Source organism: Miniopterus schreibersii (genome assembly GCF_964146895.1).
Source record: "Miniopterus schreibersii genome assembly, chromosome: 2".
Lineage (NCBI taxonomy): Eukaryota > Metazoa > Chordata > Mammalia > Chiroptera > Miniopteridae > Miniopterus > Miniopterus schreibersii.
The window spans coordinates 106,199,158-106,269,990 of NC_138102.1; the positions used below are offsets into that span (position 1 = coordinate 106,199,158).

Consider the following 70,833-nt stretch of genomic DNA (forward strand, 5'->3'; position numbering starts at 1 on the left):
GGGAGTTCGGGACCCCTGCTGAGGGGCCTGAGGAATTCTGCAGAGTGAAAGACACAGGGGCACCTTTGTTCTGTGTGTGTGTGTGGGGGGCAGGGGTGCTTTTGTACGTGGGTATGCTTGTGCGTGTTTGGCCCGGCTGGGGAGGTGACAAAAAGAGAGGGAGGCAAAAGCCTACAGCACCCAGGATTCCCAGGCGGTCTCCCATCCCGTCCTAACCAGGCCCTGCCCTGCTTAGCTTCCGCAGTGAGGCAGATGGGGGCGCGGTTGGTGGTGGACAAGCTGGCATAGGGCAGATGCTGTTGGCAGCCTCCTGGGGCCCCCAAAGCTCGTGCCTCGCCTCCAGGCCTGTTAGCATTGGCCGCCCCCACTCCGCGCGCACTGCCCTCTCCGGGATCTGCTCGGGCTGAGCCTCCCACCTGCCCCTTTCCCACCTGCCCAGGTCTGAAGGGACCGGACAAGGGCACCTCCGCTGGGGCGCGCGATTCCCTCCTTAGCACGGAAGGGGCGGCTCCTCACCAAATGGGCGTATGGAGCCCCCTCCAGAGCGGGAGCACTGCCTTCTCTCCGGGGTGCGGGATTCCCAAGGTGGCCCCGGGCTCTCCCACCCCGGGAAGCAGGGGGCTGTTGTTTCCTCCGTAGCGGTGGTTTCTCTCCCAAGCGCTGGGGCTTCTGCCCCCACCTTCGGGGCGCGGGGATTGAAGGTAACCTTGGGTTCCCCGCTCCCTGCGCGGAGGCGTTAGGGCACGCCTACGTGGCCCAGGGTTGGGGGGGGGCTCTCCCCAGTACGCAGGGGCGCAGACCCGCCCAGGGACTTGGGGTTCTTTTAGCAAGTTGGGGAGGTTGAAGGTAGCCCCCTACGCAGAACGGGGTGCATGGCCCTGTTAAAAAAAATGACAGAAAAAAACCTTTCGTTTATTTTGTATAGCTCCTGATGGGATGTTGCCCGACTCATGAATTGTTGAATAAAGCCAATTAGATCTTCAAGTTTACTCGGTTGAATTTTGTTTTTTTACAAGCTCTAGTTTTTGGAGACTGAGGAAAATGTCTTTTTAAACTTATTTAAATGTTTCAAGTGTGCGCTGAGTGGCCTGGAGGATTTTTACTCTCCTTGGGAGATGACACTGAACTGTTTTAAGAAGCCTCCATTCTAGTGGTGCTAGGTCTAGACTATAGCCACTGACTATCAAAATTGGGAAAATAATAATTCTTCGAAAGACTACAGTTGCTGGGAGAAAGAATTACGAGCGATCAAGTGGAAGGGGAATGATCGGACCAGCTCCTTTTTCCTAGCACAGCTTGAGGACAGCTGTGGGAGATTCAGAGCTGTAGTGAAACCTAGAGATGATTCAGTCTTACCCTCTTATTTTACCCACGAAACACTGGGGACTAGAAAGGTGAACTGACCAAGGTTATGTGCCTGAGTAGGGTCCCATCCAGGACTAGAATTATGGAGGTCTGCCTCCCTGGCTATCCATTTCCCCCATCACGGTGAAATGTGCCTTTGCCTTGTTCCCCATTTATGCCCTCTCTTTTTGCACCCCCTCCGCCCCCCATTGGCCACCTAGCAGACCACCCTATGCCAACAGCCGCTTCTTTAGTCTTTTGCCTCTTAGTGAGCTAGTGAGTATGTAGAGTCCCTCAAGTGCTGAATTTCTTTTTTGGTGGAAACCAGAAATTCAGTCAGCAGTGCAGAGCTATTGTCGACACAAACACAACACTAGCCAGTCAAAGGAGGAGTCATGAAGGTCTGGACACTTCAGCTTGATGGGATCTTAAGAACCTGGAGAGCATCCAAGGTGGCACAGTGAGCACAGTGGGCGGGGTAAGAAATACGAACAATTAAGAAAGATGAAAGGATTTGTGGTTAATTTATCTTGGAGAGGGAAAGGCTAAGGGTGACTTTTAAAAAGTGTGTTAAGCCCTGACAGGTGTGGCTCAGTTGGTTGGGCATAGTTATGTGCACAGAAGGGTTGCTGGTTAGATTCCCAGTTGGGGCACACGCCCAGGTTGTGGGCCCATCCTTGTTGGGGGTGTGCAGAAGGCAGCCAATCAATGTTTGTTTCTCACATCAGTGTTTTTCCTCTCTCTCTCCCTCTCTTTTCCTCTCTCTCTAAAAATCAATGAAACAAATCTTAAAAAATAAAAGAGTATCAAATACAAGAGCAGGTTAGTATATCTTCCCTGAGGAAGGTGTGAAAAAGGAGACAGCAGCAGCAAGAGCAGTTGGACTTCAGAGGTTTTCAACTTTAGCTGCCCAGGAGAGTCACCCAGGGAGGTTTTTTTTGGTCCAAAGATTTAAATTGCTCGTTTTAGATATTGTCACCCTACCCTAATCCCTAACCATAGCTCCAGGCTACAGTGTCAGGATGTGAGAGCCCTGTGGTGAATTTCTCCATTCCCTCAGAGCCCCTGATCACTGCTAATCAGCCAAGCGCTTCCTGCTGAGACTAGTTACATAAATGCTGCAAACTGGCCTCTCTCTGTACTCAGAGATTCAGACAAGAAATCGGGAAACAGGGATCAGAAGAAACGGGATACAATTGGAAGAGAGTGACAATTAACTTTCTGGACTAAAAGAGAAAAGGTATGATTTCCTCCCTTGACAGGGAGGGCAGAGCAGCGGGAGGGTTGCAGCCCACATCCTGATAGGAAAGAGAGCTTTCTCATTAGGTTTAAAAATAGTCTTCAGGTCTGATGAAATTTTCAGTGAAAGTAACATTTTTCTTGTCATTTCATTGCCCACCTCTTGTCTAAGAAGGTTGTATTCGATCTCATGGACCAGCAATAGTCCAAATAAACACAGTGCTAGAGCTGGGCTTGTTAGCATTTTTCTTGTCTCCCCCTCCCTGGAATTAAAGTGTTAACATGTTATAAATGGACTTTAGACTCCTACAAGCCAGAGTTCAAGTTCTGGCTCTACCATTTTCTAGTTATGTGACCTTAAGCAAGTCATTTAATTCTCTCTAAGCCCGTATTTTCTCACCTTTAAAGGGTCATTGTAACAATCTCCTTTTCCCACGCTTGTTCTGAGGGTAAAATGAGATGGTGCATATGTAGCATTTAGCACAGTGCCTGGCATGTTGAAGTGAGTAATAAACATTAGTAACAGTGATGATCAATGGTATTAATATTCTTTTTTGTAAGTTTTGTTTAAGACCTTGAACATATAGAATTTAGGCTAATTATCCCATCTGAAATCAAACACAGCATAAGAGAAGAATCACCAAAGTGTTCAGTAACACTGATGGTTCCTGAGTGTACTATCCCAGCACTTTTCACAACAAGGTTAAATTCTTGGACTGCAATAGTCAGGATGCAAATCATAATCTGTTTTTTTAAAAACCCTTTTTATTTTAAATTAATTTTACTCTTTTTAAAAAATTTATCTTTATTGTTGAAAGTATTACAGATGTCTCCCCCACCCCCACTGCACTGACCCCCCCCATCCCTGCCCCCTCCACTGGCCTTCCCGGCACTATTATCTGTCCGTGGGCTATGCATATATGCATATAAATTCATTGGTTAATCTCTTCCCACCTCACTCCCTTCCCTCTGAAATATGTCAGTCTGTTGCATGCTTCCATGTCTCTGGATCTATTTTGTTCATCAATTTATTTTGTTCATTAGATACCACATATAAGTGAGATCATGTGATACTTGTCTTTCTCTAACTGGCTTATTTCGCTTAGCATAATACTCTCCAGGTCCCTCCATGCTATCTCAAAGGGTAAGAGATCCTTCTTTTTTATAGCTGCGTAGTATTCCATTGTGTAAATGTACCACAGCTTTTTTAACCACTCATCTATTGATGGGCACTTAGGCTGTTTCCAGATCTTAGCTATTGTAAATTGTGCTGCAATGAACATAGGGGTGCATATATTCTTTCTGATTGGTGTTTCTGGCTTCTTACAGAAAAGTTGCAAGAATAATAGAGAGTTTCCATATATCCTTCACCCAGCCCCCCTAATGTTAACATCTTACTTAGCCATAGTGCAGTTGTTGGAACCAGGAAATTTACATTGGCTGAGTACTATTAATCTAAAGACCTTATTCAAGTTTTACCAGTTTTTACACTAAGGTCCCTCTTCTGCTCTAGCATCCTATATAGGATCTTATCCAGAATCCCATGTTCATTTAGTTTTTATTTTCCCTTAGTCCCCTGTAGCCTAAAAGTGTTCCTCAGTTTCCTTGTCTGTCATGACTTTGATGCTTTTGAAGAGTAGTGATCAGTTATTTTGTCCAATATCCCTCACTCTGGGTTTATCTTTTGTTTTCTTATGACTGTGCCAAATTTTTTTGGCAAGAACACCACAGAAATTTTGTTGTATCCTCCTTAGTACATCATCTCATGAAGTTCATGATACAGATATTGATGTTTTATTACTGACGATGTTGACCTTGGTCACTTGGTTAAGGGGTTTCAGCCTCATTTCTCTACTATGAAGTTACTATCTTTCTCTCTGTAGTTAATAAATATCTTGGGGAGATACTTTGAGACTATGTAAACTCTGTTCCTCCTCACGCTTTCACCCACTAATTTTAGTATTCATTGGTGAATCTTGTTTACAACAGTTATTACAGTGGTATTTGTCTAATGGTGATTTTCTATTTCTCTCTTTCCCTGTACATTTTTAATTGAATTCTAGTTTTCAGAAAAGCTGTTCTTTCTCCCCCATTTATCGATTTATTTAATTGTTTATATTAGCATAGCCTTGTGAATGTATTTTATTCCTGGTTATAATCCAGTACTGCCATTATTCATTTTGTTGCTTAAATTGCTCCAGTTTTAGAAAATCATAATTTGTTGTTTAGTTTATTATTCCACTTGTTCCTGTCCTTCCTCTTAATGTGATGTTTGAAAAGAGATCAGAAATGTCAACAGGTTTCTCATTCCTGGACTAAGCAGAACTACGCCTATGAATGTAACGGTCTCCAGAGGAGAGGAGCCCACCACTTCCTACACCAACTCTTTCCAACGCTGAAACTGATGTTGCTCAGAAATATTCTTTGGAAGGAATCATGCTCCTTCTTCAATGTATTCGCTCTTCCACTCCTAGTAGAGAGAAAAACTTGCTGGGAGAGTTTATCACGGCATATGGTCATTTAAATATGCCCAGGGAGCCCGGTTGGGTGTGGCTCAGCAGTTGAGTGTCGACGGAGGATCCTGGCGATCGGGGTTTGATTCCTAGTCAGGGCACATGCTTGGGTTGCAAGCTTGATCCCCAGCCGGGGGCGTGCAGGAGGCAGCCGATCAATGACTCTCTCATCATTGATGTTTCTCTCTCTCTCTTTCTCTCTCCCTCTCCTTTCTTCTCTCTGAAATCAAGATATATAAATAAAATAAAATAAAATAAAATAAAATAAAATAAAATAAAATAAAAATATGCTCAGGGTTAATTTGATAGGAACCAGACCTCATAGCCTTCTCTCCATGGTTCACTTTGTTTCACACACGTGAGGGGAGCACAGCCTTCAGTTATCCTACTAACAATCTCCAGCGAGCCTTACACTTATGCAGCCTCCTGAATAACAATTCTTGAATATTGATCCTACTGTGACTTGTTTCCAGGTTTCCTGATCCTGCACCCAGGAGACAGAAGGACGACAGTAGTTGAGGCAGATGGAAGGCTGGTCCTGCCTGATATTGCTAAACCTCCCACAAGGAGTCGTGATGAACTATACTGACACCAGTGGTTCTCAAACTTTTAAAAACTATGGTCAATCTAGGCAGGGAAAAGACCTACCATATCCATTCGTATGTTATAGAGAAAAAGAAATTGGGGATAACAAGGATTTGGAGAGAAATAAAATAACAATCAAAATGGCAATTTGGCAACAGTTATGTAAAAAACACTAAGATCAACAAGTAAAACCAAACATTCTTTAGTTATAAGAGCAGCCACTCAAAACCAACTCAGGCTGCTCCTGATGGTGCCTGATGATCCTCGGGTCTTTCCTGGACACTGGAGATTCCAACTGTTGGCATGTATGAGAACACAGGAGCGGCTGTGCGCCATTGCCACAAGCAGTATGGTGTCCCAGCTTCTTAGAGTACTGAGTCTGAGTCCTCAGTAAACTCCGGTTACCTGGTAATTTTAGATTACAAATGCCAGCATTTCCAGTGCTTAGTAGCTCAATTAATAGGTCATTAGTACCACTCACTGATAAGTAAAAATGGAACCTAATAGCATTGTCTTTGAAGATGGATGTTTTGGAATGAATTTGCAGACTCTCTCGGAGGACCCTTTTGTTCTATCGCTTTATTTTACACAGTTAAATCAGATGGACAGATGGTTATAAGGGGAGGGGAAAAGAGGCAGCTGAAGCATTAGAATAACAATCTCCACCAGCCTCCATAGGTATTATGATGTGCTTCCCTGTCCCTGCTTCCATACCCTAGAGATGGATGAGGGGTGAGAGAGATGTCAACTCCCTTAGACTCTCTGCTTTACCTTCCTTTCCACTGTTCTGGGTCCTTTCAAACACACTGTTACTATCCCATTCAGTCATCCACCCCACCCCCAGCCTCACCCCCTATCCCCTAACTCAGTTTGCTCTGGGGTATCCCATCCCCTTCAAGAAAACTTCCCTGCCCAGCCGGGCGTGGCTCAGTGGTTGAGCGTCGACCTAGGATCCAGGCGATCGGGGTTCGATTCCCAGTTAGGGCACATGCCCAGTTTGCGGGCTCGATCCCCAGTTGGGGGCGTGCAGGAGGCAGCCGATCAATGACTCTTATCATTGATGTTTCTATCTCTCTCTCTCCCTCTCCCTTCCTCTCTCTTCCTCTCTCTGAAATCAATAAAGATATATTAAAAAAAGAAAAAGAAAACTTCCCTGCTCACTGTGACTAGTTCCTTAAGAATAAATAATAGCTACCTTTCTAGGGCTTGCTATGTATTAGGCCCTTTACATATTAGGACACATTATCTCCTGAAACCTCACACAGCCTTGCAAGGTAAGGAATATTCTACCCTTTTTGTAAAGGAGACAAGACTTGCAGAGGTTGAACACCTTCCTCAAGGCCACAAACTGGAAGGTGACAGAAGCAGGACTCAGCAGCCCCTGCCCGGACCACCTGGCTCCACAGCAGCTTTTCACTGCACTGTGCTGTGGCCAGTGGTGAACCAACTCCTCGCTTATGATGGGTTTTGGGTTTTGCTTTGTTTTAAACATTGGCACTTTCTTTTCTTTATTGGTTTAAAAATTACTTAAAAATCAATTCTAGCACATTATTTAAAAATTCAAACAATATTGAAGCTTAAAAAGCAGAAGTGGAAAATGTCTCTTCACATTATCTCCTGACTCCAACCTTGCTCTCCAAATGTAACTACTATGAACCGTTTGATGGATATTTTTTCAAACTTTTCTATAGGTATGTAAATGTGTGTGGTTAGGAAGTTTTTATGACTTCTTAAAGTTCTCATAATCTATGTATCTTTATTCTAAATCATCGTTCATTCTAAATTGTAAGCTGGAAAGGGTAAGATAAATGTACTTTTAAATTAATCTACACAAACTTGACCAAAGAAACACCTATTCTTTTTAGAAAAAAAATTTTTTTTATTGTTTTCAGAGAGAGGAAGGGAGAAGGAGAGAGAGATAGAAACATCAATGATGAGAGAGTCATTGATCAGCAGCCCACTGCCCACCCCTACTGGGCATCGAGCCAGCCAGCCTGGTGAAACACCCCTTCTTGATGGATTTATGGGAGCACTTGAGTTGGAGAAAGGAATGGAAGGCAAGATCCCCCTAGAGACCCCGAGGTCACCAAGAGGGGAACAGCATGTGAGCTACAGGGAGGAGAGCATGCCGCCAGTAAGCTCACAAGCAACTGGCCTGACCTGCCAGGGTGTGCCCATACCCCCAGGCTGTGAAATCACTCACGTGTGAGTAGTCTGGTGCCAGGGGAGGGGAGAGCCTGGGAGGGGGGGCGGGAGGGCAGAATGTGGGCCGGGCCAAGTTTAGAATTACAAGTGCCACAGGGGAGTTGGAACCACACTTTAAATAGCTAGCACCTTCCCTTTCCCCCTTAGATGATTCTCCTCCCCCTGACTGGACCTCTGGCAGCAACTGCAAGCAGGTTGGTAATATTTTCTTCTCTCCTTTTTCTGTTTCTGGGTCTCAGACTACAGGTTGGTGGGATCCATAGGATTTGTAATCAAAGGATTTTTTTTATACTGTCCTAGAAAATGTTTCTGACATTTATGTGCACATATGCAAAGAGTATATGCTATTTCTTTACTTTCTGAAACTTCAGTAGCTGCTGACTTAAGGGACAATGTGATTTGGAGAAAGAGAATCCTAGATTGAGAGGAAAGACACTGGAGTTTAATTCTAAGAATATGAAGGCTTTCTTCTCCGTGAAATGAGATAAGATGGAAAGATTGAAAGAGCATACAATTTTGACAGGGTTGAAAGAAAATAAAATCTGAATGCTTGTGATTCTACTAAGTGCCTATATATATATATATATGTGTGTGTGTGTGTGTATATATATATATAAAATCTCATTTAATCCTTATAACAAAGTCTATCCTATCATTCTCGCTTTTACAGATGAGCAAACTAAGGCTCAGAGTAATTACTTTCCCTGAAGTGAGGCAGGAAGTGCTATGGCACAAAGCAAAAATCTGAATCCAGGCTTGCTTGACTCTATGCCTCATGTCCTTCCAACTGCACGACGCTGCCTCCGAGAAGCAGTACCCCAATGAGGCCAAGGGACCCAGGATAGGGCTGCTGGGAGGATGAGGAAGTGAAGGGAGATGATATTCCATCATTGGAAGACATCCATCAGACGCTAACGGGAGGCCCAGCACACGGCATTAGACAACCTTCTCTAAAGAACTGAGGAATCTTCTTGGAACAAGCTGCTTGGGTTTCTCCTTCTTAGCCCACAAACAATCTCTGCAGTCCATTCCCTAATTTATGAAATAAGCAAAGGTGCCTGCTGTTCCCTGACTTTCTGGATCCCTCGGGTAGGGAGGTAGAGCCTCAGGAGGGTCTGTGCCCAGATGAGGCTCCTGCTGAGAAAGTTCCCTTAACATGAACTTCTCTTGAGGTGTAGAAAAAAGTCTATTTGCTCACTTTTCCAGAAAAGGGGCCACTGTATACAATCAGGGGAGAGTCATTAGAAGATGCTTGTATGAGACATGCTGATAAATCTAGGCAGCCAATGTAATCAAGGGATGTAATTGAAAGAACAGGAACAGCCGGTTCAAGTCCTGGCTGTGCAATTTACTAGCTATATGGCAGCAGACACGTTATTTAACCTCTCTGAGCCTCAGTCTCTTCATTTACAAAGCAGAGGCAATACTGCTGACATCTCAGGGTGGTTGTACGGATTAAATGAAATAAATGTATGTAAAGTGCTTAGTCCATAGTAGTTGCTTGCTACATGTGAGCCACATCCAGTCTTATCCTCAGTCCCAATAAGAGTCTAGAAGGGGCAGTGAAGGGTTTAGAATTCTTGTTCTTGATTTATTTGGTGTTGTCTTCTCTACTGTAAGAGTTTCCTACATTTTTCATCACCACAAAAAGAAAAGAGCCCAAAGTTCGTCTTTCTCTTATGCTGATTTCAGAGAGAGGTGGAGGGAGTGGCTGGAGAGATCAGCTCATCTTGTTCAGAGTTCCTGGTCCCACTCAACCTCTGTCATTGCTTTGGAAGGAGTTTTTAAAAAACTGGCTTACAAAATAAAACATGTTCTTTGACAAAAAAGTAGAAAATGTAGATAAGAAAAATATTCCTTTAATCCAATCACTGAGAGAAAAAGCAGTTTGCTGAACATCCTAATCTTTCAATGTATATAAATATAAAATATTTTTGCAGCCATAATCGTATTGTATGACCTATTTTATAATTGTTTTCACTTCACACCTTATGAACATCTTTTCATTCATTACACTTTCTTCTGCAACACAATTTTTAATGACTATACAGTAGTCTATTCTGAGTATGTCCCATAATTTATCCATCTATTTGCCATTCTTGAACATTTATGTACTTTCTAATTTTTTGCTGTTAAAAGCAATGAACACCCTTGTGCCAAAATCTATATCCACAGTCATAATTATTTCCTTATAATAAATTCCTGCAATGGAAATTGGTGGTTTTGAGTATTTATAAAAATCCCATCACTTCAACAGTCCCAGCATACAGAAAAGAGAAACTGATGCACATGCTAGCACAGACAAGGCTAGTTGGGGGGCGGCAGGGAGAACTTAGGCAATCCCGAGCCCGGGCGAGTTCTTCCATGTCCACAAACCCCGACCCAAGAGAGCCTGTGCAGTGGAAGCGACAGCTGTACTTCAGTACTGATCTTTCTTCCTGAAACAGGAAAGGAATATGTATTTTCAGCAGCGGTCACCCAGGCTCTACCCATAGAGATGCGAAGGAGGACATGGGCCTGCAGACAGGGAGAGGAATTCACTCTCTTCCAGGGCGCTATTCCCTTGGAAATCTGCAGGTGGAGGACGGGGAGGGCTTTCCTCCGAGTCCCCAGCGATGACAGAGTGCCCTGCTTGTTTCCCAGGTGGGATGGACAGCCGGCTCTCCGGCCCAGCCAGTAATGGAGAGACAAAACCTGTGTACCCAGTGGTGGAAAAGGCAGAGGAAGATGGCACCTTGGAACGGGGGCACTGGAACAACAAGATGGAGTTTGTGCTGTCAGTGGCCGGGGAGATCATTGGGCTGGGCAACGTCTGGAGGTTTCCCTATCTCTGCTACAAAAATGGGGGAGGTGAGAGCCACTGCACCACCCTGCCGACCCTGGAAGCAGGATGTCTCCATCCCTGCGCTTGCTGCCCCTCTGGGAGTTCCACAGACACACTGAACGCTGTGTCGGAAAGGCCCTTCCTTAGAAGTCACTAAGGACGCTGAGACCTAACCAGACCCCGACTTCCCCGGGGGTTTTCTACTATAGCATGGCATCGTGGAACTGAGTACAGGCTCGGAACCAGATGGCCCAGAGCTTGGATTCTGGCTCTCTGTGTAATCTTGGGGATGTTAGTCGAGTCCTCAGAGCCTCCACTGCTGCGTCTGTAAATTGAGGTGTAATACGTGCCTTTTGAGGTTGTTGTAAGGATTAGAGACAATGTGCGTAAAGTGCTTAGCAAATGGTAGCCTTGTTGAAGAGGATGGGGACACCAAACTGTCCCATGGTCTTGAGATTTCTTAGCTGTGGCTTTATGTCTTCCTCCTATTCTTCCGCTACCATGACACCCGCTAAACCATTCACTACCTAACCTCCACCGGTGTCATAACCTTTGATTTTAGTGGCTTTTCCTTTATATGTTTCCCATTGAAAATGTGTGTGTTGGGCTGGGGGTGGGGTGGCGTGGAGCATTAACTCTAACTCTAGTTCTTTGTTGGCTTCTCATTCCCCTCCATTCTCACTCCTGGGGTAACTCTGCTACCCCCACAGCAGTGGTGGTGATTTTCCTACAGTTTCAGGGAATTCCAGATCGCTGTGGGAAGCCCCAGAGGGATTTCTCAGGTACCGAAGGTTCTGGCTGAGCAGCGGGTTCGGAAGGTCTCCTTGTTGATGGTTGGGCTCCCAGGTCTGGTTTGTTTTTGTGTTTTTTTTTTTTTTGTGGGTTGTAAAGACATGAATCTTTTTTTTTTATTTTTATTTTAATTTTTGTTTAAAGTATTACAGATGTCCCTTTTTCTCCCCAATGACCCGTCCCCCCCCCCCCCGTTCCTTCCCCCTCCCCAATCACTCTCCCCACCATTGTCCGTGACCTTGGGTTGTGCATATATGCATATAAATTCTTTTGTTACTCTCTCCCCCTCTATCCCCCCGCCCCCCTCCATCCCTCTGACATTCGTCAGTCTCAACTATGCTTCCATGTTATTGAGTCTATTCTGCTCATCAGTTTATTAAGTTCTTTAGATTCCACGTATAAGCGAGATCATGTGATATATCCCAGGTCTGGTTTTGAGAGGCTGTAGTCTGAGCTGGAGGAAGGAGAAATGCAGAGGCAGGTCACAGGGGGAAATGTTGAGGGGAGTGGTAATCCACGGCCACAAGGATTGGAGAGTACCCTAATGCAACACCTACCATTTTGCATGGGAGCAGAAGACTCCAAAATGCATCAAGCTGAGTCTCACAATGGTTTTAGAGAGAGAGAAAAACTGCAACACAGAAGGGAGGTGGGAGGAATGCGGAGAGCCCAGAGCACTGCTCTGAGCCCATAGTGTTAGTCTCAGGATTGTGGCCGTTGGGATTGGCCCTGGGATTGGAGGTTAATTTATATTTTTCCAGAGGGGTGGGAAGGGCTAATAAGGCTTTTCTCTCCAGTAATTTCTGGCCAGCAGCCTGAACTCACAGGACTTTGCTCAGTCTGCATTGTGAAGGAAGGAGGGAGGTCTTTCCACTTTTGACCTAGCCCTGGATACCCCACATGCTTGTTTAGGAATTTAGGCCTGAGCACTCTCCCTTCAGAGAACTGGGCGGAGGGACGGAGCTGGTCGAAGGAGGAGGAGGACTCTGGGGCCTAAGCTGGGTGTTGAGACTCTGTGTCTGGAACCTATTAACGAGCTTAGCTCCTCACATGGCAGAAAGCTTAGGTGGTGAGCAGCTTTCCACAAGCCTCTCTGGAATTGGGTAAAGATTTGCCTGGGAATGAACAGAAATAGCATGAAGAGGTGGGAAGGAGGGGTTTCCAGGTCTAGTGTAAAACCACTAGGCTGGAGAAGAAATAAAAGGCAGCAACTATGGGAACAGCAGGGGGGGTGGGCTCACCCTGTGGACTTGTGGAGGGGAGGTGCTCTGGCAGTGTTTGGGTCTGGGCTCTGCCTCAGGGCTCCGTGGTAAGTCTGTGCAGACCCAGGAAGGAAAGAATACCCACAGCTCTTGGTTTTACACATGGTGCTTGTGTGGGAGGTAGAGGCAGAAGGGTGGCTGCTGTGGCCGCTCCCTCCCTGGATAGAGCCTACCTTCCAGCAAGCAGGTCATGGTGGGCAGTGGAGACATTTTTAGGGATCTTGGATCCAGTCAGGTTCTCTTTACTGAATCCTTACACCACCAGCCACAATCCCTTCCCTTGGTCAAGCACAGGGCCTTAGGATGCCTCTTCTCTTTCCCTGATGGATGACAGCAGCTGGAGAGAAGTGTGCTTAAGGGCTTTGGAGTTAGAGGCTGATGCCCAGCTTTGTTTGAAAGATATGAGTCACCCAGGGCCACCGGGTGAATTAATGGAAAGGCTCCTTTACCAAAGTAAGGGGGACTAACCAAGGATACATATGGTCATTAGAGGTACCTAGACATGCCTATTTTTCTGGTTTTGGGTGTTTCCCGTGGTTTAACCCCTTTGTCACCATTTAACTCCCCTCACCTCCCAAGTAGCAGAGGCTCTTGCAAAGAATGTGCCCTAGCACTTCTTGTCATTTCCTTGTCTCTGTCAAGGAAAGACTGGTGTCTCTTTATGACAGGACCTTTTACTGCCACTGTGAGGAACGAGGGTGAAGAGAATAGAGAACATGTAGGTTGGTTTGACCCCTTTCTCCTGGCGCAGCGGTTTTATTTAAACCCACAGTCCTAAGATTGGGGCTTGAGCTCTCAGAGGATGAGAAGAATGTTCTGAACAAGCTCTGGAGAGGGCTGTTGGGGTGCTCTGTGTGCACTCTGCTTAGGTACTGTGCGCTACTAGCCTGCGCCTGACAGCAGAGCATCCCATTTCTCTAACTTCATAGCTTCAAATAGCTGCTTGGGGCTGAGGGTAAGCTAGGGACTTCATCATGACTAATATTTATTCAGTGGCGAGGCCAGGGATGAAACACTTCCCAAAGCATAATTTTAGTTCCAAACAAAAATTGTAAGTGATGTCTTCTTGGGTTCCCTGCAGCTCTAACATTTGGTAGATCCAATCTGAAGCGAGTTCCAAAGCAGGAAAAGGGCTTAGGCAAGATTATGATCAAAGAACAGGAAAATGGTTAGACACTGTAGCTGAAAACCAGAGAAGCTGAGAAAGTGGTATAAGGAAACCCACCCTGCCCTGGCTGGGTGGGTGGCTCAGTTGGTTGGAGGGTTGCCCCATACACCAAAAGGTTGTGGGTTAGATTCCAGTCAGGGTACATATGGAAGGCAACTGATCGATGTTTCTCTCTCTCTCTTGAAAGAAAAAGAAAGAAAGAAAGAAAGAAAGAAAGAAAGAAAGAAAGAAAGAAAGAAAGAAAGAAAGAAAGAAAGAAAGAAAGAAAAAGAAGAAAGAAGCTCATCTGAAATCAGAAACAACTAGCAGGATTTTTAGGGAGAGAGATGGGAGAGATGCCATTAGGCAAATACCCTCCCTCTAGGACCTATGCCAATCCACCCCAAGCACTTGCCTCATCCTAATGGCTTTCTAGAGTCTCCAATCTCAGTCAGTTTCCTCATCACATAGCCAACCACTCTGACCCTGTCATTCAGTAACAATTACTCAGTACCTACCATAGGTCAGGGATTATTCTGTGGTGTTGGGATGCATTTATAAACAAAAAGACCAATTCCCTGTCACTGTGGGCTTATAATAAACAATAAACATAGGAAATAGAAAAATTGTACAGTATATCAGAAGTTAATGAGTGCTATGGAAAAAGACCAAGTAGAGCTGGGTAAAGGGGATCAGGTATGGGTGGGTTGGTCACATTGAGAACACTGGAGTAAAGGTTTGCTTTGATGGGAGAGTTGGCTACATGGGTATTGGGGGGGAAAGTGCCTTACGCAGAGGAAACAAAAGGTTTACTGGTTCTAAGGCAAGAAGCTGACTGGCTTGTTCGAGGTGCTGCAGAGAGGGGAGTAAGTAGAAGGTGAGGTCAGAAAAGGAAAGAGAATGGGGGTGACAGATTATGTAATACCTTTGTCAACTATTGTAAGACTTTGGCTTTTACTCTAGTGACATGGGGAGTCATGGTAGGGTTTTGAGCAGGAGTAGCATGATCATATATTTTAAAATAATCTCTCTGGCTGCTGTGTTGAGAACTAATGATAGGGGAGTAAGGACAGAAGCAGACCAGTTACAAGGCTAAAAATTGTTGGAGTCATGCTTGATTCCCTTCTGTTGACTTTCCCAAGTCCCAAGGTCCTGGGTGCTTCACAACATGGGCCTTTCAGCTAGAAATAACCCAGCTCCTTGGGTCCTCGCTGCCAGCAGACTGAGCTCCTCGACTCCCAGGATACCTGGGACTAGAGACTCTACATGAAATGTGTAGAATCTGACACGTCTCATGACCTCCACTGCTACCACCTGCTCTAAGCAAACCAACGGGATTTTGGCCTGAAAATCTCAAAGGAGGGAGTTGCATTTAGTGAGATGTGGAAGGCCACGAGAGGAACAGGTTTAAAGAGGAAAATAAGGAGTTGCGTTTTGGGAATGTTGAATTGAGGTATCTATTAGATAGCCAAGTGGAGATGTCAACTAGGCAGTAGCACATGTGAGTCTAGAGTTTGTAACAGAGACCTGAACTGGTAATACAAGTTTGAGAGTCCTTAGACTGATGGTATAAGAAAAGAGAGCAAGGACCTTTAAAGATCTAGGAGAAGCCCTGGCCCGTGTGGCTCAGTTGGTTCGAGCATCATCCTGTGCACCGAAGGGTCTCAGGTTTGATTCCTGGTCAGGGCACATGCAAATTGCAGGTTGGATCCCTGGTCAAGCACATATGGAAGCAGCTGATCGATGTTTCTCACATCGATGTTTCTCTCTCTCCCCGCCGCGACCTCTCTCTCTCTCTCTCTTCCTCTCTTCCTCTCTCTCAAAAATTAATAAAAACATATCCTTGGTGAGGATTAAAAAAAAAGATCGGGTAGAAGAGGAGGAACCAACAAGAGAGACAGGAGGAGAAGCCACCAAAGGAGGAAAGCCAAGAAAATGAGGTGTTTTAGAGGCAAGTAAAGCAGTGTTCACTGGGAGGAGGGAGAGAACTAACCAAATGCTGCAGATAGCTTAGGAGAGATGAGAAATGAAAATCTGTTATTGGATTTAGCAGTGTGGAGATCACTGGTGACTTTATAAGAACAGTTATAGTGGAGCATGGGGCAAAGACTGGTTGCAGTGGGTTTAAGATCATGGGAGAGAGAAGAATTGGAAATAGGAAATATGGGTTACTTAGGCAAAATTCAGACTAGAAGTTTGTCTCTTCTCTCTGTAGTCTTCCTTCTGGGGGGAAGTAAGCCAATATGAGCACTGCACAATGGTAACTGTGGGCCCTGTGTGTCCAGCAGTGGTGGGGATGGGTCATGACTGATGAAGTTGCTGAGAAGCTGCACATTTGAATGATTTCCCCAGCTCTCCAGCCTCAACTCCCTGGAGGGAAAAGCAAACATGATCTTCCACCAGGGCCTGTCTGACTAAAGCTCCAGGCATGAGACTCAGGAGACTGGATCACCTGAGGCATGCTATGGGCAAGGTGGTAGGAGAGGTTTGGGCAATACAATTCAGATCTGCCAGGAAGGAATTCAAATTACTTGCCTGCCAATCTCAGTTCAGACAAAAACAATCCGACAACCATTTTGTACTTAATTTCTTAGTCCAGTTTGCTGAAAACCAGGGGCAGAGGTCACCAGTGCTGAGAGCCTTTTGTTTTTTCGAGTCATAGGCCACCAGCTGAGACCACCTCGTATGAGGACAGGCGCTCCCTTCTTCATTGCCCACTTCCACCCTCTTTCGTTCTCACCTTCAGTCCCTAAACGCCCAGACCGTGGGTGCTTCAGAACATGGGCCTTTCAGCTCGAACCTCTCTAGCTCCTTGGATCCTGGCTGCCGGCAGACTGAGTTCATCAACACCCAGAATGTGTACCACAGCTGGACGTCTCAGAACTAGGGCCCTTAGAGAGTGAGGACTGTGGGGGAAGGGCAGCAACGAAGTAAACCTCAGCTCTAACTGTAGGGAGACAGAGCAGGGGAACACCCTGTAAAGGGGACTAAATGACACCTGGCATCAGGGAAAACTGTTCTTGATCCTGTCTGTAGATGCTGAAGAGCAAAGAGAAACAAGGAACACGTTTCTTCCTGTTAGAGTAATAGTAGCACGTGACAATTTGGTGTCATTTTGCATGAATTACTTAAAGCCTAGTACTGGACAGATCAGCGTTGATGACAGCGTATGTTGATGTCTGCTCATTGCTGTGTTGCTCCTGTGGACTGTCATCAGTTTATGTCTTTAAAAATATCACCTGGAACGTTACAGCTGACAGCACAGAATGTGCTTTGGGAAGGCAGCCTGCAGAAGGATGCCTTTCTAGGATGGACACGTGGTCTCTCCTATCCATGGGGGAGAATGCCAGGACATTCTAGAATTTGGGGAAGGACATGAACATGGTGGATATGGGGGAGCAGCGGGTAACTGTGAACACCAACCTCCATCTCTAGTACTAACTCCGTCTTGTAGTGGTGGTGCCTGGGCTTGGGTGGGGAAAGAGCCAGAGTGTCTCACAGGACTCCCCCATCTGCACTTGAGTCCCTTAGGCTCCATCCTGCCCCTCGCTCCTTCCCCATTTTTAGGGCCAGTGGCTCTGCTTGGTGGGTGCGGACCTTGTCCCTGGTGGCAGGTTACCCAGGTGCTCAAGGAGGCAGAGGATTAGGGGAGCAGAACTGACCATAGAACCCATGGCAGTTAAACATTGGCTTAGTTTATTGGGAAAGCAAGTAGCATAAAGTTGGGGAGAAAGGGCTTGTGCTGGCCTGAAAATTCACGCCCCCCCCCAGGGTTTCCAACTCTCAGCAGTGATTGTTCATATTATACACTGGGCTGTCTCTTCCCTAATTTTCCCTTCCTGCCCAACAAGTCTTGGATTGATTTATATCCTTATTAGACTAAATTGCTTACAGTCTTAATTTCTTTGCCCTTGTGGTAGTTAAATTCTTCCCTCAGTGCCTGAATTATGGACCCAGAGATGTGGACAGTGAAGAACTGGAGAACTCTATTCCCCATAAACTCCCCCCCCCCATAAACTTTTGTTTAAACAGTTCTATTAAGGTATAATTGACTTATACATTGTACATATTTAAAGTTTACAATTTGATGTTTCGACACATATATATACCCTTGAAACCATTGACACAATTAAGATAATGAACATATCCATCACTCTCCTAACTTTCCCCCTGTCCACTTCTCCTACCTCTGACCTCTGCTACCCCATCCCAATGCAACAGCAGACTTGTTTTTTGAAATAAACATATATATTTTCCAGGTTTATTGATATATTATTGACATATAGCATATGTAAGTTTAATGTGTACAACATGATGATTTAATACCTGTATATATTATGAAATGACCACCACAATAAGGTTAGTTAACACTTCTATTCCCTCATATAATTACCATTTTTTTGTGGTGATAACATTTAAGATCTACTCTCTTAACAACTCTAAGTATACAAGTCAGTATAGTTCACTGTAGTCACCATGCTGTACATCAGGTCTCTGGAACTTACTCATCTTTTAACTGGAAGTCTGTACCCTTTGGCCAACATCTCCCCATGTACCTCTAGCCTCTGGCAACCACCATTCTACTCTGTATCTCCAGGAGTTTGGCTTTTTAAAATTCCACTTATAAGTGAGATCATGTAGTATTTGTCTTATTTGTCTTTCTCTGACTTATTTCACTTAGCATAATGCCCTCAAGGTCCATCCATGTTACAAAAGGCAGGATTTCTTTAGTTTTATTTTGGCTGAATAATGTTCCTGTGTGTGTGTGTGTGTGTGTGTGTGTGTGCGTGTGTGTGTGTGCATCTCTTGATGGACACTTAGGTTATTTCCATACCTGTTTTTTGTCACTCTACTTTATTTTGGCTTTCTTTGAATTTTATAAAAATGGAATCATGCAATTTTCTTTATCTGGCTTCTTTCACTCAGCATTCTGAGATTCATCTATATTTTCATGAATCAGTGAATCTATAGATCAATAGGGAAAGAATTGACATCCAACTAATATAGTCTTCTGACCCATGAATAGAAGGGAACTATGTCTCACTATTTATTTAGGTCTTTAATTTTCTCTCAGCAATGGTTTGCAGTTGTGAATGTATACATATCTCACACTTTTTGTCAGATTTGTGTTTGATGCTGCTATGAATGGTATTATTTCTTAAACTTAATTTATATATTTTTTTGTTGATAGTTTATTGAAATACAATGCATTTTTGTATGCTAATCTTGTAGTTTAGAACCTTGCTAAACTAACTTATTGATTGTAGTAGTTCTTTGGTATATTTAAAAGGATTTTTCCTTTTTTTTAAAAAAACACTATTGAGATATGATCAACACACAAAAAGCTGTGCATATTTAATGTACACAACTTGATGAGTCTAGAGGTAATATCTATCACCTCAAAAAGTTTCTGTCTGTGCTCTTTTTTTTATTCTCACCTAAGGATATGCTTTGTTTTTAATTGATTTTTAGAGGGAGGAAGGGAGGGAGAGAGAAACATTGATGTGAGAGAGAAACATTGATGTGAGACAGAAACATTGATGTGAGAGAGAAGCATCGATTGGTTGCTTCCTTTATGCACCCTGACTAGGGATCCACCCACCACCTAGGTATGTGCCCTGATGGGGAATCGAACCCATAGCCTTTTGGTGTTCAAAACAATGTTCCAACTGAGCCACCAGGCCAGGGCCTGTCTGCCCTCTTTTAATTTTTTTTTCTGGTGATAAAAACACAACATAAGATCTACCTTCTTAGTAAATTCTTAAGGAAACAATACAATATTGTTAACTGTAGGCAATGGTATACAGTAGATATCTAGGACTTACTCATTTTGCATAACTGAAACTTTGTACCCTTTGACCAGTGCCTGCCTCTCTGTTCCTCCTTTCTCACCCCCTGATAACCACCATTCTGTTCTCTGCTTCTATGAGTTTGACTACTTCAGATTCCAAAGGACTTTATGAATAGACTATTATGTCATTTGAAAATAAAGCAATTTTATCTCTTTTCCAATCTGAATAACTTTTAATTCCTTCCTTGACTTTTTGCCTTGGCTAGAAGTGTTTATAGAAACAATGTTGAATAGCGTGGTAAGAATAGACACCTTTGTCTTGTTCTTGATTTTGGGGGTTAAGCAGTCTCTCACCATTAAGCATGATGTTATCTATAAGTTTTTTGTAGATGCCCTTTATCCAGTTGAGAAAATTCCCTCCTATTCATCATTTGCTAAGAGGTTTTATTTATTTATTTAGTTTTACAGAAATGGCTATTAGATTTGTTAATATTATAAATTACATTGTTTTTTGAATGTTAAAACAACCTTGTATTCCTGGGATAAACCCCACTATATAATGTATTATTTTTTTAATATATTGTTAGATTTGACTTGCTGAAATTTTGTCTAGAATTTTTGCATCTATGTTCATATAAGGTACTGGTCTGTAGCTTTTTTTTCTTATAATATCTTTGTCTACTTTTGTTATTAGGATAATGCTGGCTTCATAGAATGAGTTGGGAAGCTTTCCTTCCTTTTAAATTTTCTGAAAGAGTTTGTATAGAATTGGTATTATTTCTTCTTTAAATGTTTGGAGAATTCACTAGTGAAATCTTTTGGGTATAGAGTTTTCTTTGTGGGAAGGTTTAAACAACCAAAAACATTTATTTAATAGAAATAGGGCTATTGAGATTATCTATGTCTTCTTGAGTAAGCTTTGGTAGTTTGTATTTTTAAAGAAATGCATCATTTTACCTAACTTTTTACATTTATTGACATAAAGTTATTCATATATCTTCTTCTTATTCTTTTAATATCTATAGAATCTGTAATCTGTACTGATGATACCTCACTCATTTGTCATACAGGTAATTTGTGGCTCCTAGAAGTTTATCAATTTTATTGATTATCTCAAAGAACTAGCTTTTTTTCCCATTGATTTTTTTTCTTTATAGTTTTCCTGTTTTCTGTTTCATCGATTTCCACTCTGATTTTATTATTTCCTTAGACTTACCTGGAGTTTTGCTTGCTTTTATTTTTCTCATTCTTAAGGTGGAAGCTGAAATCATTGATTTTAGACTTTTCTTATTTTATAATAACATTTGGTGCTATAAATTCTCATTCTAAGTACTGCTTTAACGTCATTCCACAAGTTTTGATTTGTTGTATTTTCATTTCATTTGATTTAAATACTTTTTTATTTCCCTTTTGATTACCCCTTTGTCACTTGGGTTATTTAGAAGTGTGTTACCTAATTTCTAAATATTAGGGAATTTTCCAAATGTATTTGTCTTATTGATTCTTAATTTGATCAGAGAACATACTTTGTATGATTTGAATCCTTTGAAACTTACTGAGGTTTGTGGCCCAGAATATGGTCTATCTTGGTAACTATTTCAGGGGCACTTGGAAATCATGTATATTCTGCTGTTGTTGGATAGAGTGTTTTATAAATGTCAGGTAGGCCAAGTTGGTTGATATGGTTTTCAAATATTTCATATTCCTATTGATTTTCTATCCACTTGTTTTTATCAGTTTCTTAGAGAGGGATATTGAAATTTTGGACTTTAATCAGGAATTATTTATTTTTCCCTGCAGTTCTAGCATTTTTGCTTCATGTATTTTGAAGCTCTGTTATTAGGCACATATGCATTTAGGACTGTTATGTTTTCTTGATTAATCTACTGCTTTATCTTTATGAATGACCTTCTTTACCTCTGGTAATATTTTCCTACTACAAAATCTACATTGTGTTATATTAATATAAACACTCCACCTTGCTTTTGGTATTAGCATAACAAATATTTTCCCATCCTTTTACTTCTAACCTACCCTTGTCTTGATATTTTATTTATTTATTTGTTTAATCCTTACCTGAGGATATTTTTTCCATTGCTTTTCAGAGAGGGTAGAAGGAAGAGAGAGAGAGAGAGAGAGAGGAACATCAACGTGAGAGAGACAGATCGATTGGTTGCCTCCTGCACATTCCCTGACTGGGGCCAGGGATAGAGCCTGCACCCGAGGTGTGTGCCCTTGGCAAGAATCAAACCTGGGGCCCTTCAGTCCGCAGGTCAATGCTCTAACCACTGAGCCAAACCAGCTAGGGCAATGTCTTGATATTTAAAGTGCATTTCTTCTAAGCAGCATATAGCTGAGTCTTGCTAGTTGTTGTTTTTTTTTAAACCCATCTGACAATGTCTACCTTTTATTTGGGTTATATAGACTAACATTTAAATGAAGTTATCCATATAGATAAGTTTAAATTTTTAAAAATTTCATTTTTTCAATTACAGTTTACATTCAGCAGTATTTTATTTAATTTCAGGTTTATAGCATAGTGGTTAAACAATTATATAATTTATTAAGTGATGTCCCTGATAATTGTAGTACCCACCTGGCATCATACATAGTTACTACAATATTATTGACTGTATTCTCTATGCTGTGCTTTACATCCTCATGACTATTTTGTAATTACCAATTTGTTAGTTAAATTTAAATTTATCATTTTGCTATTTGTTTTCTACTTGTTCTATCAGTCCTTTCTTTCCCTTTTTGTCTCTTTCTGCCTTCTTTTAGATCAGTGATTTTCAACCTTTTTCATCTCATGGCACACATAAACTAATTACTTAAATTCTGCAGCACACCAAAAAATATAGTTTTTGCCAGTCCGACAAAAAAACAGGCATAATTTTGATTCATTCACACCAGATGGCTATTGTGTTGGCTGCTGTCATTTTTTTATTTGACAATTTAAGGGAAAAGAAGTCAGTGCCCCTGATTAAATAGTCAGGTATTGCATGTTTTAAAAATTCTTGTGGCATACCTTTTGAAAATCGCTGTTTTAGATTAATTAGATATTTTTTATTATTTCATTATCAGCTTTCTTCCTTGTTGGCTTATTAGCGATTACTCTTTGTTGTGCTAGTTTAGTGATTGCTTTAGGTTTTGTAATATGCATCTTTAACTTTTCACAGTTTACCTTGAAGTGACATACCCCTTTACAAATAAGAACCTCACAATAATACACGTCCATTTCTCTCCTCCTGACCTTTGTGCTCTTGCTGTTACACACTTTACTTTTTCATGTTATAAACTCCACATAACGTTGTTATTATTTTCATTTAATCAGTCAATTATCTTTCAAAGAGATTTGAATAATAAAGAAAAGTTCTTATATGTTTACTTATATATATAGTTAACATTTCTGATGTTCATCATTCCTCTGTATATATTCATAGTTCTCTCTGGCATCATTTCCCTCTGCCTGAAGGACTTTCTTGAATATTTCTTGCAGTGCAAATCTGCTTACTGGTGATGAATTCTTTCTGGTTTTATTTATTAGGTATAGAATTCTAGCTTGACAGGTTTTTCCTTCAGTGCTTTAACAAATGTGCTCCCTCATCACTCTTGTCTCACTTGCATTGTTTCCAATGAGAAATAATGATGGCTTCCTTATCTTTGTTCCTCTTTACATGTGTTCCGCCCCCCTCCCCCGTTTCTTTTGAAGATTTCTTCTTAAAAACTCTTAATCACGGCTTTAAATAATTTTATTATAATGACTCTTGTTCAGGTTTCTTATTTGGGGGCTCATTGAGCTTCTTGTATCTGTGGATTTATAGTTTTCATCAAATTTGAAGAATTTTCAGCCATTATTTCTTCAAAAAATTTTGACCCCTCTCTCTCTTTTATCTCCTTCAGGGTTTCAATTACAAATATATTAGGCTGCTTCAAGTTGTTCTGAAGTTAACTGACACCTGTTTGTTTGTTTTCTAATTCTCTTTTTTCTCTGTATTTTATTTTGGATAATTTCTGCTTCTGTGGTTCAAGTTCACTAATCTTTTCTTCTGCTATGTCTAATCTGCCATTAATCCTAGCCATTGTATTTTTCTCTTTTAAATCCTCACAAGGATATGTTTTTCATTGATTCGAGAGAGAGAGGAAGGGAGAGGGAGAGAGAGAGAAACATCGATGTGAGAAAGAAACATCAATCAGTTGCCTTACACACACGCCCTGACTAGGGATCCAACCCACAACCTGGGTATGTGCCCTGACTGGGAATCAAACCCGAGACCCTTCAGTGCATGAGAAGGCACTCTAACCACTGAGCAATACTGGCCAGGGCCATTGTACCTTTTATCTCATGCATTTTGGGTTTTATTTCTAGAAGTTTGATTTGGATCTTTTCAATATCTTTTATTCTCTGTCTAACTTTTTGAACATGTGGAATTCAATTATAATAACTATCTTAATGTTCTCACCTACTTATTCTAATATCTGTGCAACTTATGGGTTGACTTCAATTGATTGATTTATATACTAATTCTGAGTAATATTTTCCTGGTAATTTTTGATTGGATGCCAGATCTGGTGATTTTTGCCTTACTGGTTGCTGAGTATTTTGTATTTCTATAAACATTCTTGAGCTTTTTTCTGAGACCAGTGAAGTTATTTGATCCTTTGGGTTTTGCTTTTTAAGATCCTTTAGGCAGAACCAGAGTTGTGCTCAATCTAGGGATAATTATGTCCACTACTGAGGAAATACCTTCTCTTCTCAATGTCCTTGAGTCCTGAAATTATCCAGCCTGGCTAGTTGGAACAGTCACTCTTCCTAGCCCTGTATAAGCACCATAATCTCAATCTTTTGAATGCCTTTCTCCCCCCTCACCTTAGGTAGTTTCCTCACACTTAAGTGCTGACCAGTACTCAGTTGAAAGCTAGAAGGGGACCCTCTGCAGATATTTGTATCTCTCTCTCTGTGCAGGTCCCTCCTCTCTGGTACTCTATGAACTCCCCTGTCTACTTTGCCAGCAGATAAAGGTCCACCCATGCTGGAGAAAATGTTAGCACTCCTAGAATCAGGAGACTTGTCTCATCCAATGATTGTGAAACAAAAGCAGAAAGGGTTACTAAAGGGAAATGTGATTTCAGCACCCTAAAAGTTCCTAACACTAAGAGCAATCATTTCCTTGAAAAGAATTATAGTCTATGGGCTGTGTTAATGCTCCTGGATATCCATCATTCAGCGAGCTCCTTGTTATTGCCACAAGTTATGTGTTATTTAGGCAGTAATTGATGTTTGATTGAAGCAAATCTTGGTGGGTATAGATTGAAATTTCAAAATGGAAAAAAAAGGGACTGGTTAGGTTCTATGTAACTTGGTGATTCTTTATCTCTGCTATGGTTCCAGGCACCTGGACAGATGACTCCTGCGGTTTTTCATGACCCGCACCCCTAGGATTCTAATGGGTAGTATGGGTGGCTATGGGAAACTAGGAATATGGACCATGAGGAGGCTATGCCAGGTAACGAACAGCCTGTTTCTCACCCACAGGTGCTTTTTTCATCCCCTACCTCATCTTCCTTTTCACCTGTGGCATTCCCATCTTCCTCTTGGAGACAGCGCTGGGCCAGTACACTAGCCAGGGAGGCATCACAGCCTGGAGGAAGATCTGCCCCATCTTTGAAGGTGAGTAGCTGTGTGCCTGATTCCAGGGAATCTGCATTTGGGGTTATAAACCTATTTGCAGTGACTGAGCAGTTTAGCAGCTGTGCTGATTGAGATAAGACTCTGTATGTTAAACCCTCCATTTGTGGGCCCAATATTGAGCTAATCGCCCAGTACATCAGCTAATGGAGAAGATGGTGATGAGGGTGGGGCAAAGGCTTCAGGTTAAAAAAGTAGAGTACAAGCTATTTTAGTTATATGTTTTAAAAATATATAACAATTATTTTGTATTTTCAAAATATGTTTAATCAATTGTCACACATTTTAAAAGAATTTTAAATGGGAAAAATATCATTAATAATTCTACCACCTTGATACAACAACTATTTAAAATTCAGGGTTTTTTATTTCAGTATTTCTCTCTATGTAGGATTTTTCTTAAGTTTCTATTTTGAAATAATTATATATTCACAGAAAGTTGCAAAAATAGTACAGAAAGATGAGGTGTACCTTTCACGAAGTTTTCCCCAATGGTAATATCTTACATAACTATGGAACAATATTACAACCTGGAAATTGACATTGGTACTATCCACAAACCTTATTCAGACTCATTTGTATAATTCTGTGTAATTTTATCACTCTCTGTAGGTAGTTTTGTGTAACTGCCACCACAATCAAGATACCGAACTGTTCCATTGCCACAAAGATCTGCCATACTCTTCCTCTGTAGTCACATTACCTTCTCCCTTCCCACCCCTAACCTTCTCTGTCTCTATAATTTTGCCATTTTGAGAATGTTATATAGATGGAAACATACAAAATATAACTTTTTGAGATTGGCTTTTTCACTCAGCATGATGCCCTTGAGATTCATCCAGCTTGTTCTTGTATCAATAGTTCATTCCTTTTTATTGTATGGTATGGATATATCACAGTTTATTTAACCACTCACCCATTGAAGAATATTTGGATTGTTTCCAGTTTGGAGGGTTTATTTCACTCTTTTTGTCTATATAGAGTTTACATATCTATTAACATGGAATATACACAGTTTATAGCTCTGTTTTACAGTTAGTGCTATTTTCCATTTTCTACACAACAATCATTTAATGATTATATAAACTTACATCAAGTAGATATAGCATAATTTATTTAACAGTTCTTTGTTTTGGGCTTTTTCTTATTTTAAATTACTTACAAAATTTTTATATTCTGCTATCATGTATATTTGTTGGGATAGATTCCCCCCTTTTTTGGAATTATTTCTTTGGCATAAGTTTGCAGGATTAGGATCACTGGATCAAATGGACGATCAAGTTGATGTCTCTTAATCTGGCTTATTAAATTGTCCTGTGGAAGTGTTATACTGATTTACAGTGTTATTGCACATGAGTAAGCATCTTTCCTTTCTGTCTTTAACAACTCTGAATTTGTGTGGTACCCAAACTTGTCTGCATATTGGAATCACCTGGGGACCTTCAAAACATCCTGAGGTCTGTACCACACCCTCAGATTGTGACTTAATTGGTCTGGGATCTGGTCTGGGCTTTGGAATTTTAAAAATATCCCCAAGTAATTCTAATATGCAGACAAGTTTGGAAATTACTGAGTTATATCATCTGTAAAAAATTTCACTCAGGCTGTAGATGTAGAATGGTACCTCAGTATTGCTTGATTTTGCATACCTGCAATTATTAGGGTGGATCTATTTGTATTTTCTCCTATGTGAATTGCCTTCCTGCTCTTAACATGTGTTTTTATATTTCAGAAATATATCAGACTAATTTTGGGGAACATTAACTATTGGAATCTCACAGTTAGTCTATGCATTTTTAAAATAACTTTGAGCCCAGCCGGGCGTGGCTCAGCGGTTGAGTGTCAACCTAGGATCCAGGAGATCACGGTTCAATTCCTGGTCAGGGCACATGCCCGGGTTGCGGGCTTGATCCCCAGTCAGGGGCGTGCAGGAGGCAGCCAATCAATGACTTTCATCATTTATGTTCTTCTCTCCCTCTCTCCCTTCCTCTCTCTGAAATCAAGAAAGATATATTTTAAAAGAATAACTTTGAGTTAGTGAACTTTCAGAACCTAATAAAGATGACAGAGCACAGGAAGCCAGGATAGGACAGCAGAAGGCTGGGAGAAACGTCCCCTTCTGATCTGGAAAGGGCTGCTGGAGGATGCTGCACACTCCTGCCTGCAGGGGAGCGAGAGGAGAGAGCCAGGAGCCTAGGCTCCAGCACTTCTTGTTTTAGGACACTGGCAGTGGAACACAAACCCTCTCCTAAGCAGGGGTGGGTAGCTTGTGAGAAATCTGTCCACAGTCCCAGCCCAATTCTGCCCCTTTCCCCTGCAGGCATCGGCTACGCCTCCCAGGTGGTCCTCATCCTCCTCAACGCCTACTACATCATCGTCTTGGCTTGGGCCCTCTTCTACCTCTTTAGCAGCTTCACCATCGACCTTCCCTGGGGAAGCTGCCGCCATGAGTGGAATACAGGTAAGGTTCCCTCCGGGTCCATTTCCTCCAGCTGCTCTGCCCCATGAACCAGGAGTGGGATTGTCCCTATATCCCTGGCAGCACAAATCCCAACCATAATTTGGGACTCCCTAGAAACCTGCCAAATGGATCATGGAGATCTTACACCAAAGATAAGAGTGAGATTTCACCAGCATCACAGGAAAAATGTATTCAATTAATGTATTATGAATTCATGTATTATGCAAATAGAACTATTTATGTAGTTTAGCTATTTATTTATTCCAGTTTGAAATATTGTTAGTTTGATGTATGTATATATTGCTTGTTCATTTTTTTGTTTCTCTTGCCTTCTCTCTGATACTGTTTTAGGTCTTTCCAACTCACAATTCATCTGGATTTAACCAGGGAATGAACTATTTTGTATGTCATCAATATAATTTATAATAGCAATTAATTTTTTCTTGTGCCTATAAGACTACAAGAGCCACCTGTGGCAATAGAACTACTGAGTCTAATGAATTGAAATTAACAAAAAACTAAAACTACCTAGGGTAGCCCTGGCTGGTGTGGGTCAGTGGGTAGAGCATCAGCCTGTGCATCAAAGGGTCACAGGTTCAATTCCTGGTCAAGGGCACGTACCTGAATTGTGGATTTGTTCCCCACACCTGGTTGAGGCGCGTGTGGGAGGCCACCAATCTATGTGTTTCTCTCACATCGATGTTTCTCTCTCTCCCCACCCCCCGCCTCCCTCCCTTCCACTCTTTCTCTGAAAAGCAATGGAAAAAATATCCTCGGGTGAGGGTTAACAAACAAACAAATGAACAGAAAAACCTACCTAGGGTAGTGCTATCCAAAAGAGCTTTCTGTGATGAAGTACTATCTGGAATGGTAGCCAACATGTGGTTGTTGAGCACTTGAAATGTGGCTTGTGTGTGTGAACTGAATTTTTAAAATTTTAATTTAATATTAGTTAATTTAAACATAAAGAGCCACGTGTGGCTGGTGGCCACCCTTTGGACAGTGCAGATGAAGAGCACACTGGACATGTCCTGTTTGGGTCTCAGCACCACATCCTGCTCTCATTGCCCAGATACCTCTCAGAGCCTGTCAGTGAGACCCTACCTGTGCTTGGATAAAGTTTTCTGGTTCAGATAAGTCACTCAGCTCTGAAGGTTAATTCTGAACAGATTAAGACTCAGCTCTGGAGTTTTAATCTGTTACTGGCCAGGAAGGCACATTTCTGCATTGGTTATCGTCATGTTCAAGGCCCCTCATGCCCTCAGACTTTATGCTTCCTTTCCAGGCAGTCCCTGGCCGATCCCTGCCACCACCTCTATCCCACTATTTTTTGAGTGAAATTCAAATCTTGGAGGTACTTCCCCTGCCATCTGAAGGTGCATTCGCTTCTTGGCAGTACCTGCACTCACCTTGGCCCTGCTGTGGCTCCTACATGCTTTCTGTCTGTCTGTTGGTCTGGCTTGTCCACAGATCAGCAAGAACTTGAAGGCAGAAAAGATGTCTTTATCTCTATGGCCTTTGTGCCAGGCACAGTGCTGGCTACAGCACAAGCACTCAAAATATTTGTTGAGTGAATCAAGTTTTAAAGAGATGTTATATTCTAATATTTTCTTTGCATGACATATACCAAGATTAGGTGGGGAGTTGGGGGGTGTCTCTGAGATAATTCTGAGGCAAATGCAATACCTAAGTCTTTTGCTTCCTGACATTTTGGACATTTCTCCTAGTGAATCTGGTTTTACTCCAAGCCTAGCATCTTGAAATAGTGCAGGACGCCCTGTCTTGTCAAGATGAGATGCTTTTTGTGGTGTGCTGAAGCTTCAAGGAAAGTGACATGTCTAGCAGAAAGAGTGCTTGACTGGCATTGTCCTTCAACAGATATTATTGAGCTCCGACTATGCCAGGCTCTGTTCTAAGAACTGGGATGTGGTGATGAACAAAAGCGAAGGTCCCTGCCTGCATGGAGTTGCCATTCTAGTGACAGGATACAGACCATAAACGAAATAATTGAGCAGTAGGTATCATGTTAGAAGAAGTGCTGTGGGGAAAGGTAAAACAAGGAGGAGGTTGGGAGTTTTAGGGATGGGGTATAATTTTAAATGGGTCATCAGTGCAGGTTTACTAAGAAGCTGACACGAGTAATGCTCTAAAGGAGGGTGGGAAGTGAGCCATCGAGACAGCAGGAAATGGACACTAGGTAGAAGGGACCTCCAGTCAGGGGTCCCGGAGTACCAGTGCCTATAGCACCCGAGGAACAACAAGGGCTCTGTGTGGCTGGAGCAGGTGAGAAGGGAGCAGTGGGAAGTGAGGCCAGGTTTGATGGGTAGATTAAATGGGGCCTTAGAGGTGATTATAGGGGTTTTGGCTTTTTCCCCTGAGTGGGATAGGAAACCCATTGGAGAGTTTTGAATTTACGTCCATAAAATGTGATGTAAATTTTAACAATGTCACTCTGCTGGATGGAGATTTGGCTAGGGAGGCCAGAGTAGAGATTGGAAGCCAGTGGGGAAGCATGAGGTGATGGCGACCAGCACGAGGGTGGTGGTAGTGGTGGTGACCAGAAAGATCAGATTCTGGGTGTTTCGAAGATGGAATGTACACAACTCACTGGACTGGTTTCGATGATGGAATGTACACAACTCACTGGACTGGATTCTAGTCCTCAGTCACTTACAAGCTAAGACAGGCCATTTCTAAGCAGACTCAATTTCTTCATCTGTACAATGGGAAAAACACTATCTGTTTTAATATATTTGAAGATTATTGTACTAATAAACTATAAAAATCAATGTAAACACGCTTTGTGAAACTCCAAAGTCATGTACAGATAATTAAGAGCCACTACTTATTGAGTGCTTTACAGACATGTTTTCATTTAATCCCCTATCCATCCTGCAAATGGATTTTCCTGTGTCCATTTGAGAAATGAAGAATGTGAGGCTTAGAGACCCACACAGTGAAGTGAATAACTGGATTCCAGCCAGGGCTTTCTCGCACCTGTCCCTGTGCTCTTCAGCAACTTGACTGTGTAACTTCCCTAAAAAGCTTCTTCTTTTTTTTCTTTTTTAATCCTCACTCAAGGATTTTTTTTCCATTTTTCCATTGCTTTTCAGAGAGAGTGGAAGGGGGAGAGAGAGAGAGAGAAACATCGATGTGAGAGAGACACATTGATTGGTTGCTTCCCTCAGGCACCCTGACCAGGGCCAGGGATTGAGCCTGCAACCAGGTACATGCCCTTGGCTGGAATCGAACCCGGGACCCTTCAGTCTGCTGTCTGACACGCTAACCACTGAGCAAAACCAGCCAGGGCTAGAAGACTTCTTCTTATTCCTCAAAGGTTGTGACTTTACACACAGCAGTTACCTGGAAATATTTGTATACTTTAAAGCAGGTGGCATGCAGAGCATCTTTCCTGATGCCATCTGGTCATGCTGTAGTAAGGATATGCATCCTAACATTTAGAAACCGACAATTAAAAGCATGTGGGAGAGGATGGTGTGGGTTTGTTGAGGTTATGTGTTTAAAGATATTTTGTTTAGACAACCTCAGCCCAATTCCTTCCAGATACCTCACTCCCATTCTCCTAAAATCTCACTCCAAAGACTAATGATTTTTCTCTTGCTTCCTCCCCTGGGGCCCATGAGTAGAACACTGTGTGGAGTTCCAGAGGACCAATGGCTCCCTGAATATGACCTCTGAGAATGCCACCTCTCCTGTCATCGAGTTCTGGGAGTAAGTGAGGCCTGTTTTTTATCCCATTGTGGGTTATGTGACCACATTTGTGGGATGGGTTCATGCAGTGGTGAAGCTCAATGGACAACAAGGGAAGAATTTATTTTTCCTTCTTTGGTGGCCCTGTCACCTAAGTGGCTTTTTTCTGCTGTGCCCATATTTGTGGTTAGTGCAGAACAGGTTTCAGAGATGAGAATTTTGCAACTCTCTTCAGAATTTTGCAGCTCTCCTGCCTTTCTTCCCCCACTGTCCACCCCCATGTTAGTGCACATGCATGTGTGTCCACACCCTAACTACCCTCCTCTCTTGAGCTGCGTGTGCATTGTCTCCTATCTTCCCCTCCCCCAACACTGATACTCATCGAGGGCATGATTCCTCATATCAGAACATACTAAAACCCTGGTTGAGAAAATATGTGTTTGCACCTCCTTTTCTAGGTTAAACTGGTACTCAGCCTTCTAGAGCAAACTTACCTGGGAACAGTTTATATTTGCCTCACTTTATATCTACTCTCATCTCTGGGCAAAGGAGACCCTCATGGATTCAGGTGACAAGAGCTGACAAGCCTTTGGACAAGAGCCTGGAGGCATGGCTCTGCTGCCTGAGACACAAGGGCTGTGCAATGGAGGCTGGCAGCAAAAGTGGAGCCCAGCTCAACCTTCTCTCCCCAGGAGGCGGGTCCTGAAGATCTCTGATGGCATCCAGCACCTGGGGGCCCTGCGCTGGGAACTAGCCATATGCCTCTTGCTTGCCTGGGTCATCTGCTACTTCTGCATCTGGAAGGGGGTCAAGTCCACCGGCAAGGTCTGTGTTGGAGGGCTCCTGGCTTTCCCATCCCAGGACACCCTGCCCTCAGTGGGGTTCAGTTACCCAGAAAACCCCTAAGTTGTAACTTAGTCAGGGATAGGAGGGGATGACCCAACAAAGATTTTTATGTCTTGCCCTTCCTTGATTCTGTGCCTCTCTTGGGTTTGATCCCAAGTCCTTCTGGTCTTTGGGGAAATTAAATGGAACTGAGGGAGAAGAGAAAGAGAGACTTCTAGAAGAATTTGATCTTGGTATATACCACATATGTGGGCATATTGCAAATCAAATGTAGTTCATGGCTCCCTAGTCCATTCAACATTTCTTTGAAAAAAGAATTCCATTAAGACCATTAGTCTCAAAATGATTCTCAGTCAACCTGGGCAGTTGGAGGAACTCTTTGCCCTAGAGTGTATAAGTGTTAGAAGGGCATTCTGAGTTCTGGGCTCTTGCTTTGGAGGCCTCTGCTAAGGCTTCCTTCCTAATCTGGCACCTGGTTGCACTGAACTTGTAAACTCTGTGAAGACAGGGATCATGTATTACAGACCCTTTCACACTTGGCAACCCTTGCCACAGTTCCAATCATACTTGGGAGAATGCCTAAGTTCATTTAGTCACTCAACAAAGATTTACTGGGTTTGTGTCCAGGGAGGATGAGTGCTTCAGGCTGGAGGGGGAAGAGAGAGGAGAGGCTGTAGGCTCATAGCATGGGGGAGGTAGAACTGGACAGCTGCTGGGGTGAGAGGGGTGGAGCAGATGAACTCCTCTGACCTCTTCTGTAGGTGGGGAGCTCCTGCCTCCAGCCCCCTCTCTCCTACTCACATGTTTCTTATCTCTCATCTACCCCTTGGCCAGGTGGTGTACTTCACAGCCACATTCCCTTACCTCATGCTGGTGGTCCTGCTAATTCGAGGGGTGACACTGCCTGGGGCAGCCCAAGGGATTCAGTTTTACTTGTATCCAAACCTCACCCGTCTGTGGGATCCCCAGGTAAGAAGCCACAGGCAAGGGCTGTCACGTGGCTCTGGAGGTGCTTGAGCTACAGACCTTCCCTGTGCTCTGATGGGCCATCCCTGCTCCAGGCCCAACCCTAAAGCATCCACGGTGGGTGGGATGGTTGCAGACATCTGTTAGCAGCTGTTTGTGGTCCCCCTCCTTGGCTCACAGCTGCCAGGAAAGCCAGGAGACCCTGAGGCCTTCGTAATATTTCTCAAGGGAAGCAAATATGTCACTTATAGCCTTTACTCACAAGGTAGGGGGGCCCATTTCCCCACATCTGTCCACCCCCTCTGCATTTTCACCTTGGCAATCTTATTTCACACCCAGCTTCCTCTCTGTTTCTTAATCCTGTACTAGCAGCTCTGGTTCCTCGCTCTGTCAGAAGGCCCATCTCCAGGCCCCGGTCCCCAGCAGCTCCCCGCACCAGCTGGGCTGGTGTCCGGTTTGCTCTCGGTTGCCCGGCTCTACCCTCCCCTCAGCCAGCTTCTTCTCCGCCCTCCCTGGGAGGGGGCGGGGCTGCTTGCTGACTGGACAGGCTTGTAAGGCAGGGCTTGAATTAAGAAGCCACTGTCTCTGTAGGGTTTCTTTTCCTCTTCCGTTTGGCAGCCATTGTGAAAGCTGGCAAAGCCAGGAGGTGTGGAGGCTGGGGAGTGCGGGTGAGCTTCCCCCAGAGCCCCTAGGACGTGTTACGCTCCAAGCCCTGCCTTCCTCCCTGGGGAGCATGTGTACAAGTTAAGCATCCCTGGTGCTGGAGAGGCTCTCTGTCTGTGACAGGGGCCCTGAGGAGACGGTGCAGGAGGTGCCCAGGACGGAGAAGATGAACATGTGGACGGCTGTTCAAACGTTTTAAATAGTGAGGCACCAGCACAGTCACTGAAACTGCTGGGGGGAGCAAGAGGAAAGGGAGTGGCACATGTCTGCACAGTCCCTCAGAGGGACTCAGTTCACACAGAGGCAATGGCTCCCCCTTGTGCAGAATTTGGGCTGACCCAGAAGCTCAATTATCCTCAGTGTCCCAGCCACTCTGGCAGAGTTATGGGTTCTTCCATCCTGAATTCCACCAGGGCTGCCGGGGCTCCCGCAGTCAGAGACGTCCCCCTGGAGTCAAGTAGCCTTGTGTCCTGGGTATTTCTCAATGATCTTCTGGTGGGCCATGAGCTTTTCCTCCTCCTTTTATTTCTTAGTCATAAAAGCGATACAGATTGCTGCCGTGTCATCTCCACGTGGGGCACAGGGTTGCAGTCTGGCTTTGGCATCAAACTGTAGAGCCAAAGCCATTGTAGAGCCATAGCCATTGGAGCCAAAAGGGCTCCAGAGTTGATCCAGTGCAAACCCCTCATTGCACAGATGAGCAAATGCAGCCCAAGGTCACACAGCAAGTGGCAGGCCAAACAAAGTGTATTTTTATTTTGTGACTCATGCGTCCTTTGGTTTATCTGGAACCAAAGGGTTGTGATGGAGAGTAGGCAGCCAGCAGGAGGTTTGGGGCAGTAGGGTTGAGGGAAGGCTTTGAAGGACAGGTACAGAGTTAGGCTTGGATCCCCTATGCAAGAGGGAACCACTGTGGTTCTGGAGCAGCAGAGGAGTGAACCATAGGTGTGGCTGAGCTACAAAGCCCACCTTTGTTTGGAGGTCAGGCTGGGAAGGAGGGGACATATTCAGGCCAGGAGACAGGCAGGTAGGCTGAGAGAGAAAAGGAGAGAGGGTCCAGTACTTCTGGAACTGCTTTATGGCTTCTGTGATCAATGCCTTGTTTGTCCTGATCGGCAATTTATAGCTGGTAACTATTGAGTGCTTACAGTGTCCCTGGCATTAAAAGGTTTACATGCATTATTTCAGCCAATCCTCACAGCAGATCAACAAAGTATCCTTATTGATAAAGAAATTAAGGCCTAGAGAACTTAAAGAACTTTCCATCCTCTCAACTACACCCAGAATCCAGGTCTGAATGATGACAAATTCCACATACTTTATAATCTCTTGAAGGCAAAGTCCCCATCTGTATGTATATCTTCCAGCAAACATAAAGAAGGTGGGCCAGGTAGCTTTCAACTCAGGGTTAATAAGGCCATTGTTCTGTGTCTGGGTTACTGCAGGGAATAAGACCTCTTTGAAATCCGCTCTCCAGGGTACCATCCTTCCAACCCCAGCCAGCAGTAGGTGTGCAGCGAGCATATGTCTTCCAAGTCCTCTGAGGCTATGGGGGGGGGGGGGGGGTAATGTTTCAAGAGCCAGGCTTGGTCCTGAGCTTTTGAGCTGCCGGCCTTATTAGCTGCCTGGTCCTGGTCCCACGCTGAAGTGAGGCCCTTGCTGTCTGTGAGCAGACCCGACAGAGCACTAATTGAATGTAGCTGGCACTCCGCAGGAAGTGTGATAATTCCAGCTGGCATTTGCCTGGCACTTGAGAAAGGTGCAAAATTCCTGTCTGCCAACACAAAGACCAAAGACATTTCTCTGTTAAGCACTCGGTGTGGGAGTGGGGAGCCAGGAAGAGACAGTGCTGGGTTATCTGGTTTCCTTTTCTCCTGCCAGGCTTTCCGTGTGCCCAGTGGGTTGCTGCTGGTCCTGGTGCTCCCCAGGGCTCGCCTCTTTCCCCTGGGGAATGGCCACTGGAGACTCAGGATGTCGCTGGTGCAGTGTGTGCTTTATTTGAGCACTTGTTTCTTTTCTTTTGTCTGTCCTACTGCACTTTGGTAGATTGGTAAGGGCAGGGACTGGGGGCAGGGTGTCCAAAGAGCCTTTGTAAAATCTTTTAAATCTCTATGGTAACTATTCTAATGAAGGCTTTATCTAGGGAGGAGGTTGCAACCATTGGTTAGAATGAGTTGTTTTATTTTGATATGGTACATTGAAATCTGTGGGACCTCATGTACACCTGAAACTAATATAATAATGCATGTCAGCTGTAATTGAAAAATAAAAATAAAATTGTTTTAAAAAGAAAGATTTATGAATTGGGCAGCATCCCATCTAGTAAATTGAAGAGTGCTCCAAGAAGTGTACAAACTGGAAGGTTATTGTGGGCAGAGACTGGGCAGGATAGAGAAGTTATTAGCAAAAGAAAAGTTTCTAGCAGGGGCACCTTTGTTTGGGAAAGGGTAGCAGGGGTCTTTAGAGGGCAGATGACCTCTAAACCCGACTGGCTTAAAGTCACATTCCTGGGAGGGGCTGACAACTGCAATTAAGTTTTGGTCTGTTGTGGGGTGGAGGTGGGGCAAGTGGCACCACCTTCTTTCTTTTTCCTGACAATTGGGAAAAGAGAAGAAAACAGTAGGAATGTTTGGCTCTCTCACATTCCCATTGAGAACTGGCTTTCCCATCCCCATTGCCTGGATGGTAGTGTTTTTGAACCAAATAACTTGTTCCTTCAGGCTAAATGAGGACCCTGTCCAAGGACAAATAATCCATGGGATGAACTGTGGGAATAAGCACTAAGAATTACCTTCTGGCCTCCCGTCTCCTGCAGATACTCCCACTGCCTGAGCCCACGGAGACGCAAAGGAGGCGAGGGTGTCCACGGTACAATCTGACAGGTCGGCCTCCTCTGGCACAAAAGCAGGAAAAGGGTGGAGTGCAGCCGGGGGGGGGGGGGGGGGGGGGGGGGGGGGGCAAATAGAAGACGGGGGAAGTAGTTTCCAAGTAGCCAGCTTCCTTCACTGATGTCACAGGCCTTGTGCTACAGTGAGGATCCCAAACACCTACTGCCGAGTTCTTTAGAGACCCCCTGAGAACACATTTACCCTCCAGTTCTCTCTCTGAGAGCACAACCTATTTCCAAGAAAGCCCTTCTCTCTCTCTTCTTTCACTTTTTCCCTTTCTTTCTTTCTTTCTTTCTTTCTTTCTTTCTTTCTTTCTTTCTTTCTTTCTTTCTTTCTTTCTTTCTTTCTTTCTTCCTTCTTTCTTTCTTTCTTTCTTTCTTTCTTCTTTCTTTCTTTCTTTCTTTCTTCTTTCTTTCTTTCTTTCTTTCTTTCTTTCTTTCTTTCTTTCTTTCTTTCTTTCTTTCTTTCTTTCTTTCTTTCTTTCTTTCTTTCCTTCCTTCCTTCCTTCCTTCCTTCCTCCTTCCTTCCTTCCTTCCTTCCTTCCTTCCTTCCTTCCTTCCTTCCTTCCTTCCCTCCCTCCCTCCCTCCATCCCTCCCTCCCTCTCTCCCCCCCTCCCTTCCTCTTTTTCTTTCTTCTTTCTCTTCATTCCGAGGATAGTTTTCCCATTGCTTTTCAGAGAGAGTGGAAGGGAGAGTGAAACATTAATGTGAGAGAGACACATCAATTGGTTGCCTCCTGCATGTGCCCGGGCCAGGGCCAGGGATCAAGCCTGCAACCAAAGTACGTGCCCTTGGCTGGAATCAAACCCAGGATACTTCAGTCTCGGGCTGACGCTCTAACCACTGAGCCAAACCAGCTAGGGCCTTCAGTGTTTCTTTGATAAAGTGCCTTTATGATTTTTCACTTTAATAAAACAAACAAAACAAAACAAAAAACAATGAACACAACCACTATTAAAGAGAAAACCACAGACCCAAAATGGCATCACTTGTGCAAGCCCATCAGAGTACCCTTCTAGTTGCTAGAGGGACACTGCGTGATTCATGAATTGCTTAACAAAGCTAATTAGATCTTCATATTAAAAAAAGAAATCTCTGGGACCTCATCATCACTGAAAGATGGGTTGCTTTTTAAAAATATGTAGCACAACAGCAAACAGCAGCAATAGCTGACACGCTGATCATGTGCTGATTATTTGCCAGGCACTTTACTAAGTGGGGTGACACAGTGTAATCCTCCCACTAATCCTGGGAGTTAGGTGTTAGCCTCATTTTTCAGATGAAGGAATCGAAGCTTTGAAAACTGAAGAGATTTGTCCCAAACCACAAAACTAGTGTGTGGAGGAGCTTGGGTTTCACCCCAGGTACTCTTTGGTAGTCTACTATCTTTATCACCGTGATATTCATTTTCCAAAGAATATGAATTATTTGAAAGTTTGTTTTTTATTATTCCAGAAGGTGGGATAGGGAACTAATATTTATGTGTTAGGCATTTTACATACATTATTTTATTTATCATTATACCTATTTTCCTGATGAGAAAAGGTTCAGAGAGGTTAAGTGACTTGCCTAAGATCTTACAGCTAGTAATTAATAGAGTTAGTAATTGAACCCAGTTCATTCTGACTGCAAAGCTCAGGCTTTTTCCATTACACACTATTGCCTTCCTAAAAATAGTAAATATAATAACCCTTAGGGTTGGGCTCAAAGTTGAAAACATCTCTCCTGGACCTTCTAGAGCTCCCCCTCTCTTCCTCTGTGGCCCCAGAGAATTTTTTTTTGCCCACACTCCACCAAGTGTTCTTCACACTCGTTTTATTCTTGGTTAGTCTTCTGCCCCAGCCAAAGACACATTGGAGCTTTGTTCCAGAAACCAGGGCTCCTGGCATGGGCAGGGAGTCGGCCGCCTGCTGTGGGAACAGAACAGCTTGCTCTGCTGGTTCCTTCAGCCCTTCTTCTGACCCCATTCCTTCCTCCTATCCCAGCAGGCTTGCCAGGCAGCAGCTGTGCAGAGAGCTGGGCTTGCCAAGTTCCCAGTGAGGGGGCTTTAGTCAGAGGCATCACATCTGACCCTCGCACTCCGAACTCTCAGCCCTCCTGCTGCATTTTTCTCTGTTCTCAGTAACCTCTCCTCCCATCTCCGTTTTAGTCTGTCCCCTGCAGGGTGAGGTAAACTGCCAAGTCACAATTTTTCCTCCCAAGCCCGAGTTTACAAAACTTTATAACCACAGGATTTGCATCCCCTGCCAGCATATGGGCAGCCACAGACATCTCTGTGGGCACTTGACAGTTTCCCTGGTACTGTGTGGGTCCGTCTGCAAACGGAGCCAACCTCCTAGGCTTGAATGGCCTGTTTGGGAAAGATTACCTGATCTCATGACAAAGTAAGCCCCAGGCAGAGAAGCATGGCTCCCCAGCCCTGCATCTCTGACCCTGGGGTAAATCCCTGCTGTATAAGCTCAGAGCTCCTCGTTATCCACTGAGTGAGCAGGAAGGAAAGAGACAGGCTGACCTTCAGACCAGAGGTCAGTGAGTTTTCCTGAGTTGCCCATCCTTACAGTATCTGGGGGGCAGAGTTTTAGAAGAAAAAATGATTGAAAACATGTCTGCCCCGGTCGGATGGCTCAGTTAGTTGGAGTATCACCTGTACGCCAAAAGGTTGAGGGTTCATCCTGGCCAATTTGGCCCAGTGGTTAGAGTGTCAGCCCACTGACTGAAGGGCCCCGGGTTCGATTCTGGTCAAGGACACATACCTCTGTTGCATGTGCAATCCCTGGTCTCGGTTGGGGCGTGTGGGGGGGGCAACCAATTGATGTTTCTCTTTCTTTCTCCCCCTTCCACTCTCTCTGAAAAAGCAATGGAAAAAAAATATCCTAGGGTGAAGATAAAAAACAAAAATTAAAAAAAAACCCCAAAAGGTTGTGGGTTCCGTTTCTGGTCAGGGCACATACCCAGGTTTTGGGTTCGACCCCTGGTCAGGGTGCATACAGGAGGCAACCGACTGATGTTTCTCTCTCACATCAATGTTCCCCCCTTCCTCTCTCAAATCAATAAACATATCCTCAGTGAAGATTAAAAACAAAAAACAAAACCTAAAACATCTCAAACTTTTGTGTCATCACACTGAATTTTGTAAATACCCCCATTCTTGTCTGCAGGTTTTTTCTTTTCATTCCTATCTTATCCTTCTTTTGCTGTGAAATAAATCCTGATGACCCTCCCCCTTCCCATTATGATTTCCCTCAAGTTTAAAAAAATCCCCCAGTGTTTCCACCTCTCATGCTATTTCTTGCTAGCAGGCACCTTCTTGGTCTGCTTCTGAGCCCTTTTCCTTGGTGGCAGCTTCTGCCTCACAGAATTCCTTGGGGACGGGAGTCACAGTGAGCACAGGGACAGGAGGCTAGGGACATTCTCCCCTTTCTTCACCACCTTCCCCTGCTCTTTTCCCATCCCTGCAGAAACAGAAGTATAACAAAAGGAGCGAGAGCCCGGGTGGGTCTCTGACGCCAGTCTCCGGGCTGTAGGGCAGTGATTTCCATGCCTGACTGTTCAGTAGGATCACCCAGGCAGCTCTGAACATGATACAGGTTTCTGGGTTCTCCTTTAGCCCTAGAGATTCAGTGTCTCCACTGGGTGTGCTGGTTGAGGAGTCAATGTGATTCTGATGTAGTTGGCTTGCCAGCAGGTCCCTGGGACCCACTATAATGCTGAATAAAATGACACTTTGGTGGGGGTGAGTGTGATGAGAGAGCGAGCAAGGGAGGCTGAGGCTGGTGGTGGTGGTTAGGGAGATAGGAGTGACAGGTAAGGGGCTTAGGAGCTTTGGACAGAATGAAGCCCAGGCTTTGGTGTGTGGGGGCATTGGGAGCCTGATATTAGTGAAAGGAAAGTGGGCACCTGTGTGGGGGCTACTGGGGTAGAGCCAGGCAACAGACAAGAAACGGGGAACACAGATGTTGGGACAACTGCTGGCGATGTCTGCGTCCACAACTTGGTGCTCCCTTGTGTGCTCACATCCTTCGAAGGCAGGAGGTGCCTGGGGAGGGTCTGTAGCCCCAGGACCCCACCTCCTGCTGATCTGCAGGGCTGCCTAGTCCTGTTTGCCTTGATGTTCTTTCTCTTTGGGATGTTGTTCCAGCTGTTAGACCTAAATCATAACATGCACAGCCTGGGTCAGCAGCTGAGATAATAACAACAACAACTTACCCTGTTTAGCTGGAGAGCTCTTCCCCCACCCAAGGAGTACAAAACCCTTTGCAGATACATTTCTGTTCATCCTCTTGACTTTCCGTGAGCTGAGTGTTGCTTTTCCTATTTTTCAGACAGGGGGCTTTAGACATGAGGGGCAAAGCTGCGTGCCCATGATAGCACTGACTGATATTAGGGACCCACAACTCTAGAGATCCTGTCTCTGGGCTCCTTCCAAACTAGTCACACCACAAGGACAGCCCAGGACAGGAGAAAGTGGAGGAAGAACCGAGGCTTTGTTTCCATGATAAGAACCTGGTGCCAGGCCCAGCTTAGTCCCACAGCACCCGCCCACCCGCTCACCCTCCTCCACCATGTCCTTTAATATTCTTCTTCCAATGCCTAATGCCTATGCCATCCTGGTAGTGCTTGAGAAACCCCATTTAGGGGCCCAGGAAGTAGAGCTTACTGGGGTAGCAGGGTGACACGGGAGCCTGCTCGGCCCGAGGACAGGGTTCTCGCCATCCCTAGCCAGTGCATGGCTCAGCCATGGGCCTGCGTGCTCCTAGGGAGCCCAGATGTCCTGGTTCCGTGGAGTGCAGCTTTCTTGCCTTTTCCCTGTGTAGGTGTGGATGGACGCGGGCACCCAGATCTTCTTCTCCTTCGCCATCTGTGTAGGGTGCCTGACAGCCCTGAGCAGCTACAACAAGTACCACAACAACTGCTACAGGTGACGGGGGTGGGCGGGGGGCGGGGGGCGGGCCTGAGCCACAAACCCACATACCACGGTCCCTCCGGCCATGCTGGGTCAGGGGTGGTTTGGAGGGTGCACTAGCTCATGGATTCGCCCACCCCCACCCTTCACCCCACTTTCCAATACTCCGGGGCTACCAGTTACTGAAAGGGACCAACTGCAGCTTAGGCAAAGGGTTAGCTGGGAAAGCACAGCAGGGACCCAGCCTGGGCCCTGGCTAATGTAGAGGGTATCGGGCTCAGGAGGGTCGGTGAGCCTGAGAAGTAAGTAGTAACATCATGCAGTGGGGCCTCCGTCTTTCCTGCTTTGTACATTTGCCCCAGCAAACATTGGCTCCTTACCCACTTTCCTTCCCCCTTCCCCCAGCTGGTGTCCCCTCCCCATGGTTCCCTTGGCCTACCTGGTCGATATCAGAGAATTTAAGCCAATTTTAATGTTAGCCCCAAATATCATGCATTTCAGAATCAAATTTAGAGAACGAAGAATTGTTGGTTGCTCGAGATAATCTAGGCCTGCATCCTCGACGTTAGCATGCCACGCTGACTTGTATCGGAATCATGGTGTCCCAGAGGTGTGACAGCATGGCAGGGAAGGGGGCTGTGTGGCAGTGTGTAATTTTTAGATTAATATTTTACTTCCTCAGAGCCTCATTCTTTTAGGATGACCTTGATTTATTCCAAGTCTGAGCTAGTGGAGTAGGGGGAGCAGGACCATCCCTGGAACGCTCATCTTTTCTGCCAGGCAACCCCCTCCGGCCTGCCTGCTGGGAGGAGCAGGGCTCCCCTGGGGTTCCCACTGGCTCTGGACCATAGGCCAGAGACACTGCAGCCTTTTGTGACCTGCCTTTTGTTTCCACTCCCCACCTCGCCCGCAGGGACTGCATGGCCCTCTGCTTCCTCAACAGTGGCACCAGCTTTGTGGCTGGGTTTGCCATCTTCTCCATCCTGGGCTTCATGTCCCAAGAGCAGGGGGTGCCCATCTCCGAGGTGGCTGAGTCAGGTGAGTGTTGGGGAGGCCTGAGGCTGTGGGTTTTGTGAGCTTTGAACCTTCGCCAACCGTGTTCCAGAGGTATTTCTACTGTCACTTTCACTGTGGGTGAGCTCTGGTCACTTTTCAGCAGGTGTCTCCCAGGAGGAGCTGGGGGAAGACTTAAAAACAGTAATTCCAGCTTCAAAGAGTAAAAGGGTATATAGTGAATATTTTTCTTCCCACCCCAATGTTGTCAGGCCACCAGTGTTATCAGGTTCATGTTTATCACCAGAGATAGTTTATTCATATATGAGAAAACGCACACGCATATATATATATATATATATATATATATATATACCCATTCATTCATACACAGGTACATATTGTAACTTCTATTTCTTACCCCCTTTGAAAAACCAGTTGATAACATACTACATACACTGTTCTGCACATTGATTGTTCACTTTAAAATGTATCTCAGAGGTAAGTTTATATTGGCTCATAGAGTTTCCCCCCTTTTATGTGGATGCTTTTCCACCACCCAGTCTTGTTGCTTCTTTCAAATAAAATCAAGGCCTGGTCCCCTATCTGGGTAAGCTGTAAATGCTTCTCTTGCTTGTCCCCTATTCTTCAGACCACCCACTTGTACTCTGTAGCAAGACAATTTTTTATCATAGCATCACGAGCACACCCTTGTGATATAGAGTGCCAAGCACTAGGCAATTAACACCATTGACTCTTAAAAAGGATAATATTTTCCACTGGCTGGTGTGGCTCAGTTGGTTGGGCATTGTCCCGTGCACTGAAAGTTTGCTGGTTTGATTCCTGGTCAGGGCATATTCCTGGGTTGCAGGCTCCATCCCCAGGTGGGGAGCATGCAGGAGGCAGCTGATTGAGGTTTTGCTCTCACATTGATGTTCCTCTCTCTCTCTCCTCCCTTCCTCTCTCTCTCTAAAAAAAAAAAAAAAAAAAAAAAAATTCAATTAAAAAATCTTTTTAAAAAGAGTGATAATATTTCACTTTTATTAAGCACTTACTATATGCCAGGCACTATGCAAAGCATTCTGCCTGTACTATGCAGTGGAAAGCTGTGAGACAGGGGCTAGATAGGCAGGTCCCCATCTGCTTTAAGAGGTAAAGGACTGTCAAAGGTCAGGGTCACACCCTTTTTTTCATGTGCTGGCATGTGAATCTGTTCCTGATATTTAAGCCAACTGAGAGGAACATTCATTTATTTGAGAGATTGCCTATCAGTGGAATTCTGGAATTAATGCCAGTTCATTGGCTACAGGGTGACAGAAAATGCCCAGGGCAGAGGCGGCCAACTGGTGGCCCCAGGAGCGGTCTAGTCTTGGAGGTATTTTCTTTGGAACTATCTCCTCTACAGAAACAGCACAGCGCCTGCCTCAGCTGATGCGGGAGCCTGATGGCTCCAGGTCTTGTCAGGCCCTGCCACTCCCTCATTTTACCCTGGGTCAGCTTCACAGAAATAGACAGCCTGCTTGGTCCCTGAGTTTTCAAACCTCTGGTTTGGGGCAATAGATCTGGAGAGTGAATTTGGAGGATTTGGGGTAGAACTTACAGAAATGTGGGTGATATGCCCCTTTCTGTTTTCCAAAGCCCTTTATACACACAGCCTCTAGGTTCTGTTCCTGCTAATGAGAATACAGTGGGTGGTGCCTTGGACATTTGGGGAGCAGGGAGAGGTCTGGGTGGCTTCTCGGGGGTCAGGAAGGTGGTGGTGATAGTAACTTTGGGGCAAAGCTTCCTCTGGCTCCAGTGATTCCGTGGCACCACACTGGGATGGCGCGTGGCCTGCAGCTGGCCCAGGCACTGGGTTCTGTTCCTCTGCTTTCTCTGCAGGCCCTGGCCTGGCTTTCATCGCCTACCCCCGGGCTGTGGTGATGCTGCCCTTTTCTCCTCTCTGGGCCTGCTGCTTCTTCTTCATGATCATCCTCCTGGGACTGGATAGCCAGGTATCGAGAAGCTGAGAGATGAGTGGGTGTGGGTGGGCTGGAAGAGGGGGAGCAGGGGGCATGAAGGTGAGCTTCATGCCCTGATGGACCTTAAAACAGCTGGGGACCTGGTGAGTGCCAGATGTGGATGCCCTTCCAGGACAAAGAGGAGCTTTGAAGGATGGGTCCAACCTAACCATGTCAGGGCAGCTCTGTGGTCTTGAGATAGGGAGCCTGGGGGGCTGAGCCCAGGAGCAACAAGCCAAAGCTAGTTGATGGAGCTTATTTTGGGGAACTCTCTTTCCCTCCAATTCTTTTGCCCTGTCATCCAGTTTGTGTGCGTAGAAAGCCTGGTGACAGCGCTGGTGGATATGTACCCCCGTGTGTTCCGCAAGAAGAACCGGAGGGAGGTCCTCATCCTTGGGGTGTCTGTCATCTCCTTCCTTGTTGGGCTGGTCATGGTCACAGAGGTGAGACTCTGGGAGGCTTGAAGATGGGGACTGGGTGAAGAGGCAGAGCAAAGGTGGACAACTGCCACCTTTCAGGTGGAACGGGCTGCTGTGGTTCCAGGGCAGTGGGACTCTCTCCTTTCCCAACCACAAGCAGCACAAAGTAGTCAAGTTCCTCCTTGGCCTTTGGGCATTGACCACCTACTTCTGAGGATGGGTGAGAGGTAACTTGGCTCCATGTTAAACTAAGGGGTATGGAAAGGATGGTCTTGGATTAGGAAAAACTGCCTCTCCAGCAAGATTTCATGATTTCCCAGGCAGCTGCACCAAATTCTGGGGATAAACATCAAAGGGAGAAAGGGTGCCCTGGGAAGGGGCGATGTTCTGCATGCTGTCTCAAAAGAGAAGGTGATGGAGCCTGTCCACTCGGTGACACCAATGACAGCCCCTATCCTGATTTTTGCCACAGAAGTGCACATTGTGTCTTAGACTTCTGGGCCAATCCCTAAATGTTATCAGGGACAACCTAATAATAGCTGTCTCTTTCATCTATCATCCATCCAAAAACAATAATGAAGAATAATTATTGTCTCATATCTGTCTAGTGCCTTTCAGCTTACAAACTATATTCTCTGTTAATACCTGTCTTCTGTGATCCCCACCAACTCTGTTCTGTGCCCTGAAGTTGTGAAGCTGGATGGCAAGGGGGTAAATCTGTCTGTTTCCTGTGGATAAAGTTCTGTTATTATCTCTTCCCTGGCAGGGCGGTATGTATGTGTTTCAGCTTTTTGACAACTACGCAGCCAGTGGCATGTGCCTGCTGTTCGTGGCCATCTTTGAGTCTCTCTGTGTGGCTTGGGTCTATGGTGAGTGACTCTCCCTAACTCCAGTACTCACCTCTACTCCAGCCAGGGTCCTTAGACAAAGAGAGACGTCCACTGCTCACACCCATTTTTCTTGGGACTTCTCCTCTACCCAACCTCAAAAATTTCAAGAATCCTAAATTGCTACCATTGGAAGGGCCCTCGAGGGGTTGCCTTGCCTACCCTCCTGGTTATGGCTGCACCTAGACCACCCCAGGTGAGCCCATATCCTGTCCTATCCAAACCTTTTCAGCCTGTAACAGCCTTAATAATTAGAAAGCTATTGCCTCTGAATCCCAGGGAAGAGCTTTCTTCCAGCAGTGGTCTGAAAAGACAACCACTGTATCTTCTCTTTATTGGTCCTTGCCCATCCTGGTCTGTGTGGGCCCCATCCTGATACTTTGGATACTAAAGAATGTCCTTTCTCTCCCTTCCTTCCTTCTCTTCGTGGTAGGAGCTGGGCGCTTCTATGACAACATTGAAGATATGATTGGGTACAGGCCTTGGCCTCTTATCAAATATTGCTGGCTCTTCCTCACACCAGCTGTGTGCACAGTAAGATAACCTTCAGGGAGGGAGGCCAGACGAAGGGAGAGAGATACGGTGGTGGCAGGAGGATAGGCAGGCTGTTTGCCTCAGAAGGGACTTCTCTGGGAATTGAAAGTCATTTCAGATTTTCATCCATCTTCCTGTTAGATTCTAGAAAATGACAGCAAGATAGATTCTTCCTTTCCATTTCACAGCAGGACAAACTGAAGTCCAGAGCAGTCAGAGTGTTTGACCAACACCACAATGTGAATCTAATGCCGCAAGCGGGACTGAAACCCCAGTGCATTGGGCTGCTCATAATAATACTGATAACCACGGCAATAATAATAGCAATAGTTACAGAGCACTTACTGTATGCTGGGTACAGAGTGCTTTATACATTTTAACCCATTTAATCCTCACAAGGACCCCATGAAGTAAGACTTGCTATTATATTTATTTTACAGATGAAACTGAAGCCAAAGGGGTTTAGCAATTTACCCAAGCTAGGATGTGGCCGAGGGCTAAGATTCAAGCCTAAGCGACTGGGCTGCAGAGTCTGAGCCATGAACCACTTGCCTCCTCTGCTTTATCCCTTTGATTCCTCAGTTCCCCAGCACCCACTGTGTGCAGTATATAAATGAGGCCTAACTTCTGCCCTTGAGGTATTCAGAGCCTCACCTGAAAGCACCAGCAGGCACACTGTGCTGCCTTAACTGGGATCCAACCATGTGTAGAGGTGCCCATGGGCACAGGGCCCTGGAGGGACAGCATAGGTGCTTTGGAAATACCTATTGTGGGTATGTGGATTTTGAGCAGAATGTGGATGGAGACTGGAGACTGATTGGCCCAGATCAGCCTGGAGGAAAATCCGGACTTGTAGTGTGATCTCCGCCCGTTCCTCCAGAGGGCGCTGGAGGCACAGGACCTCTGCTTCCAAGCCCCTTTCTCTTCTGCTCTCACCCTCAGGCCACCTTCCTCTTCTCCCTGATCAAGTACACCCCACTGACCTACAACAAGAAGTACATGTACCCCTGGTGGGGGGATGCCCTGGGCTGGCTCCTGGCTCTGTCCTCCATGGTCTGTATTCCTGCCTGGAGTTTCTACAAACTCAGCACCCTCAAGGGCTCCTTCAGAGAGGTTAGTGGGGAGAGGGCAGCCAGAGGGGTAAGAGCCCTAGTGGATGGTGGTAGATGGCTGCCTGCCAGGGAATGGCTGGTGCACAGGGCAGTGAGCCTGGTGTGGGGATCAGGGAGGGGGGGAGTAAGTGCTTAAAAGTCTCAGAAAGAGACTGGAGGCCTCCAAGACACAGGCAGTGATTGTAGGGCTGGCACTTAGAGGGCATGATTGTGTATGGGGAAGCAGGCAGACATTGGTGATGAGGGCAACTGGCAGACCTGTTACCGGCCCCCCCCCCCACTCCACCTCATGGCAGCCACCTCGACTCTCCTTCCAGAGAATTCGCCAGCTCGTGTGCCCAGCTGAGGAACTGGCCCAACGGAACCAAGCAGGACCCTCTGCCCCTGCTACACCCAGGACATCACTTCTCAGACTCACAGAACTAGAGTCTCACTGCTAGGGGCCAAGTCCTTGGACAGTGCCTGTGGGCCTGGTCGTGGAGACAGCTGCAGAAGGGGAGGGCAGAAGCAGTCCCTCTATGCTTCTCTGTCTCCCACCTGGGGTAGATAAGACAAAGGGGGTATTTTGGAATCTACCTTCTGAGCTGGGTGCCTCCCACTCCAACTTCCCTGCCCCAGGGGTGGCTAAACAGGTGTGAAATGCCAGTATCCACAGCATTCCCTTCCCGAGGGGCTACGGAAGCTGGGTGAGGGCTGGTAGGTGGGCTGAGAGCTCTGTTTGGCTTCTGGGCCCTCTTACCCTTCATTCCATTAAATCCAAGTTCTTTCCACTGACTGCTAGCAGTTCTGCCTGGTTCTTGCCCCTTTGCCTTGTTGCCTTGTCCCCTTCATCACTTTAAAGTTGTGGCTTTAGGAGGCCCCTGTTTGCTTCCCTCGTTGAGTTCTTGTGGACCATGAGCAGAGGGGATTGCTGTGCGGAGAAAGGGGATGGGGCCTGGCTGAGGTCCTCCATCCCAGACACTTGGACCAGAGTGGGGATGCCTGTCACACCTCTGTCATACTTCTACTAGAGTCCCTTTCCTCCTCCTTCCCTCTCTAGAATAAGAAAGGCAGTGGTGGGAAGAATGGAGGAGGCCTGAGCCCCAGCTAGAGGAAGGAAGTGGAAAGAGTGGTTGGGCTTCTGCCCACCTTTCCCTTGCCATGTCCTTGCCCGACCCCGCCTGCCAAACCTGTCTGTGTGTGCCTGCCCAGGACCTGGTGCAGGGGCATAAGAGAGGGACAGCAGCGACTTGGCAGACTTGAGGCAGCGGGTCCAAAAAGCCCTGGCAGAGCAGGGCACTAGCCTAGCTCAGCCAGCAGAGGGACCCTACCTCCTCAGTACCACCCTGCTCTTCTGCTGAGAAGATGTAGGATGCAGCACCACCAGATGTGGCCACGATGGGGTGGCTGAGCTGCGAGAGGAACTCTTAGCGTTAGGCTGCAAAGAAGACCCAGGTGGAAGGCCAGGCCTGTCCTACTCAGGGTCAGTGGACATGATGTTGGCCCCGGAGGAGCCCACAGGTGTGTCTCTGTAGCCTCACTTCTGATCTGTGTGTGGAGCCGGGGCACATGTATCTGTGTGTGTGTGTGTGTGTGTGTGTGTGTGTGTGTGTAAGTGCTAACACACACAACTGCATTTCCCCCTGAACATGTGGAGGCTTTGGTGGCTGTGTCCCCACCTCTGTTCTGCTGGTTCTTCTTTCGGTGCAGTTCCAGCGGAGCATCTGGCAGTCCCTGGAGCTAACGGCAACAGTGCACTGCATTCCCTGGGCTGTTTTCTGATTTATTTATTTTTTACAAGTTATTTAGTGGGAAAGGGCACTGGAATCATTTCCAGTCTTTAGGTTTTGATTTTTTGTTGTTGTTGTGGAGTTTATAAGAATTAGTGAAAGCAACCCTGCTGTCTATTGGCCCTGGCTGCTCCCTCCAGGACACGGCTGGGAGGGCATCCCCCATGTGTGCCAGGCTCAGTGACAGTCCTAAGATGGGAGAAACAAACCTGCTAGAGAAACGTGCTGAAACTCGAGACCCCACACACCTGGCATCTCCATCCATCTGACAGCATTCCCAGATCGCCTACTATGTGGTTGTGCTATGCTCATGACACATGAGGAGCAAAAATAAACAGTTTCTTAAGTGAAAGATTGTGACAAATGCTATGAAAGAAAAGAGCAAAGTGCTATGAGAAGGAATACCTGCGGTATGGAAGAAACCTGATGACTTGGGTTAGGTGGCCTGGGAAGGCCATTCTGAGGGTGTAATATCTGCCTCTCTATCCACCCACCTGATCAAAGTTGCAAGAATCTGCTAGGCCCAGGAAAGGATGTAGACAGTTCAGTAATGGTGATTTGAATCCCATTTAAGAGTTGCATCAATGGTGGAATATAATGTGAAAAGAATCCATTGGCATAAGAATTAGGAGATGTGGGCTCTAGTCCTGACCTGCCTCTATCTTGCTACTTGTGTTTGTGTAAGTTACTTAGTATTCAGGTCTTTGGATTTTTTTTTTTCAGATGGAGATAAAACTGTGCACCCCACCCACCCACAGGTTTGTTGTAGGCCTCAAAGGAGGCAGTGGGTGTGGGATCCCTGAGGTCATTAAACCAGCTGGGGGGGCGGGGTGGATGAGAAGGATCTGCTCTAACAACCTATGGGGTTGACAGGCAAAGATGTGCGAGAAAAGCCACTTGTCTGGGTCCGGGTGGGGAAAGGAAGCAGGAGTGTGCAGACATGTTTTTAGCCAAGGGAGACGTGGACAGGGCGAGCTCAGTCCATTTGCTCTCTCTGCCTGGGGAGGAAGACATAAAAGAAAGGGGAGCCTCTCCTGTTTAGAGGCCACACCTGTTAGAGAAGAAAGGCAGGCAGAGGGAGCCTTGTGGCAAGTGATTACTGAATGGAGAGAGGAGCCCCGCCGGGCGTGGCTCAGCAGTTGAGTGTCAACCTAGGATCCAGGCGACCGGGGTTTGATTCCCGGTCAGGGCACATGCCTGGGTTTCGGGCTGCAGCCGATCAATGACTCTCTCATCATTTATGTTTCTATCTCTCTCTCCCTCTCCTTTCCTTTCTCTGAAATCAATAAAAGATATATATATATAAATGAAAGGAGAGAGCAGAAGCATAGGAAACTGGAGACTTACAAACAGGGCCCTTGGAGATAGGGAAGTAACTAGTAACATACCAAGCCCACTGGGCTGCCTTGGGGCCACAGATCTCATACCTTGGACCTGGCACACATCTCAGATTCATACATGTGCACACAGATGTACTCCTTCATGATCTTCAGATAAATGTGCACAAGCTCAGCCACACCACCATCAACCAAGTGGTGCTAGCCTCTCGCATAGTAGCTCTGTGACTGTGGGCAAGTTAATTTCTCTGATCCTTCATTTTCTCCTCTATAAAGTGGGAATACGAATACATTGTTGTGTTGTTGGAGTCCAGTGGGGGAGAGTTGCCCTGGGAAAGCAAATCCATCCTATTTCCCGTGCTCCAGCCCCACCACATTGGCTTGTCAATGACAAAGGAAAGCCCAGGAGTTCAGAGACATCCTTGCTGTCCTATGGCTCCCTGGCCCCAGGCATCAGGTTGCACTGGGCCCCAGAAGAAGGCTATGTATGCATTTATTGAGTTAAGCATTTTTGCTAGGAGGCAGGGCAGAGGTAGCCCTAAAATAAACCCGCCTCCTGTGGGCCTAGTTCCCTGTCAGCACCAGGAATGTTGTCCAAGAAAATCAGACTGAGTCCTCCAAGCCTCAGTCTACCCCCTGGTTCTGGGAGAGCAATGCCCTCCCAGAAGAGGGAAGACTGAGATAATTTTCCCCCCTCAAGCTGCATGCATTCACCCACCCATCCACCATCCATCCATTCATCCATCTAATAAACATTGAGTGCCTACTCTGAGCCAGCACTGTATTAAACGCTAGAGGCAAAACAAAGAGTTATGAAATGTGACACCTGCTCTTTAAATATTCAGGGTCTGGGAAACAGTATGCAGCAGTAGAACAAACGTAGGCTTTTGGAGCCAAGAGGCCCAGGTTCAAATCCTAGCTCCATCATTTACTAGTGTATGTATGGTCTTAGGACAAATCGCTTATCTTCTATTCACCCCAAAGTTCTCATCTGTAAAATGGGGCTAATAATTTCTACATTTCAAGGTTATTGGGAGGATTAAATGGGGTAACATGTAAAGTACCTAGCCTGAGTAAGATGCTCAGGAAATGGGTTCCATGCCAGTCCCACTGAAAGCAGGCCCACTAGAAGATGAGAAGATTCTGTGGGGCTCACAGTTCTCACTGCAGCAAGAGAACTGATCTATTTAACCGTATTCCATCTTGTTTCTGGACCCTTCCCAGTGTGGGAACAGCCCAGTCTTAGGTAAGCTTTCCAGGTAAGTTTGGGATCCTACCTTTTGCAGATAGGGGACTCTGGTCTCCAGGAGTTTACCAGTTGGGCTGAATACCCAGTGGGGGTCGGAAGTGGCAGAGATTGGAGTGGACTTGAGTATGTGAGGACTCAAGTTAAAGGGAGTCCTGGTCAGACAAGGCAGCTTCTTTCCTATAAGGTGAAGGAGAGGTGGCAAGGCTGCTGGACCATGTATATCCCCAGGTCCTCAAAGAAAGCCTGACGCATTGTAGGCATGAAATAAAGTTTTTGAATGAATGAATGAGTGAAGAAACTCACCCTCTGCCTAGTCTGATTCTCTTTGCTCTTACTCCCCTTCCTGGAGAGGCTGGGTGGGTATTTTGTCTGCATGGTTGACACATGGTGGCTGATGCAGCAGTGCAGGTCACACCACCCCAGGTGAGCAAAGGGGTGACTGGAGTGTGAGTTCCGGCTGCTCTGCTCACACCTGCTCTGCCTGGGCCGACCCCCAACACGCCTCCTGCTTTCACAGAGGCAAATGTCTGAGAACTGAGACTCACTCTGGCTTCCCCTCCACGGGGAAACCCACAGGAGGTGCTGAGAGGGGCCTGAGATACAGTGAGAGGGGTGCTTGATGGAAAATTACAGACAGAGTTTCTCACTTCAAACCCAGCCCTGCTGAGAAGTTCTAAAATATGTAGGGGAAGCTTGTGCAAAGGGAAATTTCCCTTTCTCCCCACAACTTCCCCTCCTCCACACCACCTAGAGCCGAAGAAGCAGCATCGTCATTGCTTTGAAAGAGACACTGGCTGTTCTGAATGGAGGGCCTGGGACAGTCGTGTCTCCAGCACCGTGAGGGTGTGCTGGGGAATAGTGACAGGACCCTGTTCTGGGTAAGCTCACAGGTCACATAGCATGGGAAGCACACATTATTCAACACAGCTCACCACTGATAGCTGCCCGGCAACCAGACAAGGCTCAGCTGTGTGCTTTGGTGCTGCCGGACCACACACTCTACCACCCCAGCCCCAGCTTTCTGAGGACCCACCGCAAACACCGACGACTCCCCTTAAGCACCTATGTTATCCTAAGCAGTTTACCCTGTTACTTCAGCCCTCGCAGCAACTCTGCAAAGTGGGTATTGTTATATGCTTTTTACAGACTGGTAAACTGAGGCTCAGACCCTTGCCTAGCTGACATGACTGATAAATGACAGGAGGAGGAGTTCAAACTCAGGTCTGATTGTAAACCTGTGTCCTTTGCATTCCTTGAGGTGTGTTCTGGGCGCTTTCTCTAGGAAAATCCCAAGGAAAAGGGTAGTTGTTGTAAAGGTCCAGAGCCTGCCTCGAAACCACAGAAGGGCAGGTACTTGGTGGAAAAGTCCAGCATGTGATTCACCCTCCTCCCGTCCCCTGTCACTGAGGCCAACTCCCCTTCTGAGGTTCTCAGCTTCCAGCCTGGGAGTTGGTGCTCCATCCTTCTGCTCTGGTAAGAGAAGGCTGTCCTCAGCCACTACCTTCCCATCTCCTCATCTCTCGGGAGGAGCTGATACTGGTACCAGGAGCAGGCAAGGTGAGAAAGGGGAAGAGGGAAAAGGCAGCGGGCAGAAGGTGGGGAGATGAGCTTGGATTTGTGTATCTGAGTCCGGCTTGGAGGGGTCATCTTGGGACAGAACCACTAGGAGGGCAGGAGGGGCTGCAGGGGGAGGGAGTGGGGGCGGGGGACTGGGGACAGAGGACTTGACTTACTGAGGTTAGATGTTGTAATCCTGGTTCACAAACTTTTGACCTCAATCCCTCCTGTTGCTTGTGGTATTTCTCTGCCCCTTTGCTTCCCAATACACTCACACTCACACACACACCAGGCACTTTCTGTCTGGGAGTCCAGGACACAGCTCGGCTCGGATGGGATTCTGAGCAGGGAGAACAGGAGAAGGAGCGAAGGTGGAGGACAATTTCCCTTTCAGGTCCTGTCTCTCTGGGTATTCCTGTAGTGGCCTCCCTGGGCTCTCCTGGGGACCCGAGGCATGGAGCTAAGCTGACCACAGGAACCGGGATTGGGGCGAGGTGAGCAGGAGGTGGAGGGCTGGAGCTGTCTTCACAGTTTTGGGGAAGGTTTTCAGAGGGGCTGAAGTGTGAGACCTGAGAGACAAGACTGTAGGAGTGAGTGTGTGTGTGTGTGCGCGCGTGTGTGTGCAATGCACTGGGCCAGAGCAAAGTCTGATGTTTGGGAATCCCAGGACCACGGGTGTCCTAGCTGCCCCTCACCATCCACAGCATCTGGGTTGCTCGGGAACAAGCCTGGGGAGCAGGAAAGTCCGTAGATGGGGGGATGGCCACAGGGAGTGAGTGAAGGAGGGGGTGATCACCTGACTAAGAGTGAGAGGGAAGCAGACTGTGCCCAGCAATGTGGGAGGAAAAGCAGACAGGAGAAACCTCGACCATTCCTGAAGGCCCATGGTCTGCAATTAGCCATCACAAGTGAGGGGCTCCTGCCCTCCCCCTACCAGCAGGGCAGAAGGAGGAAGCTGCCTGTTGTCAGGGGAGGCTTGGGCATGCCGGTGCCTGAAAGGGGTAAAGAGGGGGCTGACAGAAGGCACAGGCGGCCACCAGCCAAGCCAAGCAGCCCCCAGGGTATGAAGGACCAGACGGGAGCCAGGTTTTGGTGCCATGCACACAGGTATGTGTGTGCAAAGGGACGTGACGGGAATGGCACCAATGTGTGGAGGGAAACGGACACTGGTATGTGGGTGTGGGCTGAGGCAGGACAGGAGCTGGGGTGTCCTGTGCTGGCCTGGGATGTCACAGAGCTGAGCTGGGGTCCCAGCAGTATATGGGGAGTAGCATTTCTACACTTGTCTGCTTCTCTGCTAGACCCTGGCCAGGCCTCCATCCACATGCCTGCCTCCTACAGTTACTTTTGGACTTTCTAGCCTCTTGAATATTTGCTCGATGGGCAGCCTTCAGCCCAGTGTGGCTGTTGGTGTCTGCTTCTGGAGGCACTGAGGTATGGTGAGGTCCTCTGCATGACCCCATACCCCGGCCCAGCACAGCAGAGCAGGTGGGCAGCCTGGGAGATGATGCTAGGGGCTGGAGAGGTGACAAAACTGAGGTGCATCTGGGGGAAGGGGGAGATCTCTGGAAGTCATCTTGACTGTGGATAACACTGTTGTTTATTCCTAACAAAAGGGCTGGGGTGGAAGGGCACAGCGGGGGCGGGGTGAGGGTGGCAGGAGGGCTGGCTGTGCTGTCCTTTGTCTTTTAAAAGTAACCCAAAAAGGAGAGCTTTCTGTACAGCTGGTTTTTGTGCCTAACGTCTTCCTGGACATTTTTTCCCTGAGTCTAACTTGCACCCTGCTTGCTCAATTTAAGCCTGTTTCCCCTTGACTTACCATGGCTCTAGGCCAGCTTTCCTTTTCACATGCCCTTGCTTTCATTCTGCCATTCCAGTTTTTCATTCTTACCCATAAGTTATGATTCTCTCAATAACCTTTTTTTATTAAAAAAAATCACATTAGTGTCAGTTCATCAGTTCATGTTCTTTTCTATCCAGTCCATCTGCGATACAACCCAAATCCTGTGCCCAAACTGGGTTCTGAGATTTGCTTCCTGATCCCACATTCTCTTCTGGTTTTCCCTTCATTTACTCCTTTCCCCACCTCCAACTGCGAAGGACAGCTTGGCCCTGAAATAGCTGCTTCTGATCTGGGAACAGTAAGGCTTGTCTCCTGACCATCCTTTTGGTGGCTCTTGTGCTTGGGCTCACCCTGAGCTAAGTTACCCTATGGCTTGGCAAACAAAGGCAATCATCTCTCCTTGTCTTCTACAGGTCTTATGTTTATCCCTTGCCCTCCAATACCCTTGTTGAGCAGAGGCCATTCTCTCTTCCAGGGAGGCATAAAGCCCAGAGAGGACGTGTGATTTGCCTAAGGTCACACAGCAAGTTAGAGACTCAGCTCCACCACTTATTGCATTGGTAAGTTCATGCAAACCACCCAAAAAAAGCTTTTACCGAGTACCTGCTGCATGTCAGGTCTTGTTCTTAAGTTTTCTGAGCATTTCCTCATTTATAAAACAGAGCTAATAACTACTTCAAAGATTTTGATGAAGATGAAATTAAATAATGTATATAAAGATGTGTATGTTTTTAGGACAGTGCTTACTCAGGTGTTAAATTTGGTTACTATTATTAGCTAGGTCTGGACTAGAACTTGGGTTTCTGTCTGGTGCTTTTCTCATCAATGTTTTTTGGTTTATGCATTCATTCATTTGTTCACTCACCCACTCATTTGGTTGACTCAGGGGCTATTCCTCAGGGTGCCCCCGCCCCAGTTCTGTAGCAGAATTACAGTTGGTTTGGGTATTACAGCTTTTCCCCTGGGGCCAAACCACCCTGTTCTTTCAACCCCAGGCTCTGATTCTCAAGGCCCCCTGAGGTCTGCTGCTTACTCTGAACCTGGAGTCTGCTCCATTCCCTTCCTCCACTCCTCCTCCTTTATGTCAGAGGCTGAGGATCTCTGATTTCCACTGCGTGCCTCTCTCCTCATCTTCCCTCCTGGGCTGAGCTTGCAATAGCAGCCTCTGAGTAGGTGCCAATACCGGAATTTCACCCTGACATGCTTTGCCATTCCTGGGATAACCTGCACCCTTCAAGTCACCTTCAAAAATTTCCACAACCTCAAATGGCTCCTGCCACACCTTCCTAACCAACTTGGGCTTGGGCTGTTGCCTGGGTTAAAAGGACCAACAAATAAACACAGACTCTTCTTTTAATAAAAAGGACCCTGTGTTTCTCTAGAGCTGTGGAGGAGTGTGGAGCATTTGGTGGCTCCGAGTCACTTGATGCCCCAACGTGGGGGGTGGGTGCTTCCCTCTGCAGCCTGGGCACCTCCTCCTGGCAGCCCAAGGGAAACAGAGGCAGAGGTAGCCTAAGGGAGATTGGGGGTGGGGAGAGGAAAAGGCATACAGGGATTTTTAGACATGACACTAAGGTGTCGTGGCGGTTGACAAACGGACAATGAGAGGGCAGAGTAAAATTGAGTGGCACACATGATTTTCCTGGAAGCCCAGGGAGCTTCAGGCTCTTCAGGAGGGCAGGAAGTAGGGAAGGGCAGCGACCTGCTATGATGTGCAGCTACTTCTGGGTCTCCCTTAATGGGACCACTCTGATCTGGAGAAGACCATCACCCAAGTGAGAGTCATTCTGGTGACCCCTTCTATCACCAGGACCCCACCCCCGTTCTCAGGATAGAGATACAACTGAGAGGGAAAGAACCAGGGTTCCCTTGCAGGCCTACACTTGGCCCTGGCATCAATCCTCATCTGGCCTTGCTCAGAGGCCCCACCTTTCATTTCCCTCCCAATCAGATGTTTCGTGCTAGCTGGCTCCCATGTTTACCCTGAGTTGGTCGATCACCCTGGCACAGAGATGAGCACACAGTTGACCAGGGGAAGACCATGCAGTCACCTGGGCCACACCTGCCCTTTGACCGCCTGTCATTCCTGGCAGCCTTTGATCTCTTCTGGCCTGGAGGCTGGAAGCTGAGGAGCTGGGACACACAGGTGGCTGGCTATAAAGATCAAAGGGACTTGGAATAAAAGGCCCTAAGCCTGGGTTTAAATATAGTCCTAAGTGGTTTTAGGCAAGTCACCTCATCTGTCAAGGCCCGGATTTTCCCATCTTCAAGATGGGCAAGCTAAGATTTGGTCCCTATTTGTTCTCAGAGCCATGAGAGCAAAGTGTAACTGTAGGTGTAAATGTCATTGAGAACTTCGGAAGAAAATCAGTATTAAAGCAATATTCCAATAATAATGAAAGATTAGGATGGAGAAAACAAGGATGGCGGGCGTGTGTTGGGATTGCACAACTCATTCCTTCTCCTCCCACCAGGCTGTGCCTCTCTCACCATCCTGCCCCACTTCCAGCTTGGCGGCCTCCGGATCCACTACGTGGCTATGGACAGAAAAGTGGCAGTCCACGAGGGTGGGCCTCCTGTGGTCTCCTGGGTCCCTGAGGAGGGAGAGAAGTTGGACCAGGAAGGCGAGGACCAGGTGAAGGATCGGGGCCAATGGACCAACAAGATGGAGTTTGTGCTGTCAGTGGCCGGGGAGATCATTGGGCTGGGCAATGTCTGGAGGTTTCCTTATCTCTGCTACAAAAATGGAGGTGGTGAGTTCATTTTGAGGTAGGCGTGGTGGGGAGAGCTGTGCCCTGATAGCCAGGCAGTGCCTACCTGGGTGCCTCCTGCCTGGGCAATGCGGTAAAATGGAAGGAGGCTGGGATGGAGTTGGAAGACTTGAGTTCAAGTTCTAGCTCCACCACTGGCCTCAATGTACCTCTCTGTGAAATGGCAATGATACCCCACAGGGCTACAGTAAAGATTAAATGAGGCAACAGCAGGACCTACGAATCTGAGTTTTTAATAAGCTCCTTCATTACTCTGTATAAATGTCAGTTGTTGACAGGATTCATTCATTTGTTGAACTAACATTATTGTGGGCCTAGCATGTGCCAGCCACTGCTCTAGATACAAAACAGAACATATCCCATGTGTTGTATTCTAGTGCAGGGTGGTGGATTACAGACAAATGAGTGAAACATGTGCTGTGTCAAATGGTGATGAGTGAAATGGTGAGAGCAAAGCCGGAAAGAAGGCTAGGGAGTGCTGGGTCACAGGTGGAGGGAGAGGAGTCTGAAATGTAAGGTACCAGGAAAGATTTCACTGAGGAGGTGACATTAAAGACCTGAAGGAGATAACAGAGTGACTCTTGTGAATGGATATCGAGTGAAGAGCATTCCAAACAGGGAACAGAGGCCCATAGTCTTGCAGGCTCTGCTCTGGGTGAGGTAGGAACCACTGAGGAATTTTAATCAGAGAAAAGTTATTATCTTGTCTATCTATAATTTCTTTTAATTAAAGAAACATAATTTTATTATTGAAAATCACTGGTAGTAAAAATGAGCAGGGACATGGTAGGAAGGGGCCTGAATACTTGTTTTAAGTATACAATTAAGTGGTTTTTAGTATATTCACTGAACTGTGCAACCATCACCACCATTGAGTTTTGGGCACCTGTTAATAGTCATCCCTCGCTTCTCCCCATCAGCCCTTGTCAACTGCTAGTCTACCTTCTGTGGCTATGGACTTTCCTATTTGGGATGTTTCATATTTCTATGGATTTGTCTGTGACTGGCCAGGTCCATGTTTGCTTTTTGAAATACCTGCATTCTCCTTGTGGAAGTAATATATGTTTATAGTGATCATTAGAAATATTCTGGAAGGTTAAAAAAAAAAGAGAGAGAAACATTATCATTTAAAGATAACCATTGTTTAGAAAATCCATCTAAACACTGTTTATATTTAATTTGATAAATTTTTACTGAGCATCTACCGTGTATCTTGCTCTGTGTTTTAAAACTTATAGTTATTACTACAAACTGCTTGAACCAATGACTCCAAATAAATAGAAATAGGATTTCCTGGGCAGGGCAGGGCTACGAAGCCAAGACTGGGAGGGGAGGCAGGAAGAAGAGGTAGGGGTGGTGACCTACTTCTTTATCGCAGGCCACAGTGTCATGGACAAGTAGGATGTCAGAGCTAGAGCTAAAGATGATCTAGGCAGAGTCCTCATTTCATGGAAGGGGACACCCGAAAGCACAGAGCTCGAGGGCAGCAGTAGGCCCTGGAAGCCAGGTTCACTGGCCCCCACATCGTTGTGTGCGTCTCGCCCTGCATCTGACAAGAAGGGAGAATGCCAGCCCAGGTTCCAGTCCCCACCCTGCCTCTGTCCTGCCTGGTGGCCATGATCTCTGTACTGACCGTGGGCGGGGTGGAGAGACAAGAGCCTACGACAGCAAGCAGTGACACTGGGCTGAGCCTGTCATCTGTGAAATGGCAGGACCAGATCACATTTATGTGCAGGGTCTGTGTTCCTCTCTGTCACCTGTGTTCTCACTTAGCTCTGTCCCAGCCTAACTACATGGGAAAGACATGCTGCTGCTTCGAGCATGTTTCCTTCATCTTCAACTTGAGGGGCCAAGTGAGGTCTGGGGTCTCCATCTGGGACCACTGGCCTTTGGGAATCTAGGAGGGTGGTAATGAAGGTCCAGGAATTAATTTCCTTATCTCAACAACTTAATAATAGATCTATGTGGGAACACGACTTCACAGACTGACCCAAATGCCAATTTTATGCTTCAGGCTAGAATTGTACCAACTCGCTGTGGTAATATGGTTTATCTCAAGTTGACCATAAGCTCTGGTTGGCAGTTAAATATAGTTTTTACTAATATATAAATTAAAAATTAATTACTAATAATTATTAATAAGTATCTGTTAAAATTGGTTGTTAATGGATTATTAATTAATAATTAACTAGTGATTATTAGTTAATACATAGTTCTGTAGAGGACATCTTTCAAAAGGAATGAAAAAGTAATAAAGTTATTGGTCTAATAATGTCTTTGGTTATGAAAAAGCAGGGAGTCACCAAACCAGGTGAGCCTCAAGAAATTATTCCTTCCAAAAGAGAGTTTTATGAAATTTTGAGTTTTCTAGTTGTCGGTGGTTCAGGGGAGAGTGCTCGGCGAGATGAGGTGAACCTTAGTGCAGAGGGAGGGAGAGTTTACACAGGCCCCGTGCACAGATCGCTGTGGCATCACAGATGCCTGTGCCCATAGCCTGGGCAGGTGCCAAGAAAACTGAGCCAGGATCACCTGCCAAAGCCAGGGTTCAGAGAAGCTTGCTGGAGGGGAGGGCGTTTGCAGTGATCATGTGTTAGAAATACAGGGAGAAAGACAACGATGGAGGACCCAGCCTCCTCCCACTGTCCCCAAAGGCCCAAGCCTACTCCTGCCCTTCCTGGGCTGATTCAACCTGAGGCAGGTCCAGCTCCAGGCCTCCTGAGGGCACCCCATCCTCTGTAGGGCAGACGTCTACATTTCAAGGATAGAATGAAGCCATTTCCTTTACTAGAGGGGAAGGATCACCACACAGCCAGTGGACAGGAGCCTCTGGGTCACGTGCCCTGCAGACTTCCAGTAAAGTGCCCCCTGGGGAGTCCCCCAGCCATGTCCCTTCTCCTGAGCGCTACTCCCATCCGAGCCCCTGCAACTATCTAAGCCATGGAAAACAGAGTGGGTGGTGTGTATTAGCCTGGAGTTACTGATGCTCTAGTGTTACCCCGGATGTAAAGGCAAACATGGTGTTAAAAACGACTTCAGAACTTGGGGGAGAGTTACTGGCGGGTCCTGGCTCCATAGGGCCAAGAAGACCCAGAAATCCTTCTCACATGTTGGTTGCTGTTGGGAATGCAGACTGGTACACAAATTTTGGAAGGCAACTTGGAAATGCACATCAAAGACCTTAAAAAATGTTCATATCTGAAAGGTGGAAAGAACCCAAATGTCTGTCCATGGTAAATGAATAAACAAAATGTGATATATATATATATATATATATATATATGAATATTATTCAGCCTTAAAAAGGAATGACATCCTGACACGTGCTACAACATGGTTGAATCTTGAAGACATTATGCTAAGTGAACTAAGCCAGTCACAAAAGGATAAGTGCTGTATGATTCATTTTATATGAGGTGAATAGGCAAAATCAGAGAGGAAAAGAATGGTGGTTACCAGGGGCTGGGGAGAGAGGAGAACGGGCAGTTAGTGTTCGCTGGGAACAGAGTTTCAGGCTGGGATGAGTGAGAAAGTTCTGGAGATGGATAGTGGTGGTGGTTGCATAACAGTGTGAATGTACGTACTAAATGCTACTGAAGTGTATACTTAAAAATGGTTAAATCAATAAAATTTATGTTATATATACTTTATCACAAAAAAGCAAAAAAAAGGCGTATACCCTCTGACCCACCAATTCCTCTATTGAAATTTTTACTAAGGAGCAAATTAGACAAGTGCACAGGATGTGGATGACGGTCTGCATCACAGCAGTTTTCTCAGGAAACAACAGAAAAGGCCAAAGGAGGTGCTGACAAAATAAACTAGGATAGATGCCTAAGGTGGAATACTATGCAGCCAGTAAAATGATGCCGTGAGATATATTTACTGATCTCAAAAGAGGTTCATGATATACATTTTAAAAATGGTTATCAAGTAATACATAGTAGGTTCTCATTTTTTCCAAAAAAGAAATATATATACCTGTGTGTTTAATCAGAAATTGGAAGGATATATATGCTTTTTCCTTTCTTTCTCTTTGTACTTCCTATTTTTCTGCAAAGTATTACGGATTACTTGAGAGACATTATAATGTAGTAGTTAAGAGCACAGACTAAAGATCAGACCTCTGGGGTTTGTGCCTCAGTTTTTTCATCTGTGTCTCAGTTTTTGAATCTTTAAAGTGGCCTCAGTTTTTTCATCTGTAGAATGGACATAACAGTAGTATCTATGCCATGGCAGGTTGTTGTGTGAGGATTCTGATGTTGGTGAAACATTTGGAAGAGTGCCTTACACACAGTAAGAACCAAATAAGCATCAAGCATTATTATTGTGTGATAAACAATCACCCATTTGCTCATAGGTATAATTCTGAGGTGAGGTATGTCTTTGTGACTGAAGTGGGTACTGTGGGCCTAGGATTGCCTTCAAATCCATTCATTTGTAATTTGCTGGATGTCTTTTAAGCCCAGCCTCCTGTCAGGGCCTGTAGTCAATGTCCGATCACCTGGCTGGTTGATACCCCAGTTCCTGAGAGTTGGGCTGAATAGAGAAATGGCCATCTCTGCCGAGAGCCCACTTCAGATAGGAGCCTGGTGGAGGGGAAAAAATCCCTCTGAAAATTATTAGGGGGAAAATAATTTTTCCAAGGTGTTTCTATTTGTTTGTTTTTCTCTAAAATGTAACAAATGTGATAATTTAATAAGCATATCAAATTATACAGAACACGTGTTTTTGTTCCAAAAATAATAAATTGACTAGATTTGTGAAGCACACTGAGCAAATAAATAGCGCACACATTAGGATTTCCACTGAAATTTCTCTTCAAAGATCTTTCCTGTCCTGAGTAAGGTTCAGACTGGAAAATTTCTGCCTGTACCTGGGCACAGACAGGAGGAAGCCGATTTGTGCCCCTGGGAGGTGTGAGGAGGGAGATGAACGCGTCGGAGGTGGGGTGGGGTGGGGGTTGGAGCACAAGTCTCTGGGAGAGGCCCAGGCTGAAAGGCTCGGCCCCTGCCTCCCCTTCCTCTGCAGGAGCCTTCTTCATCCCCTACTTCATCTTCTTCTTCACCTGCGGCATCCCAGTATTCTTCTTGGAGGTGGCACTGGGCCAATACACCAGCCAAGGGAGCGTCACAGCCTGGAGGAAGATCTGCCCCCTTCTCCAGGGTGAGTGTTCTCCCTCACCCACCTCCCGAAGGGCACCAGCCGGCCTCCATCCCTCCTTGACTCCCCCTTCCTGTCTGCTCACTACCCCCTCATTCATCCACTCTCATCTTGTGCTAAGTGCTGTGGGGGACATGGGAAGTATAATGAGGCTTATAAATCCCGAGGAGGAAGGCACTCCTCAAGAAAGGCAATACCAGGTCACAGATGAAGAATCAGGACCAGAGCCTTGCAAGTGGAGGACCCTGAAGCCTCATCTTCACCAGCTTCATGGAAAATGTGCTCCTGTGTATGTGATGTGGTCCCAGACGTATCTCCAAAGTGTGTAATAATAGTGATGATGATGATGTCAAACACCTGTTGAGCCCTGTGTGTCAGGGTTCATGTCAACACCTTCCACGCAGTTCCTTATCTAACCCTCCAATAATAACTCGTCACCTCATTTTGTAGATGCAAAAAATGAGGTCATTTGAACCCAGGTCTACTTGAGCTGAAGGTTCATGCTCTTTTCTATGTTAGGGATTATGTTAGGGACAGCTCCTGCTCTCCTCTCTCTGCATCTGTTGGCACTAATGTGAGCAGCTTGGGGTGTCCTTCCACGCCCCCTCTAAAGTGGATTGGGCCACTGCGAAAGAAACCCAAGGGATCTTGTCCCTGAGAGGTTCCTTGAATATTTGAAATGGGGAGAGGACTCTTTCCTAAGGGAGCTCCAGGGACTAGGCTACCTAGGGTTGCTGCCCAGTTTAGTAAGCTGGACAGAAGTGGGCTTCGTGGGGGACGCTGGCTCCTGAGCAGGCTGGGAACCTGACCACTAATTGGGGGTGTTTGGTGGTGGGGCAGGACAAGGCTAGCCTGGTACTGATTCCTCTTGGGGCCTCCATGGGGCCCTGTGGAGGCAGCAGTGAGGGACTGGGGCAGGGTGGAGCTTGGCCCAGCCAGGTTTCTACTCCAGAGTTCTGGATGCCCCAGGGTGCTGTGCCTTCAGCCAGAGCATACAGCTGCTGGGGGGTCTGCTCTGGACTCCAGCAGGAGCCTAATTCCCACCCAGCTGAGTTCTGTCCCCAGGGCAAAACAAGCTCATGGGTGGCACAAGCAGGGCTGGCACACAGGTACTGAATTCGAGGAGGGCTGGGCGGGGGGTTGGTGCGCCATTGACAGGGCGAGCAAGCCCAGCACTGGGTGGGGGCTGGGGGGAGACACTGCTGCTCCCTCCTTATTTTCCCAGTTGAAGGGACCCCAAGGCCTAAGGTCTCAGGGAGAGGCTCACTCACGTTATGGGCACCTGGGTTCTTGAGCCGGTCCAGGCTGCTTACTGCCTGTCCTCCGCTTGCCGAACTGCCCCCACTCCCTGTTCACCCGCCCGGGGAGCCTGTGCACGCGGGCGGGGCACGGAGGAAAAACACCCTCCGCTCCCCCACAGCTGCCTCCTCCGTCACTTCGCGCAAGCGCGAGCCCCCCCCCCCGCCCCCCCCCTCCCCCCCCCGGCTCAGCGGCGGGGGCGCCCTTCCCGCCCCGCGCCCGCCGCCTAGCGGGGTACTAGGTACTAGGGCCTAGAGGTACTAGGGCCTAGCGGTGGGTGGGGCGCTGGGTCCCTGGGGGAGCGCAACGCGTTCCCAAGGCACAGTGGCTGCTTGTGTGGCGTGTCGCTGTCGTTACCCCCACCCCACCCCCACCCCCGCCATCAACCGGCCTGGATGCTTCGCAGAGACCCCAAGGAGGGCAGGACCCTTAGAGTGCCCCGCGGAGTTCGCCAGGCCCTGGGAACGGGCGGCCGGGGCCGGCTCGCCTGGCACGGGGTGGGGGCGGGGCGCTGTCGGCGGCATCCATCGACCGGCCGAGGGCTGTCTGCTGTTCTCCAGCCTTCCTGAGTGATTAGTTCTTGAGTTAGACTTCCTCCGGAAGGAGGCTGACTAACAAGCGGCACCACGCCCACCCTCCACGCTTTCACACCTCGGGACGGGCGGCTGAACCCCACCGTGGCAAACAGCCCCTCTCGCAGGACGCAGGCGGTGGGTGGGCGACTGCTCCTGCGCTCGCCCCCTCCCTCACCAGAAGGGTCAGCCCCCGCTGCTGCTAGGTGTTCAAACAACAGGCTTTACCCTCTGCCCACACTTGCCACCCTGGGGGGAGATGGCATTTAGGCTGAGCAGGCTGCATAGGTCTGGACAGCTCTCTTCCCTGCTGCTTGCTTCTGGTTTTGGCTCTTATTTTGAGCCTGATTTTTACCAAATTTTCCATAGTCACTCTTGTGTTCTTCCCGCCTTTTAAAACTTTTACAAGTAATGCATGATTGTACTAGAAAAACTAGAAAATGCAGATAGGCAAAAAGAAAAAAAAAAGACTAAGAAGTGAACTCAAATCCTATAACCCAGAGCAGTGATTTTTCAACTGGTGTGCCTCAAGAGTTTTAAAATATGCCATACCTGACTGTTTAGTCAGGGGCACTCACCTCTTTTTTCTTAGATTTTCAAATAAAAAAATGACATCAGCCAGTGCAGCAATAACTGTTGGGTGTGAATGAATCAAAATAATACCTTTTTTTTTTTTTTGGTCAGATGGGCAAAAAATATATTTTTTGGTGTGCCAAAGAATTTTAGTAATTAGTTTATGTGTGCCATGAGATGGAAAAGATTGAAAATCGGTGACCTAGAGAACCACTTGTTAACTTTTGGATGCCTGTCCTTCCAGAATTTTTCTCATTAAAAAAAAAGATATACATTCAAATATATATTATAAAAATGGGGGGATGCATAGGATAGTGTTCTGCAATCTGTTTTTCTTACTCAGAAAATGTCTGTAAATGGCTTCTCAAGCCCATAAGTAAACCCTGGCGGTTCTCTTTGTGTAGCACCTACTATCCTAATCACTTTGCAGTTTCTAGGTGACTCTTTTGGGCTAACATTGATCTCTTGGATTCTCTTACTGCTTTCCACCCCTCCCCCACTCCGGAAGGCATTGGTTTGGCATCTGTGGTCATCGAGTCCTATTTGAATGTCTACTACATCATCATCCTCGCCTGGGCCCTCTTCTATCTGTTCAGCTCCTTTACCTCCGAGCTGCCCTGGACGACCTGTACCAATAACTGGAACACAGGTATCCATTGTTTCAGCTCCTGGGATGTGGGTTCTCCCTGTGGGGCTGGGCCTGTGGTGGCTGGATTGTGTCAGAGTTTGGTGGGCTGGAACAAGAGCAGCTTGAGGCACATGGGGACGGGGACTGGGCTCATGAACCACCTGAGCAGCCAACTCCTGCCACTCTGGAGGTGGGGGCTCCAAAGGAAGCTCTTGGGACTTGGAATGCTGGCTACCACCAGGCCGCAAGACCAGAGGGTCAGAGGTACTAGAGTGTGAAGGCATCTCTTCCCATCTCATCCCTAGCTAATGCACTCCTCGCTTTGTCCCAACAGAGCATTGCATGGACTTTCTGAACCACTCACGAACCAACACAGTGATGCCTCCTGAGAACTTCACCTCACCTGTTATGGAATTCTGGGAGTAGGTGCTGGGCCTGGTTGCCATGGGCTAGGGGGCCTCAAGCAGAGGAAATTCGGGTGTCTGAGACCTGGGACTTGGAGTGCAAGTTTAAGGCTCTCTGTGCATGTTTTCCAGCACTTAGCCCCACCCCACACATCACTGAGAGATGAGAGGATACTCACTTCTATCCATAATTGTTCACCTACGTCTCCCAAATCCACCTATGTTCACCCAGACTCACACATTTATCCATGTCAGTCAGCATTCTCACACATGCCTCCCTACATCCTCAAATCCCCTACACACCACACACCCACCAAGGCTACACATCTACCTACACATGTCCACTGGTATGCTGGAAACAGTCTCGACCAGCTTAGGAGAGTTGATTGTATACATCCCTTCCCAACCATTTCAGTCACATTGACCAAGGTGGGAGTATTTACACCACAAGAATTGGCAAACCCTACACTCACACATTCACCTTCCCACATGACCACTTACACCCTCACACCCTCTTGTGCCCACGCATGTCCACCTACACTCTCACACATTTTATCATCCCCATACACGTCTTTAAGCACTATTACACACCCAACTCCTCCATTGATACCCATATACTTGCTCATAAATCTGCACATATAAATATTTACTCTCCATATACTCATTTATACATTCCTCACCTCTCCCCCTCTTTCTCTCTTTCTCTCTCTCACCAACAGAGAGATCTGAATGAGTTAGAGAGACAAAGATACCTATGGTATTACGTGATTTGGTCTTCTAACAGCCAGGGGCATACAGACAACAGGTGGGAACATGGCAGGGCTATGGGAAGGTGGAGTGGGTGGGGGCAGGGGAAGCCTGGAATATATCTATGGGGTCAGCTCTAAGAATCAGGAGACTTGATGACAGAGGCAAGTTGTCCCCTTTAGCCTTTCACCTGGTTATTTATTTCTCCCACCCTTTAGGAGACGTGTTCTGGGCATCACTGCAGGCATCCATGACCTGGGAGCCTTGCGTTGGGAGCTGGCCTTGTGCCTCCTGCTTGCCTGGGTCATCTGCTACTTCTGCATCTGGAAGGGGGTCAAGACCACAGGCAAGGTGAGGTGCTCTGGTTCCTGCTAAGCTCTCTGTGGCCCCCAGAACCTCTGGGGATGCTCACAGCGTCTCTCTGGAGAACTGAAAGAAATCATAGTTTAAGGAGAGGCCTGGTGAGAATACAGGAAGTTGTAGGAAGGCAGAATTTAGTTCAATACAAGGAATGGATATGATTTTAAAAGAACTCTTTATGTAAATAATATACAAAACAAAATAAGAAACATAAAAGTCCCACTGTCAGAGCTAAGCACTGTATGAGCCATCACCTCGATGGCAGGTTGGATCTGTTAATCTGTTCTTTTAATGTTTTGCTGCGTTGCCTTCTAGTTTCCTTTATATGTGTGTATGTGTATAGCTGTATCTAGTAAGTGTGCATATTACACAATTAGGATCAGATGCTCTTTTTTCTTCTTCTTAATTCTCACCCAAGGATATGTTTTATTGATTTTAGAGAGAGAGGAAGGGAGAGAAAGAGAGAAACATTGATTGGTTGCCTCCTGTACACACCCTGACTGGGAATCAAACCTGAAACCTGGGTATGTACCCTGACCAATAATCAAACCCACGACCTTTTGGTGCATGGGAAGACACTCCAGCCAACTGACCCACACCAGCCAGGGCTGGATCAGACACTCTTATGACTTGCTTTTTGTATTTAACAGCAAACACATCAAGACAATGTTTAGCTTGAGCTAGCACACAGAACTGTCTTTGAGGGTGAGTTTCCAATCACTGAAGGGGTTATAGCCAAGAATGGACAACAGGGCTTGTTGTATATACAGAGACAGTTCAGCTTTGAGCATTATTTCCAACCCAGAGAAGCTGAGACTGATGCTTCATGCTTTTTAAAGCCAGGAATAGACAGGTACTGACTTTTCTGACTAGCATCCCATGGACTGTTGAAATAATAATAACAGTAGTAGTAATGACAAAAATAGTATAGTAATAATAATAATAACAAGGATAGTGCCACCACTCCGAGTAAAGGGCTGAGCTTGGTCAGGGACAGAGTGGATTCCCCTCTGAGTGTCTCCAGTGTACCAAAGCTCAGGCCACTGCTACTTCTCCAACCTTAAGCCTGGAAAAATACAGTCTCAGTTTACTCACAGATCTCTGTACAAATCTGCTCCCCTTCCCCCTGGTGAAGGGAGGCCACCCTCCTCAGGGGACATGGGAAGAACAGCCCCAGGGGACATGGGGAGAACAGGCAGAATAAGGGAGACCAGATTCTAGATTTAAAAATAGTCTTTGAAATGTTATGGCTGGAAACTTGTACCCTGCCCTTCCTCCTCACCCCTTGCCCTGTTGATGTGTATCTCACACTCTGCTGGGGGCCCAAACCCACTGGAACGTAGAAAGAAAGGTGCAGAAAGTTTTGTGTTCCCCAGTCTCAGATGTCTCTCAGAAGGTGTTGGACATTGAGCTAGGTATGGCTTGTGCCTCCTGGGAGGGGTGACAGAAAGATCACTGTAGATTCCTTGTTACCTCTGGCTGCTAGGCCCGCAACAGGAGTGACTTTGACCAGGAGTGTTTTCCCTGCAGGTTGTTTATTTCACAGCCACGTTTCCCTACCTGATGCTGATCATCCTATTGATTCGAGGCATCACGCTTCCCGGAGCCTATGAGGGCATCATCTATTACCTGAAGCCAGATTTGTCTCGCCTGAAGGACCCCCAGGTAAGAACTGTGCTGGGGACTATTTCCCCAAATGTCTCTCACCCCAAACCAGATTCATACTTTTGAAAATCTTCTATTGCTTCCCTCTTGCTTTAAAGACAATCAGTGTCCACTGGAGAAGAATTAATAGGGAAAAAGGCATTTTAGTATATTTCCTTCCAACATTTTTTCCTAGCTGGATGGTGTATGTGTGTGTTGGGGGGTGGGGGAAGGGGGAGAGGGAGAGAGAGATAACGTAATTGAGATAATTATATATAGAGCTATATTTTTCTTTCACTTAAATGATATTGAAAGCATTTTCCACATTACTAAATTCATTTGTAAATCCCATTTTTAACACTTGCATAATATTTCCTCCATCCATCACCTGTCCATTCATTTATTCAGCCATAATATACAGAGGCTCCATTAAGTGCCAGGGAGTGTGCAGTGCTGGTGTAGGCAGGCTCCATGTGCAGACTTTCACTGCCAGTGTTCGAGGGCACCCTTCTTTCTGCAGGGTCCATGAGAGATTCAATTATAACTTATTTTAATCATTGATAATTTGATAGGTCAAAATAATATCATGTTTTTGGTATATTTTAATTTTTTTCACTACTGTGAAGTTGGACATTTTTCCACATATTTATCAACCATTTGTATTTCCTGCTTTAGGACTTGTCTGAGCACATTCTTGGTCTCCACTCCCCGCATCTCTCCAAGAGTCTTGGTGTTTTCTTCTCCATATTTCAATGGTGTGGCCCCTATGCCCCAGCATGGCTGCCTGGGGCCCACTCTGCTTGTTGAACGAGAGCAGATGCCCTTTAGTTCCTCCTGCAGAGTGCCTAGCCTTCTCTGGGGTATAGCCATGGGTGACAGGCTCCACCTAAGAAATTCAAGTAACACACACTTACTTGGTGCTTGCTTAGTGTCCACAGAGCCAAGTTACAAATGGGCCCTGCTTGTGAGAGGAGGGCACGTTAACCAAGGGTTAAGATATAAGTGGCTTTCCGGGAACACTGAGCAAGCCTGCTGGGCTCCCTCCCCTCCCTCTCACCACTTTCTCGGGGTCTCCTGTAGGTGTGGATGGACGCGGGCACTCAGATCTTCTTCTCCTTTGCCATCTGTCAGGGGTGTCTGACAGCC

At 46.2% G+C, this 70,833-nt stretch overlaps 2 protein-coding genes across 4 annotated transcripts in view; both read left to right on the top strand.

Moving 5' to 3' along the window:
- Window positions 1-7,995: 7,995 nt before the first annotated feature.
- SLC6A13 (solute carrier family 6 member 13) lies at window positions 7,996-48,550 on the top strand. The gene is made up of 15 exons (XM_081128400.1): window positions 7,996-8,080; window positions 10,530-10,736; window positions 25,239-25,373; window positions 27,712-27,852; window positions 31,500-31,584; window positions 32,256-32,388; window positions 33,244-33,378; window positions 41,741-41,844; window positions 42,743-42,867; window positions 44,704-44,816; window positions 45,128-45,265; window positions 46,008-46,110; window positions 46,562-46,662; window positions 47,605-47,775; window positions 48,092-48,550. Exons 2-15 carry the CDS (start codon window positions 10,535-10,537, stop codon window positions 48,212-48,214), a joined length of 1,809 nt encoding a protein of 602 aa, XP_080984526.1. The 5' UTR covers window positions 7,996-8,080; window positions 10,530-10,534; the 3' UTR covers window positions 48,215-48,550.
- A 5,417-nt stretch (window positions 48,551-53,967) lies between these two features.
- Window positions 53,968-70,833, top strand: part of SLC6A12 (solute carrier family 6 member 12) — a 24,262-nt gene continuing 7,396 nt past the window's right edge. The window contains exons 1-9 of one of the 3 annotated variants that reach the window (XM_081128397.1): window positions 53,968-54,180; window positions 56,005-56,089; window positions 58,004-58,282; window positions 63,329-63,463; window positions 66,413-66,553; window positions 66,867-66,954; window positions 67,902-68,034; window positions 69,574-69,708; window positions 70,768-70,833. The exon at window positions 70,768-70,833 is cut by the window's right edge and continues 38 nt beyond it. In XM_081128397.1, coding sequence (XP_080984523.1) covers window positions 58,069-58,282; window positions 63,329-63,463; window positions 66,413-66,553; window positions 66,867-66,954; window positions 67,902-68,034; window positions 69,574-69,708; window positions 70,768-70,833 — 912 coding nt within the window. In that variant the 5' untranslated portion in view covers window positions 53,968-54,180; window positions 56,005-56,089; window positions 58,004-58,068. Of the gene's footprint in view, window positions 54,181-54,494; window positions 54,794-55,942; window positions 56,090-58,003; window positions 58,283-63,328; window positions 63,464-66,412; window positions 66,554-66,866; window positions 66,955-67,901; window positions 68,035-69,573; window positions 69,709-70,767 lie in introns of those variants that run through there. The other 2 variants (XM_081128399.1, XM_081128398.1) reach the window with 2 other exon arrangements.

What these genes read in the sequence shown, in the direction of transcription:
- SLC6A13 (XM_081128400.1), top strand. Translation starts at nt 10,535, where the DNA reads ATGGACAGCCGGCTCTCCGGCCCAGCCAGTAATGGAGAGACAAAACCT. An exon ending in GGGTCAAGTCCACCGGCAAG is followed by an intron (nt 32,389 to 33,243) that starts GTCTGTGTTGGA and finishes CCCCTTGGCCAG; the next exon opens with GTGGTGTACTTCACAGCCAC. An exon ending in CTCCGAGGTGGCTGAGTCAG is followed by an intron (nt 42,868 to 44,703) that starts GTGAGTGTTGGG and finishes CTTTCTCTGCAG; the next exon opens with GCCCTGGCCTGGCTTTCATC.